Consider the following 72,089-nt stretch of genomic DNA (forward strand, 5'->3'; position numbering starts at 1 on the left):
CCCTGCCTCAAGACAGAGCCAAACCTAAGGCTAGACAGTCTAATTTTCGTTCCTTTCGTAATTTCAAAGCAGGAGCAGCATCAACTTCCTCTGCACCAAAACAGGAAGGAGCTGTTGCTCGCTACAGACAAGGCTGGAGACCTAACCAGTCCTGGAACAAGGGCAAGCAGGCCAGGAAACCTGCTGCTGCCCCTAAGACAGCATGAATCGAGGGCCCCCGATCCGGGAAAGGATCTAGTGGGGGGCAGACTTTCTCTCTTCGCCCAGGCTTGGGCAAGAGATGTCCAGGATCCCTGGGCGTTAGAGATCATATCTCAGGGATACCTTCTAGACTTCAAATTCTCTCCCCCAAGAGGGAGATTTCATCTGTCAAGGTTGTCAACAAACCAAATAAAGAAAGAGGCGTTTCTACGCTGCGTACAAGATCTTTTATTAATGGGAGTGATCCATCCGGTTCCGCGGTCGGAACAAGGACAAGGGTTTTACTCAAATCTGTTTGTGGTTCCCAAAAAAGAGGGAACTTTCAGGCCAATCTTGGATTTAAAGATCCTAAACAAATTCCTAAGAGTTCCATCGTTCAAAATGGAAACTATTCGGACAATTTTACCCATGATCCAAAAGGGTCAGTACATGACCACAGTGGATTTAAAGGATGCTTACCTTCACATACCGATTCACAAAGATCATTACCGGTATCTAAGGTTTGCCTTTCTAGACAGGCATTACCAGTTTGTAGCTCTTCCATTCGGATTGGCTACGGCTCCGAGAATCTTCACAAAGGTTCTGTGTGCTCTTCTGGCGGTACTAAGACCGCGAGGAATTGCGGTAGCTCCGTACCTAGACGACATTCTGATACAAGCTTCAAGCTTTCAAACTGCCAAGTCTCATACAGAGTTAGTACTGGCATTTCTAAGGTCGCATGGATGGAAGGTGAACGAAAAGAAGAGTTCTCTCTTTCCACTCACAAGAGTTCCCTTCTTGGGGACTCTTATGGATTCTGTAGAAATTAAGATTTACCTGACAGAAGACAGGTTAACAAAGCTTCAAAATGCATGCCGTGTCCTTCATTCCATTCAACACCCGTCAGTAGCTCAATGCATGGAGGTGATCGGCTTAATGGTAGCAGCAATGGACATAGCACCCTTTGCACGCCTACATCTCAGACCGCTGCAATTGTGCATGCTAAGTCAGTGGAATGGGGATTACTCAGACTTGTCCCCTACTCTGAATCTGGATCAAGAGACCAGAAATTCTCTTCTATGGTGGCTTTCTCGGCCACATCTGTCCAGGGGGATGCCATTCAGCAGGCCGGACTGGACAATTGTAACAACAGACGCCAGCCTACTAGGTTGGGGCGCTGTCTGGAATTCTCTGAAGGCTCAGGGACAATGGAATCAGGAGGAGAGTCTCCTACCAATAAACATTCTGGAATTGAGAGCAGTTCTCAATGCCCTTCTGGCTTGGCCCCAGTTAACAACTCGGGGGTTCATCAGGTTTCAGTCGGACAACATCACGACTGTAGCTTACATCAACCATCAGGGAGGGACAAGAAGCTCCCTAGCAATGATGGAAGTATCAAAGATAATTCGCTGGGCAGAGTCTCACTCTTGCCACCTGTCAGCAATCCACATCCCGGGAGTGGAGAACTGGGAGGCGGATTTCTTAAGTCGTCAGACTTTTCATCCGGGGGAGTGGGAACTTCATCCGGAGGTCTTTGCCCAAATACTTCGACGTTGGGGCAAACCAGAGATAGATCTCATGGCGTCTCGACAGAACGCCAAGCTTCCTCGTTACGGGTCCAGATCCAGGGATCCGGGAGCGGTTCTGATAGATGCTTTGACAGCACCTTGGACCTTCGGGATGGCTTATGTGTTTCCACCCTTCCCGATGCTTCCTCGATTGATTGCCAGAATCAAACAGGAGAGAGCATCAGTGATTCTAATAGCGCCTGCATGGCCACGCAGGACTTGGTATGCAGATCTAGTGGACATGTCATCCTGTCCACCTTGGTCGCTACCTCTGAAACAGGACCTTCTGATCCAGGGTCCCTTCAAACATCAAAATCTAATTTCTCTGAAGCTGACTGCTTGGAAATTGAACGCTTGATTTTATCAAAACATGGTTTTTCTGAGTCAGTTATTGATACCTTAATACAGGCTAGGAAGCCTGTTACCAGAAAGATTTACCATAAGATATGGCGCAAATACTTAAATTGGTGCGAATCCAAGAGTTACTCATGGAGTAAGGTTAGGATTCCGAGGATATTGTCTTTTCTACAAGAAGGTTTAGAAAAGGGTTTATCCGCTAGTTCCTTAAAGGGACAGATTTCAGCTCTGTCCATTCTTTTACACAAACGTCTGTCAGAAGTTCCGGACGTTCAAGCTTTTTGTCAGGCTTTAGCTAGGATCAAGCCTGTGTTTAAAACTGTTGCTCCACCATGGAGTTTGAACTTAATTCTTAATGTTTTACAGGGGGTTCCGTTTGTACCCCTTCATTCCATTGATATCAAGTTGTTATCTTGGAAAGTTCTGTTTTTAATGGCGATTTCCTCGGCTCGAAGAGTCTCTGAGTTATCTGCCTTACATTGTGATTCTCCTTATCTGATTTTTCATTCAGACAAGGTAGTTCTGCGTACTAAACCTGGGTTCCTACCTAAGGTGGTCACTAACAGGAATATCAATCAAGAGATTGTGGTTCCATCTTTGTGTCCTAATCCTTCTTCGAAAAAGGAACGTCTGCTACACAATCTAGATGTGTTCGGCTACCTCTCTCTCCTTTTGGCTTCGTAGCATAATACGGTTAGCCTATGAGACTGCTGGACAGCAGCCTCCTGAAAGAATTACAGCACATTCTACTAGAGCTGTGGCTTCCACTTGGGCCTTTAAGAATGAGGCTTCTGTTGAACAGATTTGCAAGGCTGCAACTTGGTCTTCTCTTCATACTTTTTCCAAATTTTACAAATTTGACACTTTTGCTTCTTCGGAGGCTGTTTTTGGGAGAAAGGTTCTTCAGGCAGTGGTTCCTTCCGTATAAAGAGCCTGCCTGTCCCTCCCGTCATCCGTGTACTTTAGCTTTGGTATTGGTATCCCATAAGTAATGGATGATCCGTGGACTGGATACACTTAACAAGAGAAAACATAATTTATGCTTACCTGATAAATTTATTTCTCTTGTAGTGTATCCAGTCCACGGCCCGCCCTGTCACTTTAAGGCAGGTAATTTTTCCATTAAACTACAGTCACCACTGCACCCTATGGTTTTCCTTTCTCTGCATGTTTTCGGTCGAATGACTGGTAATGGCAGTTAGGGGAGGAGCTATATAGCAGCTCTGCTGGGTGAATCCTCTTGCACTTCCTGTTGGGGAGGAGTTAATATCCCATAAGTAATGGATGATCCGTGGACTGGATACACTACAAGAGAAATAAATTTATCAGGTAAGCATAAATTATGTTTTTTCACCTACACCTCGCCCCAGCATAAAAAATTTACAGAAACTCTCTCGTCCTTATAAAGTATTTTGATTCATGGTTGTCTTATTATATAAAAAATTACAAGGTAGTCTCATTTTGCTTTTTTCATGTATTAGAAAACTGGACAATTTTTCATGTTAGAATGTTGCAGGAAGATTTTCCTTAAGATATTGATTTATTGAAATTAGTTAATTGTCCCACATTCTAATCAGATTTCAAACATGTAGTGAGTGTGGTGACATACAGTAGCTTACAGATTTTATCCCTGGAATATTCACATAGCTGTTTTTAAAATCCTTTCCCCCCAAATACACATTTGTCTCTTAGTCTAGGTGTTAAACATACTCCCAATTAGCCTCTGACTGGCATATGATAGTCCAAACCGCTTTTGAATTGAGCATACAATTGGGAAACCAAACTAGTCTTACACTCTCTTCTCTCCACCCCCCAACCCACTGATGAAGATGGCCTGGGATAAAATTCTCTGTGATTTAGTTAGCATGCACGCACAAATTGCATGCACAAATTGGGGTTTTAGTAGCTCGAATTGCCCTGTATCATTATTTAGACTGTTTTGTTGTAAAATATACAACATATACCTATAAATATTCCTCTTATAACAACATATATATATATTGGTTCCTAATAAATTATTTGGAAATAATGGAGACACTTTATAGTGTTTATTTCACTTAACTTAGTTGTAATGGTTTAGTGGTTTTACATTAGAATTATTTTTAGTATTAGATTAAAAATATATTTAATATTAAAGTTGCATGGCATTCCATAGAGTTTTCAAATTTAAAATCATTGTAATCCATAAAAAAAAATAAACCTACTTGTTCAAACGCATTTCTGGCTAACACCCCTCTGCTTTTCAAGGGGTGTATATGTTTTTCCATAAACTCAAAATCATTTTTGCAGCAGCATATTGTATAATTTTAGACATTTCAAATTCAATTAACTTAAGTTTAGCCTATTTCAAATGTAATTATGTATGTATATATGTATATGTATATGTATATATATATATATATATATATATATATATATATATATATATATATATATATATATATATGTGTGTGTATATATATATATATATACTGTATGTATATGTATATATGTTTTTATATATATATATATATGTATAGGGTGTGTGTGTGTATATATATATATATAATTGTTTTTAAAAATATATATATTTATACCTATATGATTAATAACAGGTATAGATATATTTATATACATATATATATAAAATTGTTTTAAAAATATATATTTATACCTATATATCTATATGATTATATACAGGTGTGTATAAAATACTACATTCCAGTAATGGCTAGCAAATTATAGCAACTGCTTTAAAGACATGTACCCATATCATAAACATAGTGAATAATGTTATATATACAGTAAATATGTCCAACATTTTTACTAATGTTATTTTATATATCACATAAGTTATCATTCATCTTCAATCCTATAGGCATATTCTTTTTATTTCAGTCTCTATATTTGTATATCTAACAGATTAAATAGCTCAAGGATTCCCTGTATCCTTTAGGATGGGGGTGTTTAAACTTTTTGTGTGTCATGTAAATCTGGTGAACTCTATCGACCCAGTGTTATAAAACTCCTTGTCACCTTATGGAGGGTTAGGAATTCTAATTTGAATAAAACTTTAAAAATTAATTAAACCGGGGCGTGTCTCTGGGCAGCACCTTGAATGGTTGCAATATCGGTTGCTCCAAGGGATTCACAGATAATCTGCCTTTTATCAGTGGCCAGGAAGATCATCTAACGTTTACACCTTGATATTATTACTCTACAGCCCATCCTGAGCTGGATGATCCTAAACTCTTGGTATTATAACCTTTGGAAATCGATCTGGAGCGTTGGGGCCTAAGGCAGTTACCTCAGTAAAGGCTCTCAACACCCCCCCCGGTATCTTGTAAGCCGGGTACGCAGTGCAAAGACACTGACATTTCTTGCATATAAAGGTAGTGCACCCTATGTTATCACTCCGGATAGCAAAACTGCATCTGCCCTCAGAGACAAGGGAATTCTCTATATATTTCTAAAACATTACCCTCCCAATATGGCGCTGGACTCTAAGCGGATCATACGGGAAGTTGCAGCCATGCTCAATTCTCATTACAAGGAGCTGTGCGCAATCATCACCGAGGAATATGCTTCTCTAAGAGATACCTGTGTAAGGGCTATGGGAGAGCCGCGGGCTTCACAGAAACTACAAGCCGAGTGTATTGAGAGCCAACTTCAAACTCCGTTGGTGACGATGACTGACAAAGCTTACCGCCTTTGCACTCTTGCGAGGGCCTCTCAACTAGTGTCCCAATCACTACGGTCACGCAGCTAGGCGGGCTAAGGGAGAATATGGCCAGCCCGAAGCGAAAAACCATCTTGTTAGATTGCTCCGGACACAAGGAGGTGACTGCTGCAAGCTTGATTCCGACGCAGAAGCAGAAAGACAGCAATAACCAAGACATAAAGATGAGCCTGCAGAACTCGCCTAAAAAGGTACCTGCTCATAGCGCTTGGGATCTGAGTCCTGCGGATACTATCCTCCAGCCCTTTGTTGCCCCTCCAGAGGATCCAGCTGGGGCCTATGGATCCTCATCAGAGGAGATAGATTTGCATGGGGAGGAGCCGCATCTTAGGGGCAGAGGCTGTTGCCAGCGGAGTAAAACCGGAGTGGGTTAAATTTACCCTTAGGCTGTAGTCGTGTGGCAGATTATGTGTGGACAATTCAGGTATGGATCCATAAATCTGCTTAGTGACATTTTATCCGCCACTCTTTGGAGAACTATTTTGCTGAGGACAATGAACTTTCAATATACTTTGGGCCCCGCATAGCACACAGCTTATATACCAGGCTATCCCTGTAAATACATCCCCCAAATATGTTGTTAATACTTGCTGCGCTATATTATAATCATTTCTGGGGGTGAATGTTTTACCTAGAGGGGTTTATGCGCTTATGGGGACTATCATAGTTTGGACAGTTTATGGATGCCTTTGTCACCGGTAATGTGTCATATGTTATAGAGGAGTCCCACATTCCTCCTAGTAACACACAATGTCTGCAGATTTCTTCCGGGATTTTTTCAGAACACAGCCATGTTAAAGGGACATGCCAACCACATTTTTTCTTTTATGATTTAGAAAGAGAATGCAATTTTAAACATCTTTCTAATTTACTTATATTATCTAATTTGTTTTATTCTCTTGATATGCTTTGATGAAAAGCATATCTAGATATGCTCACTAGCTGCTGATTGGTTGCTGCACATAGAAGCATCGTGTGATTGGCTCACCATGTGCATTGCTTTTTCTTCAACTAAGGATATTTAAAAAATGAAGCAAAATAAATAATGGAAGTAAATTGTAATGTTGTTTAAATTTCTATTCTCTATCTGAATCATGAAAGAAAGATTTTGGGTTTAGTGGCCCTTTAAGTGTATACAGCACTTTCACTATTCAGCACTAGAGATTTCCGTTAAAGTCTTATCCAAAGTATTTTGCATCAGGTATTCATCTCTGCAGGACTGTTAACTCAGATTGTCATAGCAGGGTTTATCATTGTTGTTTGCCCCCTTTATAGATCGTTAGAGCAATATGAATGTTTCTTATACTTTTTTGCTTAACTCTTTATATAAACTGTGTAACTTCAGGGATCTCTAGATATCTGCTTTGCATATGTAGCTATTAGACATATTGATTCCGGTTTACTTATTTATACATATATAACAGCTGCTTGCCTCTTGCGTACAGCAAATAAACCTATTATGGATTAAACCAGCTAAGACCAAGCCTGGAAGCGTCTGTATACTTATTTACTTATATTACTATCCATGCCTGCTTGGTTACCTAACATATCCTACAGGGTGTTACTAGAAAACATTTATAGAAGATCACCTTTTGAGATCCAAGAGAGGTCTCTTTCTCTTTGAGTTATCCCTAAATTTTCCCATTATTTTCATATGCCTCATAGGTGGTCCAAGAGAGGCCACTACTAATTGCTAAGGGAAATTGTCTGTTTACTGTTTAGTTACATTATTATGGGATATTTAATTACTTTGTATATTGAAAATGTGAGGTTTGGGAACAATTTATGTGACTGTTGTACTGTAGAATGCGCTATATAACCTCATCAATGTCACTGTTGACGTATGATAATTGTAACTAATTATGCCTTTAACCTCAATAAAAATATTTAATAAAAAAAAAAAAAAAAAAGGGATATTAAAAGCTAAAAAAAAAAAAAAAAAAAAAAAAAATTAATTAAACCAATTCACCTACTTACACGTATTAATCAACAAACAATTGTAGATAAGGAATGCTGTAAAACTGTAAACACAGAAAATACAAGTATACACATATGCTTACACATAGTGATCAACTGAATGTTTTCTGTTCGTAAGAGAACAATACATTTTTACTTGAAAAAACATTACAAATTATGGTTGACTCAGTTTCATATATATATATATATATATATATATATGTATATATATATATATATATATATATACACACACTCGCTGGTCACTTTATTAGGTACACCTGTTCAATTGCTTGGTAACACAAATTGCTAATCAGCCAATCACATGACAACAACTCAATGCATTTAGGCATCTAGATGTGGTAAAGATGACTTGCTGAAGTTTAAACCGAGCATCAGAATGGGGAAGAAAGAGGATTTAAGTGACTTTGAATGTGGCATGGTTGTTGGTGCCAGACGGGCTGGTCTGAGTATTTAAAAAACTGCTAATCTACTGGGATTTTCACGCACAACCATCTCTCTGGTTTACAGAGAATGGTCAAAAAAAGAGAAAATATCCAGTGAGCGGCAGTTGTGTGGATATAAATGCCTTGTTGTTGTAAAAAAAAAAAGAGGAGAATGGGCAGACTGATTCGAGATGATAGAAAGGCAACAGTAACTCAAATAACCACTCGTTACAACTAAGGTATGCAGAATACCATCTCTGAATGCACAACACGTCAAACCCTGATGCAGATGGGCTACAGCAGCAGAAGACCACACCGGATGTCACTCCTGTCAGCTAAGAACAGGAAACTGAGGCTACAATTCGCACAGGCTCACCAAAATTGGACAATAGAAGATTAAAAAAATGTTGCCTGGTCTGACGAGTCTCAATTTCAGCTGTGACATTAAGATGGTAGGGTCAGAATTTGGCATGGATCCATCCTGCCCAGTATCAACGGTTCAGGGTGGTGGTGTAATGGTGTGGGGGATATTTTCTTGCCACACTTTGGGTCCCTTAGTACCAATTGAGCATTGTTTAAATGCCACAGCCTACCTGACTACAGTGCACCCATCTTCTGATGGCTACTTCCAGCAGGTTAATGCACCATGTCACAAAGCTCAAGTCATTTCAAACTGGTTTCTTGAACATGACAATGAGTTCACTGTACTCCAATGTCCGCCACAGTCACCAGATCTCAATCCAATAGAGCACCTTTGGGATGTGGTACAACAGTAGAGAAGAATCATGGATGTGCAGCCGACAAATCTACAGCCACTGCGTGATGATGCTATCATGTCAATATGGACCAAAATCTCTGTGGACTGTTTCAAACACCTTGTTGAATCTATGCCACAAAGATTCTAAAGGCTAAAGGGGGTACAAACCGGTACTAGCAAGGTGTGCCTAATAAAGTGGCCGGTGAGTGTATATATATATATATATATATATATATATATATATATATATATATATATATATATATATATATATATATATATATATATATATTGCTATGGCATTTACCCCAAAGTTAATGTGACTGGGTTTTCTTTCTTTGATAATTAACAAACATTAGGTTCAATTAAAGTATATTGGCCTTTTTGGGTTCTTTTCTATGTGCATGAAGGTGCGTCTCCTATAAAAACCCAGTCATAAAGGAGCAATCTCATGTGAACATCTATACTATAGTTGCTCACGCATCCTTAAAGGAATGTTGGCAGTGCTAGGCCACCGATGTCTGCCGCTGAGGATCGCCACATCTGGGAAGACAGCTTTGGACCTCTGCTCCGCGCCGCCTTTGCTGTGGATGAAGATGATGGACCCGTCTGGAAGAAGACCTTCTCCGCCGGACTTCTGAAACCATGAGTACCTATTTGGGGCTTTAGTGTTAGTTTTTTTATTTTTATTTTTTAAACAGGTGTTTTTGGGCACTTTGAAAAAGAGCTGAATGCCCTTTTAAGGCAGTGAAAAAGAGCTAAATGCCCTTTTGAGGGCAATGCACATACAAATACCCTTTTCAGGGCAATGGGTAGTTTAGGATTTTTTAGTGTTAGGTTTTTTTATTTTAGGGGGTTCGGTGGATAAGGTGTTATTTTTTTTTATTTTAGAGAGTTTGGTGGATGGGGGGGTTTTACTGTTAGGGGGGACTTTGTTTATTTTTAATGTAAAAGAGCTGTTTAACTTTTACGGGCTATTGGTAGTTTAGCATTAGATTAGGGTGTGTTTATTTTGGGGGGGGGCTTTTTTATTTTCATAGGGATTAGGTTTAATTTTTTTATTTTGGATAATGTGTTTATTTTTTCTGTAGTTCTATTTTTTATTTTTTACTTTACAACATATAGACTGCCTTCTAGGCAGGCTTACCAACTACTCTTCTATAATGATATAATGTTGTGATGGAGCAGGTTCACGCGTTACAGGTTCAGCACTGTTAATATCCAATTTAAAAAGATATCATAAGCACATCTGATAGAAACCCGTGGATTTCTTCTAGTTTGCAGATCACACCAAACGGAAATGGTGGTTTTAGACATGTGCGTTTAATTTCATTCTGAATCGAAATTTGTACAAATTCGACAAATTTGGAGATTCGAATTTCCGAATTACCCTAGCAATGAAACTAAACTAATCCTAATACATTTGTAACGAATAAATCCTAATTAATTCAGATTTATTCATTACATTCGAATGGCCATGGACTAATCACAATTCAGTATAAAAATTACATTTAGTGAGATTTAGTGAGATAAAACAGTGAAATAATTCTGTTTGTGTAACTTGGAACCATCTGAATCAGCATAACACATACCGAACTTCCGAATTTACAAATCTAATCCGAAACAAATACATCCAAATTTATTCGAATCCAAAACGAATATATTCAAATGTATACAAATTCGAATTGATCCAAAATGAAATTCGAAAAGATCAGAATCGGTCCGAAACAAATTTTTCCGCTGTGCACATATCTAGTGCTTTTACAATCAATATATCTAAATATTGAAAACAAAAATGCTTTTTAAATGCTAAAGGGACATGATACCCAAATGTCACACACCCCTGTAAAGAGACTTTTAAGCTGCCTGTCAGGATTCTTGTCCCAGGAGAAGAGAGATAGTGTGCATCTGTCATGTGCAGGCACAGTCATGTTATTTTCCTATTCAGTTTAAGTTCGAAGAAATCTTATGAGATCACAGCAAAGGTAAAACATTTACCTCAGCACTGCTGATGCTGATTGGCTATTGTTTTTTGTTGTTTTGTTTCTTCAACTTGCAGCTGAACAGCACCTAAAGTATAACTGTTCACACAGCACTTAATCTTGTGAGCTGAAGAAATGTTGAAGTGAAATATCTTCCTTTTTTACATAGAGATGTTTAGGTGATATTTTCTTGTCAGCTTTTAACAGTTATGCTGCATCACTTTCAAGTGATTTAACCTATGAGGATTATGTCCCTTTAAGTGACAATATATAAGTGACAATATATAATTGACAATATAGTTATTGAGCAATCATGCTCAGTATACTCATCATACCTACATACAATTGGCATTTAGCCGGTGTTGAAGACAGAATTGGATAATAAGAGGTTAATCTCATACATGAGATGAGCAAAGGAGTTCATTCAAGAGCACTTTACTGTATGAAAAGGGCTATTGTATATGACAGTTTTGGGTTATTTCACAGTTTCTATCCTGATAACAAATACTCAACACTCAAACGTCTTTTCGGGATCTTTTCTATAAAAAAACCCATTTGCGGCTTCAGGTTTTTAGCTCACGGTTCAATTTTACATTGTGATCACTTAGAAAACACACTGAGCAATTCAGCTGAACAGCAAAAAGCCCTTTTGAGAGTAAACTGACTATAAAATGTGATCAACCCCTAATATTAGGTATGTTGTATCTTATCTGCAAAGATTTTATCAGCAAAATTTGCTGTCAGATGTATTGTCTAAGATTTCAGATTTAGCTCCTACATGTGATTAACTATATAAGAACCAGGATTATTTGTATGTCACATATATATTGTTACAATTGACCTGATTTTTCTTGTTACAGCCTCCCTGATTGGTTTATGGGCTCTCTGGAGGCATCACACAATGAAGCTGAGAACCCATTGGTTAATAGATACTTCATGCTAATTTTCCTTGGTGAATAGGCACGTCTTCCTAATGCTCATTGGTTTAATAGATGCAGCCTGATTTATGGTGCTCAATGCTCATTAAACATTAGGAAGCATCTATACCCCAATGACCATTAGTAGGAGATGCACAACTGATATCTGCATGTAAGTTTAAATTTAAATATAAACATTGCTTACATATATTTATATATATATATATATATATATATTTTTTTTTTTTTTTTTTTCAGACAAAAATATTAACATATTTAAATGAGGCTATTTCATATGGATGACAGATTTCTTTTTCTGATTACAGTGTCTCTTAAATTTGAATTTGTTTAAACTGATATTGCTATGATACTTGTGTATCAATTATTAATTTGCTGGTAAGGACAACTCACCCAGCAATATGGACACACCCTAAAAATGACACAAAGTAACATGTATTAAGTACAGAGGCACAAGTAAAGAACTGGAACACAATTGGCAAGATTACAAATCGCTCGGCAAATCAGTTATGAAAACTGTGCGCTTTAAGCTTTTTCGCATTTGGGGTTGTGCAGCTATTACAAGTTACTTTGTGCATGCGTTAAGCCGCGTAAACCAAACAGCCAAATTGTGTGCGCGTTCACGTATTCCCCATAGAGGTCAATGTAGAAGACAAATAGAAAGAAAAAAAAAATCTGTTGCGCAAAGCCCTTGACGTAGTCTCCTCAAAAAGTGTACATAAAAATGCAAATATATAATTTTCCTTTTAAATAAATATTTCTCTATATACAGTATGTGATGATTTTTGGACTGATATAGCTATTTATAGCGAGATATATATATTAATATATGTATGTCTAGATATCTCAAGATCTATATGCAAATATCTCTTTGAAAATCCCTCTGAGATATTGCTAAATGTGCATAAGATTGTAATATAAAATTGTTTCGTTATCTCCAAAGTTAAACATATCTCTATTCCCTGTTTCTGAATGTATGTGTATGTATGTCAATGTAAAATCTCAAGATCTCGTAACTTTGATCCCTTATAACTTTTGTGTGTAATATTTTTTTTTAATTATTTTTATTAGACAGTGTTAATGAGTGTAACTGTACTTGGTAATGTATTTTTTAAGGGTTTCGTGAAACAACCATTAACTAGGATGGTTGCGCAAAAGACTTGTAATACCTGTGCAATGGAAATTGATTGTGAAAAGACCATATCGCGCACAGAAAAATCATAACACTTGCCCAATAAAGGGACATGAAACCCACATTTTTTTTCTTTCATCATTTAGAAAGAGTATGTGATTTTAAACAATTTTCCAGTTTATTTCTATTATCAAATTTGCTTCATTCTCTTGATATTCTTTAGACTCAGTAGCTGCTGATTGGTGGCTGCACATAGATTTCTCATGTGATTGGCTCACCCATTTGCATTGCTATTTCTTAAACAAAGGACACCTGAAGATTGAAGCAAATTAAATAATAGAAGTACATTGGAATGTGGTTTAAAACTATATTCTATATCTGAATCATGAAAAAAAATTGTGTTCCGTGTCCCTTTAATAGACTTTACTGTCTCTTTCAATAATCTGGATTATATAAACCAATGCATTTTCTCAGCCTCCTTACAGAACGCACACTACCACCTCCGCACTGCACAGCACCTGGATTCAGCTTTTGTAGAACAATGTAGATACATGTAGAAGTCTCTAGTTTGTTTCATTTCTTTTCAACAATTCCGAGCAATGTTTTTTTTTGTTCTTGTGTTGTCTAGTGTCAATAATGTTGCCATTGTTAATTAATAAAAAGACACAAAGCAGCAATAATCTGACTTGGAACATTAGCAGGAGCAAGCGATGTAGCCATTAAGCTATTCATGGCTGAAACAATTTCCATGGTGATATGGTTCATGCACAGAACTGAAAGACAGGTCCAATTGTTTGCTAAATTTGCATTTTCACAGCAAATACACAGTTTTTAAATTGTGTCGGAAATAAACTTAAATATATGCACACAATACAACCTAATTATGACAAGGAATCATATCAATTCACATTATACACTGTAAATATGTTGTGCAATGGATATTCATTTTTCAATGTTATAATTGAGAATCTTATGATGATGGTTATTACTGTATTTTAAACATATTTGTATTTGCATCAGGAGCAGAATAAGGTACCAATGCAATATAACAGTATATGTACCATAATTACAATACCAATCGGAGTAATGCAAAAACAGGAGTCTTTTTTACTCCATTTTCCTGTTTGCAAACTTCTCCAACCTAACTAACAAAGAATTTCTACTTAATAAAGCTTCACTAGAACACAAACTCAGGGTCATACTACACGGTTTAAAGTTAATCTAAACTGTGGTGATTGAGAGAGGTTGGTCCAGTCTGTCAATTTGTAAAACAACTTTAAACCCTCTTCCCAGTCCATAATATACTTCAGAAGGAACCATAATGCCCCTTAAAAATACCCTAGCACAGGATCAAAAGTCCATGTTGTAAATTAACAAACCATTATTTAGGGTATGATATGATGGACTTTTTTTTTTGAGGTTCCAAGTTCCTACATAATCATCTCACCCCTTCACTAGGCCAACAGCCCCAGAGCTTTTTTCCCAATGCAGCTGCCCATTACTATGAACATGGACAGCCATAGTGTATGCTATGCTACATTAATATACTAACTCCCAGATCTCCTATGACTAAGCATACACCACACTGTATGACATATGCTCCTCAGGCAATTTAGCTACATTTGGATTTGTGGATGTAGGTTCTACAATTGCCAATACTGAAAATTGTACTTAAAAATGTGTATAATAATCCTTCTGCAAATGGGTCCACATCCCAATTGTTTACCAGAAAGTCTGAGTATAGGGCTAAGAGATGCACTATGGATGTAAAAGGCCACCAAAGGCATCAGATACAGTAAATAGCTACTCCCTATATTTTTTGTTCAGTAGGAAGTTTTACATCACCTCTTGGCTTATTTGTCCATTTGTATTACCTTTGGTATCAGTTTATCAGTAAACCAAATTCCAAACTGAGCATGGGTACTAAAGCTATGCCTTAATAGTTATATTTGTAACACTGGCTGATTGCTACACAGCTCTCTGGTGGCCAGAAGATTAGCATTTATTATAATCTTTTGGGTTTTGCTCACTCTTAACTCTAGCCTTGCCTTCTCCCTTATTTCCCTTCTCACTAGTTTTAGAAGTATGTGGTTGTTGTTGTTGTTGTTATTATTATTAGTGTCAGGCCTTAAAGGGACACTGAACTCAAATGTTTTCTTTTGTGATTCAGATAGAGCATGCAATTTTAAGTAACTTTCTAGTTTACTTCCATTAGCAAATGTTTTTCATTCTCTTGGTATCTTTATTGAAAAGCAAGAATGTAAGTCTAGATGCTGGCCAATTTTTGGTGAACAACCTTGGTTGTTCTTGCTGATTGGTGGATAAATTCATCCACCAATAAACAAGTGCTGTCCAGTGTTCTGGGCTTTCTTTTTCAAATAAAGATAGCAAGAGAATGAAGAAAAATTGATAATAGGAGTAAATTAGAAAGTTGCTATCTTAATCACGAAAAAAAATTGGATTCAGTGTCCCTTTAAAGGAATATTTAAAGGGACAGTCAAGTATAAATTAAACTTTCATTATTCAGATAGGACTTTTAATTTTAATCGACTTTCCAATTTACTTTTATCATCAAATTTGCTTTTTTCTCTTGGTATTCTTAGTTTAAACTAAACATAGGTAGGCTCATATGCTAATTTCTAAGCCTTTGAGGGCTGCCTCTTATCACAGGCTTTTTAAATCTCTTTTCAACACAAAGAGACAGAAAGTACACGTGGGCCATATAGTTAACACTGTGTTCAGGCACAGAAAGTTATTTAAGATTTAGCACAACACAATGCTAAATTTAAGACAATAGATAATAAACAGTCACAGTCATGTGATCAAGGGGCTTGAAGAAGGTTCCTAGATACAAGGTAATCACAAAGGTAAAAAGTACATTAATATAACTGTGTTGGTTATGCAAAACTGGGGAATGAGTAATAAAGGGATTATCTATCTTTTAAAAAAATAACAATTCTATGGTTGACTGTCCCTTTAAGTCAAAATTAGCTTTCATGATTCAGAAAGAGCACACAGTTTTTAGAATTTTTAAAATTTACTTCCATTATCGAATTTTGCACCATCTTTTTATATGCACATTATTTAAGGCACCAGCCCCTACTGAGCATGTGCACAAGCTCACAGGGTATACATATACTAGTCTGTGATTGGCTGATGTCTGTCACATGGTACAGGGGTTGGCAAATGAGAGAAAAAATACATTTGCCATAAAAAAATCTACTGCTTTTGTGAAATTCAGACTAAGTGGTATTGCATTGTCTTTTTATTATTTGCACTTGTTAATTATGCAATTACTATATTTAGTGGTCCTTTCAGAACTCTTCACTACAACATACATATTGTTTGTTTTTTTGTTTGTTTTTTAAAGGCCATTACATGTAAAGTGTAATTCTTCATAAATATTTTATTATACATACAAATCTTTGTATTTTCATTGTTTAGTTTGGCTGTTAATCCTGTAATTTCACTATTTAAAATGGTTTTCATTTTTTTTCCAGTGCCCTAAGAGAAATATGATCCCACAACATTCTACATATTGATTGATAGATCAGATGTTTTTCAATGGGTATGTGTGCCCCTGGACTGCATAACAATGCAATCAATTTAGTTATGCAGTATTTAACTGCTGGTGTGTATGTATGTGTGTGTGTGTGTGTAAAAAAATCTTTATTGTTGCTTAAACATTGATCTTTAAAAAGGTAAAATATATTTTTTCTAAAAAAAAAAAATGGTAGTTACTATTGATAACTTTGGTTCAAACAGCTGATTTTCTGTTCATGACTTTAGCACCATCTTGTGGCTACAGTGAAAATGGCACCTATACAGTTGTGTAATGGTTTCTCTATATATTTGGACAAAATAAGCACTTTAAATTAAGGGCCATAACTTTTTCCCATAAGATTTTGAAGATTTTATTTCCATACACATTTTGTTTTGTTCTTTTAAGAATATTCTTTATAAAGAATTTTTAGCCTGAATTATTTTAATCAAATTTAATAAATATATATCATAAATATAGCATATAAAAATAAAAAAGTAGATGAATTGCCTTAGAACAAATAACATGGTTTTACATGATAGTTTTTGAAATTTTGACCATTATATCTGAGCAGATAGTTAGAAACCCAAAGAAGAAAGTAAAGAAGAAACAGAACACAATTTTACTACACTACAATTATAAAGATAATAAAATAAACAAGATACAATATTGTTGCATTCAAAAAACAGGGTATTAAATCTGTGCAATTGTGATATTAATAATAACAAAGAATTTCCAGTCTCTCTATATTCCAAAAGTTTTTGTAGATGTAATATTTTCCTGCAACTGACACATTACACAAAGACACATGATCCCAATTTGTTGTTTTTAGTGGGTGTGATTGGTATATATTAGTGTGTCCTTGCAGTGTGATAAACTCTCCAACTGAAAACAAAAGCAACAGGAACAGGTGCTAATATCTCTATATTACAAAAGTAGTTCTGGCTGTAATATTTTCCAGATACTGAATCATGACATATAAATACACACAGTCATTATTTGTTGTTTTTAGTAGGTCCAGTAGTAACACATTGCTAACACACCCCAACAGCATGAGTAGGGGGATGTGCAAACTACTGCAAAGAGGAGTTCATGAGGCAGCCAAAAAAAGAACAAATGAGGTGCTGCTTTAAAGTCTTGGCATGGGTTAAAGAAATAGCTTGGGAATTTTGCCGGCAGAACTTAAAGCAGCAAAAACAGGAGTGCCAGTGTCCCTTTAACTAGCACCCACAGCAGACAATACATCCTGCTTAAGCTCTACAACTCCTACCTCAACTGGCAGTGCCTTTAGCTCTACCTCTGCCACTCCTTCCCCAGCTACCTCTACCACTCCTGCTCCAACTACTGGTGCATCCAGTACCTCCTCTCCTTTCCCAAGTGCCACTGCATCCAGTACCTCCTCTCCTTCCCCAAGTGCCAGTGTATTCAGCACCACCTCTGCCTCTCCTTCCCCAAGTGCCAGTGTATACAGCACCACCTCTGCCTCTCCTTCCCCAAGTGCCAGTGTAACCAGCACCACCTCTGCCTATCCTTCCCCAAGTGCTAGTGTATTCAGCACCACCTCTGCCACTCTTTCCCCAAGTGCCAGTGTATTCAGCACCACCTCTGCCACTCTTTCCCCAAGTGCCAGTGTATCCAGCACCACCTCTGCCTCTCCTTGCCCAAGTTCCAGTGTATCCAGCACCACCTCTGCCTCTCCTTCCCCAAGTGCCATTGTATCCAGCACCACCTCTGCCACTCCTTCCCCAAATGCCATTGTATCCAGCACCACCTCTGCCTCTCCTTCCCCAAGTGCCATTGTATCCAGCACCACCTCTGCCACTCCTTCCCCAAATGCCATTGTATCCAGCACCGCCTCTGCCTCTCCTTCCCCAAGTGCCAGTGTATCCAACACCACCTCTGCCTCTCCTTCCCCAAGTGCCAGTGTATCCAGCACCACCTCTGCCTCTCCTTCCCCAAGTGCCAGTGTATCCAGCACCACCTCTGCCTCTCCATCCCCAACTGCCAATGTATCCAGCACCACCTCTACCACTCCTTCACCAAGTGCCATTGTATCCAGCACCACCTCTGCCTCTCCTTCCCCAAGTGCCAGTGTATACAGCACCACCTCTGCCTCTCCTTCCCCAATTGCCAGTGTATCCAGCACCACCTCTACCACTCCTTCACCAAGTGCCATTGTATCCAGCACCACCTCTACCACTCCTTCACCAAGTGCCAGTGTATCCAACACCATCTCTGCCACTCCTTCCCCAAGTGCCAGTGTATACAACAGCACCTCTGCCTCTCCTTCCCCAAGTGCCAGTGTATCCAGCACCACCTCTGCCTCTCCTTCCCCAAGTGCCAGTGTATCCAGCACCACCTCTGCCTCTCCATCCCCAACTGCCAGTGTATCCAGCACCACCTCTGCCTCTCCTTCCCCAAGTGCCAGTGTATCCAGCACCACCTCTACCACTCCTTCACCAAGTGCCAGTGTATCCAACACCACCTCTGCCTCTCCTTCCCCAAGTGCCAGTGTATCCAGCACCACCTCTGCCTCTCCTTCCCCAAGTGCCAGTGTATCCAGCACCACCTCTGCCTCTCCATCCCCAACTGCCAGTGTATATAGCACCACCTCTGCCTCTCCTTCCCCAAGTGCCAGTGTATACAGCACCACCTCTGCCTCTCCTTCCCCAAGTGCCAGTGTATCCAGCACCACCTCTGCCTCTCCTTCCCCAAGTGCCAGTGTATCCAGCACCACCTCTGCCTCTCCTTCCCCAAGTGCCGGTGTATCCAGCACCACCTCTGCCACTTCTTCCCCAACTGCCGGTGTATCCTGCACCACCTCTGCCACTCATTCACCAAGTGACAGTGTATCCAACACCACCTCTGCCACTCCTTCCCCAAGTGTTAGTGTATCCAGCGCCACCTCTGCCACTCCTTCCCCAACTGCCAGTGTATCCAGCACCACCTCTGCCACTCATTCCCCAAGTGCCAGTGTATCCAACACCACCTCTGCCACTCCTTCCCCAACTGCCAGTGTATCCAGCACCACCTCTGCCACTCCTTCCCCAAGTGTCAGTGTATCCAGCACCACCTCTGCCACTCCTTTGCCAAGTGTCAGTGTATCCAGCACCACCTCTGCCTCTCCTTCCCCAAGTGCCAGTGTATCCAGCACCACCTCTGCCACTCCTTCCCCAAGTGCCAGTGTATCCAGCACCACCTCTGCCACTCCTTCCCCAAGTGCCAGTGTATCCAGCACCACCTCTGCCTCTCCTTCCCCAAGTGTCAGTGTATACAGCACCACCTCTACCACTCCTTCCCCAAGTGTCAGTGTATCCAGCACCACCTCTGCCACTCCTTCCCCAACTGCCAGTGTATCCAGCACCACCTCTACCACTCCTTCCCCAAGTGTCAGTGTATCCAACACTACCTCTGCCTCTCCTTCCCCAAGTGTCAGTGTATCCAGCACCACCTCTGCCACTCCTTCCCCAAGTGCCAGTGTATCCAACACTACCTCTGCCTCTCCTTCCCCAAGTGTCAGTGTATCCAGCACCACCTCTGCCACTCCTTCCCCAAGTGCCAGTGTATCCAGCACCACCTCTGCCACTCCTTCCCCAAGTGCCAGTGTATCCAACACCACCTCTGTCACTCCTTCCCCAAGTGCCAGTGTATCCAACACCACCTCTGCCACTCCTTCCCCAAGTGCCAGTGTATCCAGCACCACCGCTGCCACTCCTTCCCCAACTGCCAGTGTATCCAGCACCACCTCTGCCTCTCCTTCCCCAACTGCCAGTGTATCCAGCACCACCTCTACCACTCCTTCCCCAAGTGCCAGTGTATCCAACACCACCTCTACCACTCCTTCCCCAAGTGCCAGTGTATCCAACACCACCTCTGCCACTCCTTCCCCAACTGCCAGTGTATCCAGCACCACCTCTGCCTCTTCTCTGCCTCTCCTTCCCAAGCTTGTGTTCCAAATAACAGTAGATAGTGACAGCATAAAGCATTTTATTTGTGTCTGGATACTAAAGTTATTAAATCAGGTTGTACTCTTAAAATTGATCTATTTAGAAAAAGTACAGATCACAATAGCTTACTATGTAATAATAGTGCCCATTCACCAGCCCTAATCAATTCTTTACCTCGTAGTCAATTATTGAGAGTTAGACGCATAGTATCAGACGAAATGTTGGTAGAGAATAGATTACAGTACATGGGAGTTAGATTCATGGAGCGAGGCTATCCATCATCTTTAATTAATAAGGAGATAGCATCATTTCTATGTATTAAAGAGAAGGGTTATTGAAAACTAAAATGAAGAAAGATAAAATGACGGTAAAGCTCGTATAGCCTTTGTCTCTGAGTATAACTCACTCAGTCCTATGATTCAAAAAATTGTTAAGTAACATTGGAATGTTCTAACACAATGTAACCCAGGTATTCTTGAATTCCAGAATTTGCCCATGCCTGCCTATAAACGAGGTAGAAATCTTCATGACCATCTAATTAAAGCGGATATAGGCCCTAGTAAAGGTAAAATTCAGAGATATATTTCTACCTTCAATAAAGGATGTTTCCCACGCTTAAATTGTTCGTGTTGCAGCAATTTAATTAAAGGCTCAGTATTTTACCACCCTAGCAATGGAAAAAAGTATCAAATTAAAGGATACTATACATGTAATTCCCAAAATGTAATTTATCTAATTAAGTGCCCATTTGGGCGGAGCTATGTGGGTGAAACCACTAGGTGTATACGCAATAGGATAATAGAACATAAAAGTTCTATTAGAACTAAAAATTTAACAGCACCTGTTGCTTTTCACTTTTTGAAAGAAAATCATGCCATTAATCAACTTCGGTTTCAAATAATAGATCATATACCTAAATTACGAATCGGGGGAGATAGAGAGCTTATACTTAAGAAAAGGGAAGCATTTTGGATTCATGAATTGGGTACACTGCAACCAGCAGGTATGAATAGGGACTGGGACTTATCTGTCTTTTTATAACATTGTATCAAGTTATTGTCCTTAGGATTTGGATTTAGTAGGACTACAGGATTAGTATTGTTGCAGTTTTTTTTTTTTAATTTAAATTTTTCTTTTATTGAGGATAGTCAAAAAATACAACATGTATCAACTGTCACACATACATGTTAACATTTTAGTCACATAAAAACATGAGAAAGCATTGACAAAGTATCATAAAGTCAGTGACTAGGCTGGTGCTTGACATGAACATTTGAATCCTCCTTTTTATAGTAAATCAATGTATATAAACATATATGATATATAGTTCTATAAACCTTTCCAATAGTGAATGGCCTACTCTTGAACCCATGAGATATATCTGTCATTTCTGGAGGAAATATTACTGTAGTGATATACGGTCACTTTTGGACCAAGACACATATTTTATAATCTGTAAACTAATATATAATATTAAGCCTTATATACCTCCATTATAATATCTGGGAATATACCTTATATCACTAGAGGTGATAAAAGCAAAATGATAAACGGTCATTTTTAAACCATGGCACATATTTTATAAACAAATTAGATTTAAGAGCAGGCAAAAGTTGCTAGTATAAATATTGGAGAGGAAGTTAGTCTTACGACTCAGAAACAATATATTAACATATTGAAAGCATACTATGGAACATCAAAAATATAATTTGCTACCTAATATTATGATAAATTATGTTATGGTGTCAGGAGCATAAATATATATAAAAATTGGAGAGGTTCTTAGGCTTATGATCTAAATCCAACAGCGGACAAGAGCCGCTAGAAAATTAACCCAGGGAACCCGCTGGGCAAACCTATGACCATAAATGAACAAAAAGAAGGTGGAAAATATGGACGGAGTTTACTCCAGTATGGGCTTATATCTACATGTCTCTTAACCAGGAGTTGCTACTCCACTCTATGCAGTTAAAATTATAAAGCAGTTTGGAGTCAAACATAAATGTTGGGGACCCTAATTTTAATTACAGGCTCTAATGTCTTGTTAAGTATGTCAGTCTTTATTCAAGGGTAGGCTAATAGATGTGACTGTTACTAACACCCCACCCCTATGAGTACTAAGAATGTCACATCAGACACTATTGTATATAAAGGTGAACCTTTATCATACGTGTGAACCACTTTAAATATTGGGGTTACTCTATCCTTTAGAATACTGAAAAGGAAATGCTACTGACAGCTAAAAAAGAATGACGTACATGAAATGGAAGTCCAATCAACTACAGAACCAAAGACATAGTGAATTCTCCAAAGACTATAATATTAACCTGAGGTTTAAACTAATGAAAACATTTCTTCAAGTAGGCACACCCCTGTAAACTAAGTCGTAAGCATTTAAATATTGAAATATAAGTGGAATTTGCCCCAGCTGCAATCTTAGTATGGTATAGATATGAAACATATTTGACATAATTGCTAGTAACTATCGCTATGAGCAGTATGATAATGTATGCGATGCCAGGACCGGCATGATTGCCAATAACTGTCCTCAGTAACAGGGTATGCAAACATGTAAAACTTGAACTGACGTAAAACAGGCAATATAAACTTTAGTAATAAAATAAATAGGTATAGGATAATAAACTAATAGTCCCAACATAGTAGTCAAGATTAAGAATGCAGTTGTATGGGATACATTTACTTTGCATTAGTCTTTAATAGCGACCTCAACCTATGCAGCTTTGGTAGAATGTAGTTGAAAACATCAGTCTTGATCTCAGCATGCCAGACTCTAATATAAATGACTGGCCATTTGGTGTACAAGTGGACCCAAACATTATAGAAGTGCGATTGACCAAACCAGGTATGTCCATTCCCAGCATTTCAAACCAATTGTCACATACTGTAGTCACAGAGCAGCGTGCTCCGACCGGAGCTAATGCATCAAAACATCTCGATTATCTGGAATCGACAACAGCTGTAACATGAAACAGCCGGAGGCATCCGCACCACTCTCCGGGAGTTCAACCGCCACCTCCCAGAGAGCCGCCGCAGACACATCACCTTCCGTCTCCTGGTTCTCCCGTGTACACATAACATCAAGAGCCCCTTCCCCAAGTGCCAGTGTATCCAGCACCACCTCTGCCACTTCTTCCCCGATTGCCAATGCATCCAGCACCACCTCTTCCCATTCTGCCCCGATTGCCAGTGTACCCAGCACCACATCTCCCACTCCTTCCAGCTACCAATGCATACAAGACACAGCCATATGCAGACATATTATATTATTTTAGAAGTGGTTTCTCCAATCTACGGCTGGGGCAACAGTGTGGGCCTTTATCACTTTTTATCTGGCCCTCTGTTTCCTAATCAATGAACAACACAGCAGTTTAATGTCTCAATGTACTTTAAAATTAAAGCATAATACAAATAAGCAATTGAAGATTTAAAAAAATCATGGAATCACTATGTTTAAAGGGACAGTCTAGTCAAAAAAACTTCATGATTCAGATAGGGTATGTAATTTTTAACATCAATTTTGCTTTGTTCTCTTGGTATTCTTAGCTGAAAGCTAAACCTATGTAGGCTCATATGCTAATTTCTTAGACCTTGAAGGCTGCCTCTTATTTGAATGCATTTTTACATTGTTTTACCACTAGAGGGAGTTAGTTCATGTGTACCATATAGATAACATTGAGCTCACACACGTGGAATTACCTAGGAGTCAGCATTGATTGGCTAAAATGCATGTCAGTCAAAAGAACTAAAATAAGGGGGCAGTCTGCAGAGGCTTAGATACAAGTTAATCACAGAGGTAAAAAGTCTATTAATTTAACTGTGATGGTTATGTACAACTGGGAAATGGGTACTAAAGGGATTTTCTCCAACATTGGTGTGTCCGGTCCACGGCGTCATCCTTACTTGTGGGATATTCTCTTCCCCAACAGGAAATGGCAAAGAGTCCCAGCAAAGCTGGTCACATGATCCCTCCTAGGCTCCGCCCACCCCAGTCATTCTCTTTGCCGTTGCACAGGCAACATCTCCACGGAGATGGTTAAGAGTTTTTTGGTGTTTAAATGTAGTTTTATTCTTCTATCAAGTGTTTGTTATTTTAAAATAGTGCTGGTATGTACTATTTACTCTGAAACAGAAAAGGATGAAGATTCCTGTTTGTAAGAGGAAGATGATTTTAGCAGACAGTAACTGAAATCAATTGCTGTTTCCACACAGGACTGTTGAGATGAAGTAACTTCAGTTGGGGGAAACAGTTAGCAGTCTTTTCTGCTTAAGGTATGACTAGCCATATTTCTAACAAGACCATGTAATGCTGGAAGGCTGTCATTTCCCCTCATGGGGACCAGTAAGCCATTTTCTTAGTTAAACATAAAAGAATAAAGGGCTTCAAAAAGGGCTTAAAAACTGGTAGACATTTTTCTGGGCTAAAACAGTTGCTTTACTAGGCATATTATGCAGATTCTAACTAATTATTGGTATTATAATCTTGGGGAACGTTTAGAAAAACGGCAGGCACTGTGTTGGACACCTTTTTCAGATGGGGGCCTTTCTAGTTATAGACAGAGCCTCATTCTGGGACTGTATAGGGGTTAAATGTAAAAACGGCTCCGGTTCCGTTAATTTAAGGGTTAAAGCTCTGAAATTTGGTGTGCAATACTTTTAATGCTTTAAGACACTGTGGTGAAAAGATGATTCCTCAAATGAGGGTAGTAAACATGATACTACATCATCCCCTACTGTGTCTACACCAGTTATGCCCACACAGGAGACCCCTAGTACATCTAGTGCGCCAATACTTATTACCATGCAACAATTAACGGCTGTAATGGATAACTCCATAGCAAATCTTTTATCCAAAATGCCTACTTATCAGAGAAAGCGCGATTGCTCTGTTTTAAACACTGAAGAGCAAGAGGACGCTGATGATAACTGTTCTGACATACCCTCACACCAATCTCAAGGGGCCATGAGGGAGGTTTTGTCTGATGGAGAAATTTCAGATTCAGGAAAAATTTCTCATCAAGCTGAACCTGATGTTGTGACATTTAAATTTAAATTAGAACATCTCCGCGCACTGCTTAAGGAGGTGTTATCTACTCTGGATGATTGTGACAATTTGGTCATTCCAGAGAAATTATGTAAGATGGACAAGTTCCTAGAGGTTCCGGTGCCCCCTGACGCTTTTCCTATACCCAAGCGGGTGGCGGACATAGTAAATAAAGAGTGGGAAAGGCCCGGCATACCTTTTGTTCCCCCCCTATATTTAAGAAATTATTTCCTATAGTCGACCCCAGAAAGGACTTATGGCAGACAGTCCCCAAGGTCGAGGGGGCGGTTTCTACTCTAAACAAACGCACTACTATTCCTATCGAAGATAGTTGTGCTTTCAAAGATCCTATGGATAAGAAATTAGAGGGTTTGCTTAAAAAGATTTTTGTACAGCAAGGTTACCTTCTACAACCAATTTCATGCATTGTTCCTGTCACTACGGCAGCGTGTTTCTGGTTCGAGGAACTAGAAAAATCGCTCAGTAAAGAATCTTCGTATGAGGAGGTTATGGACAGAGTTCAAGCACTTAAATTGGCTAACTCTTTTGTTTTAGATGCCGCTTTGCAATTAGCTAGATTAGCGGCGAAAAATTCAGGGTTTGCTGTCGTGGCGCAGAGTGCTTTGGCTAAAGTCTTGGTCAGCGGATGTGTCTTCCAAGACAAAATTGCTTAACTTTCCTTTCAAAGGTAAAACATTATTTGGACCTGATTTGAAAGAGATTATTTCAGACATCACTGGGGGAAAGGGCCACGCCCTCCCACAGGATAGGTCTTTTAAGGCTAATAATAAGCCTAATTTTCGTCCCTTTCGCAGAAACGGACCAGTCTCTAATTCTGTATCCTCTAAGCAAGAGGGTAATACTTCACAACCCAAACCAGCCTGGAAACCAATGCAAGGCTGGAACAAGGGTAAGCAGGCCAAGAAGCCTACCACTGCTACCAAAACAGCATGAAGGGATAGCCCCCGATCCGGGACCGGATTTAGTGGGGGGCAGATTTTCTCTCTTTGCTCAGGCTTGGGCAAGAGATGTTCAGGATCCTTGGGCGCTAGAAATAGTTTCTCAAGGTTATCTCCTGGAATTCAAGGAACTACCCCCAAGGGGAAGGTTCCACAGGTCTCAATTATCTTCAAACCAAATAAAGAGACAGGCATTCTTACATTGTGTAGAAGACCTGTTAAAGATGGGAGTGATACATCCAGTTCCAATAAGAGAACAAGGAATGGGATTTTATTCCAATCTGTTCATAGTTCCCAAAAAAGAGGGAACATTCAGACCAATTTTGGATCTAAAGATCCTAAACAAATTTCTCAGGGTACCATCGTTCAAAATGGAAACTATTCGAACGATCCTACCTACTATCCAGGAAAATCAATTTATGACTACCGTGGATTTAAAGGATGCGTACCTACATATTCCTATCCACAAGGAACATCATCAGTTCCTAAGGTTCGCTTTTCTGGACAAGCATTACCAGTTTGTGGCACTTCCATTTGGATTAGCCACTGCTCCAAGGATTTTCACAAAGGTACTAGGGTCCCTTCTAGCGGTTCTAAGACCAAGGGGCATTGCAGTAGTACCTTACTTGGACGACATCCTGATTCAAGCGTCGTCCCTGTCAAAAGCAAAGGCTCATACGGACATCGTCCTAGCCTTTCTCAGATCTCACGGATGGAAGGTGAACAAAGAAAAAAGTTCTCTGTCCCCGTCAACAAGAGTTCCCTTCTTGGGAACAATAATAGATTCCTTAGAAATTAGGATTTTTCTGACAGAGGTCAGAAAATCAAAACTTCTAAGCTCTTGTCAAGTACTTCATTCTGTTCCTCGTCCTTCCATAGCGCAGTGCATGGAAGTAATAGGATTGATGGTTGCAACAATGGACATAGTTCCTTTTGCACAAATTCATCTAAGACCATTACAACTGTGCATGCTCAGACAGTGGAATGGGGATTATACAGACTTGTCTCCGACGATTCAAGTAGATCAAAAGACCAGAGATTCACTCCGTTGGTGGCTGACCCTGGACAATCTGTCACAGGGAATGAGCTTCCGCAGACCAGAGTGGGTCATTGTCACGACCGACGCCAGCCTAGTGGGCTGGGGCGCGGTCTGGGAATCCCTGAAAGCTCAGGGTCTATGGTCTCGGGAAGAGTCTCTTCTCCCGATAAACATTCTGGAACTGAGAGCGATATTCAATGCTCTCAGAGCTTGGCCTCAACTAGCAAAGGCCAAATTCATAAGATTTCAGTTAGACAACATGACGACCGTTGCATATATCAATCATCAGGGGGGAACAAGGACTTCCCTGGCGATGAAAGAAGTGACCAAGATAATTCAATGGGCGGAGGATCACTCCTGCCACTTGTCTGCGATCCACATCCCAGGAGTGGAAAATTGGGAAGCGGATTTTCTGAGTCGTCAAACATTCCATCCGGGGGAGTGGGAACTCCATCCGGAAATCTTTGCCCAAATAACTCAATTATGGGGCATTCCAGACATCGATCTGATGGTGTTTCAAGGTTCCTTGCTACGGGTCCAGATCCAGGGATCCCAAGGCGACCCTAGTAGATGCACTAGTAGCACCTTGGACCTTCAACCTAGCTTATGTATTCCCACCGTTTCCTCTCATCCCCAGGCTGGTAGCCAGGATCAATCAGGAGAGGGCCTCGGTGATCTTGATAGCTCCTGCGTGGCCACGCAGGACTTGGTATGCAGACCTGGTCAATATGTCATCGGCTCCACCATGGAAGCTACCTTTGAGACAGGACCTTCTTGTTCAGGGTCCATTCGAACATCCGAATCTGGTTTCCCTCCAACTGACGGCTTGGAGATTGAACGCTTGATTTTATCAAAGCGTGGGTTTTCAGATTCTGTAATAGATACTCTGATTCAGGCTAGAAAGCCTGTAACTAGAAAAATTTACCATAAAATATGGAAAAAATATATCTGTTGGTGTGAATCTAAAGGATTCCCATGGAACAAGATAAAAATTCCTAAGATTCTATCCTTTCTACAAGAAGGTTTGGAGAAAGGATTATCTGCAAGTTCTCTGAAGGGACAGATCTCTGCTTTATCTGTTTTACTTCACAAAAGACTGGCAGCTGTGCCAGATGTTCAAGCATTTGTTCAGGCTCTGGTTAGGATCAAGCCCTGGAGTCTAAATCTAGTTCTTTCAGTTCTTCAAGGGGTTCCGTTTGAACCCTTACATTCCGTAGATATTAAGTTATTATCTTGGAAAGTTTTGTTTTTGGTTGCAATTTCTTCTGCTAGAAGAGTTTCAGAGTTATCTTCTCTGCAGTGTTCTCCGCCCTATCTGGTGTTCCATGCAGATAAGGTGGTTTTGCGTACTAAGCCTGGTTTTCTTCCGAAAGTTGTTTCCAACAAAAATATTAACCAGGAGATAGTTGTACCTTCTTTGTGTCCGAATCCATTTTCAAAGAAGGAACGTTTGTTACACAATTTGGACGTAGTCCGTGCTCTAAAATTCTATTTAGAGGCTACTAAAGATTTCAGACAAACATCTTCCTTGTTTGTTGTTTATTCTGGTAAAAGGAGAGGTCAAAAAGCGACTTCTACCTCTCTTTCCTTTTGGCTTAAAAGCATTATCCGATTGGCTTATGAGACTGCCGGACGGCAGCCTCCTGAAAGAATCACAGCTCACTCCACTAGGGCTGTGGCTTCCACATGGGCCTTCAAGAACGAGGCTTCTGTTGACCAGATATGTAAGGCAGCGACTTGGTCTTCACTGCACACTTTTGCCAAATTTTACAAATTTGATACTTTTGCTTCTTCGGAGGCTATTTTTGGGAGAAAGGTTTTGCAAGCCTTGGTGCCTTCCATTTAGGTGACCTGATTTGCTCCCTCCCTTCATCCGTGTCCTAAAGCTTTGGTATTGGTTCCCACAAGTAAGGATGACGCCGTGGACCGGACACACCAATGTTGGAGAAAACAGAATTTATGCTTACCTGATAAATTACTTTCTCCAACGGTGTGTCCAGTCCACGGCCCGCCCTGGTTTTTTAATCAGGTCTGATTAATTATTTTCTCTAACTACAGTCACCACGGTATCATATGGTTTCTCCTATATATATTTTCTCCTGTCCGTCGGTCGAATGACTGGGGTGGGCGGAGCCTAGGAAGGATCATGTGACCAGCTTTGCTGGGACTCTTTGCCATTTCCTGTTGGGGAAGAGAATATCCCACAAGTAAGGATGACGCCGTGGACCGGACACACCGTTGGAGAAAGTAATTTATCAGGTAAGCATAAATTCTGTTATCTATCTTGTTAAACAATAACAATTCTGGAGTAGACTGTCCCTTTGACTCATCAAAGTAGCCACCTCTGGTAGATTGGAAATATTACATTCTCTAAAGTATTAGAGCATGTAACTTACCAACTATTATTATTATGGCCCTTTACTGGGGTTATGGTTTATATGGTAACCCTATATATCTGGTGCAGCCATCATTTATTCCTGAAATGTGCTTTATGAAGATTCCTGCTCACGGATCACAGAGCCTCCATCTATTCTGCAGCATTCCTTATGGGTTAGGCGGCTAAAGGCACTGTTTGAGGAATTAGCTTTGAGAGCTTGTTTAGAAGTGTTGGGGTATTGTTTTTGTGAGCTGGTGAACTAATGATGCTTCTTAAAAGCAATTATCCATCAGTAAACAGAGGAGCGTATACAACTGTTGATTTCTGTTAATGTTGGGCTTTGATTGGCTAAACCAGTGAGTACACTGGGTCTTTGAATAGCCATGGCTTTAGCGGACCTCAGGGAGTTTCGGCCGAATTTAGTTTTCGGACTTCCGAATCGGCATCATAACTAAAATTACAAAAACGAATAAATCAGTTTCTGAATTTTTGGGGGCGACAAGGAGAAATTGCTGAGCAAAAGGGAAATGTTCTGGATTTTCCATTTGTAAACCAGGCATCCCAGAGGTCTGAATTCCCAGTACGACTTGATCAATTATTGGGAATAGCCTATTTGGCTTCCCAATGAGTGATTAACTCTGTAACATTAACCCTTTATGGGGCTCTCTTTACATATATATATATGCATGAGTGTATGCATATGTAGATGTATAAGATACAGATGTATATATGTACATATGTTTATATTCATTTCAAGTATTCAGGACATATCTAGAATATAATATTTCAATGTACTTCCTTCCATTATCATGCCATCAACATATTGAGTGTTTTTCTTTTATATATATATATACATGACAAAAACAATGACTAACAAAAACTATAAAGCGGTTCTTTTGACTTCCAAGGGATTTTAGAAAACACAAATCTATTCACCAAATGGTGTGTTTATACAATTTAGGGCTGTGTGAGCCCATATATATATATTTTTAATAATATCTGTCCCTAGGATCTTGTCCAAACATACACAATGCTACCGCTTTTTTTAACAATATTTTCCAAATTTGTCATATCCTGCTAAGATTTGATTATTAGTAGTAAGTAAATTTCTTGATAATATCACATAAAGAGTTAAAACACGCCTATCGAATTTACACCAATTACAGCCTAGGGAGGTCTTTTTAAACTAAGCAGTTAAGTGAGTGTGTATTAGCTATGAGTAAGGCTACGGCCGAAATGCGTAAGCTACAGCAATAGGTGTGCGTTTTTCTCATTTACTGTCCCCATGTTGGACTATTTTTAACTATTTTTGAATAAAGATATATATTTTTTACTCTGACCCCGGATTGCTCTTTATTTGATATATCCTTTACCGTTTCCTGGGGGTCAGAGCAAAGGAGCGTATGCTGGCATACATTATCCAATAGGAGGCAGTGGGTGTGCATCTTCTAGCCAATCACGGATTGTCAGGAGTGAGCTACGTCAGAGCCTGTGTACAGCCAGACCGGAACCTAGGAGAGGACTGCAGCGAGCGGTGTTAGGCGGACCCACGGTTTACCCCAGAGCAAGGGAGGCGAGGTAGCCCAGGATCACCGGAGTCGCTGATACCCTCCATCTTCTCAACACCACTGTGAGTAAAAAACGAACTGTTTAAGAAGGCTGTGTTTCATTTTTCATTGAATTGTGCTGCATCAGAGCAGCTCCAGCCCTGTATCATACATATTTATTTGCAAAGACTGCACTGCATATCGTTCCTCTATATTTACTCACTTTGGCAGTAGTACACAAGCAGGACATGAACTGTGGAGTGAAAGCATTTACATTTTCTGTATTTTGCTGACGGATTAACCATTTGTGTACTTCTACTCTTGCACACCCCGCACATTTTGTATGTACCAGCTATTTATCCCCACAAAGCATATTTTTATATGGGGATTTTTTGATGGGAGATTGCTGTCTACTATCCTTCCTCAATTTTTGTGTCTGAATTTTTGGATCCATTCTTTATTCATATTCAGAGTTTTTCATTGTTCTAATCTAAACCGCAGTTCCCCGACATCGCCGACAATACCTAAAACACTAAATAAAGCTATTAACCCCCTAAACCACAGTTCCCTAACATCGCTGACACTAACTAAACCTATTGACTACTAAACCGCCATTCCCCGACGTCGCCGACACTAACTAAAACACTAAATAAAGCTATTAACCCCTAAATCGCTGTTCGCCGACACTAACTAAACCTATTAACCTCTAAACCGCAGTTCCCAAAGATCGCTGACACTAACTAAACCTATTAACCTCTAAACCGCAGTTCACAAACATCCCCAAAACTAACTGAACCTTTTAACCCCTAAACCGCCGTTCCCCCGACATCGCCGACACTAACTAAAACACTAAATAAAGCTATTACCCCTAAACTGCCGTACCCCCACATCGCCATTACTAACTAAACCTAATAACCCATAAACTGCCGTACACCCACATCGCCATTACTAACTAAACCTAATAACCCATAAACTGCCGTACACCCACATCGCCAACACTAACTAAACCTATTAACCCCTAAACTGCCTCCCCAGATCGCAACTACCTAATTTCAACTATATTAACCCCTAAACACCCCCTAACTTTAACATAATTAAAATAGACCTAAATTACAGCTACAATTATTAACTAACTACCTATATAAAAATAAATACAAACTTACCTGTGATATAAAAATAAAACCTAAGCTAGCTACAATATTACTATTTACTAACTACCTAGTTAAAATAAATACAAACTTACATGTGAAATAAAAATTAAACCTAAGCTTAAACTAATAAAACCTAACATTACTAAAAATTAAAAACCTAACATTACAAAAATAAAAAACCTAACATTACAAAAAACTTAAAACTACAATTACCAAAATAATAAACACTAAAATTACAAAAAAATAAAAAAACTACCTTTACAAAAAATAACAAATGAAATTATCCAAAATAATAAAAATTATTCCTATTGTAATCCCTGTTTAAAAAAAAAAAAAAAAACCCCAAAATAAAAAGAAACTAATCTATAATAAACTACCAATATCCCTTAAAAGGGCCTTTTGTAGGGTATTGCCCTAAAGTTGACAGCTCTTTTGCAAAAAAATTAAAACAAACACCCCCTAACATTACAAACTCCCACCCCCCCAAATCCGCAAAATAAAAAAAATCTAACTAAAAAAACCTAATCTACCCATTGCCCTGAAAAGGGCATTCAGTTCTTTTTCGGTCCATTAAAATAAAAAAAGCCCTAATCTATTAAAAAAAAAAAAAAAAACACCCCAAAAACAAAACAAAAAAAACTAACACTAACCAAACACTAACTAACAAAATCGGTACTCACAGTTGCTGAAGTCCGGTGAAAGATCTTTATCCCAGCTGCAAAGCATCTTCATCCAGGCGGCTCCATCTTTATCCATAGCGGGACCGGCATCTTGTATCTTCTTCATCCCTGCGGAAAAATTCAATTCAGGATTTAAGCAGCTCTCATTCCTATTGGCTGATTCAAATCAGCCAATAGGAATGAGAGCTGCTTAAATCCTATTGGATGTTCAAATCAGTCAATATGAATGCAATGGTACCCCAATATAAAAGGGGCACCTTGCATTGAATCCTCTGTGTGCGGAGAACAATCGCATGAAGAGGACCTCCAAGTCGGCCCGAAGGACCTCCGCCTGGACCACCGCGCATCCACCGACCACTCCGCCTCTGCAGGGATAAAGAAGATAGAAGATGCCGGTCCCACGATGGATGAAGATGGAGCTGTCTGGATGCAGATGCTTCACCACTAGGATGAAGATCTTTCGCAGGACTTCAGCAACTGTGAGTACCGATTTTGGGGTTGGTGTTAGGTTGTTTTTTGGGGGTGATTTTTTTTTTATAGATTAGGGCTTTTTTATTTTAATGGGCCGAAAAAGAGCTGAATGCCCTTTTAAGGGCAGTAAGAGAGCTGAATGCCCCTTTAAGGGCAATGCCCATACAAATGCCCTTTTCAGGGCAATGGGTAGATTAGGTTTTTTTTAGTTAGGTTTTTTTTATTTTGTGGGTTTGGGGTTTTGTAATGTAAGGGGATGTTTGTTTTAATTTTTTGCAAAAGTGCTGTTAACTTTTGGGCAATACCCTACAGAAGACCCTTTTAAGGGATATTGATAGTTTATTAGAGATTAGTGTTATTTTGTTTTGGGGTGGGTTTTTATTTATTTTTTTTAAAACGGGGGATTAGAATAGGAATAATTTGTATTATTTTGGATAATTTCGTCTGTTATTTTTTGTAATGGGAATTTTTTTATTTTTGGGGTGTTTTTTGTTTTTGTTTTTTTTAGATTAGGGCTTTTTAATTTTTAATGGGTGTTAAAAGAGCTATATGCCCTTTTAAGGGCAATGCCCATACAAATGCCTTTTTCGGGGCAATGTGTATATTAGGGTTTTTTTGTTAGTTTTTTTTATTTTGTGGGTTTGGGGAGGTGGGGGTTTGTAATGTTAGGGGGGTTTGTTTTTATGTTTTTGCAAAATAGCTGTTAAATTTAGGGCAATGCCCTACAAAAGACCATTTTAAGGGCTATTGGTAGATTATTATAGATTAGGGTTTATTTTGGGGTGGGATTTTTTTTTTTTTAAACGGAGTATTGGAATAGGAATAATTTTATGATTTGGATAATTTCGTTTGTTATTTTTTATAATGGTAGTTTTTTTTATTTTTTGAAATAATTTAGCTAGTTGCGATGTGGGGGGGGCGGCGGTTTAGGGGCTTAATAGGTTTAGTTAGTGTTGGCGATGTGGGTGTACGGCGCTTTAGAGGCTAATAGGTTTAGTTAGTGTTGGCGATGTGGGGGTATGGCGGTTTAGAGGTTAATAGTTTAATTTATAGTTTTATTTAGTGTTGGCGATGACGGGGAACGGCGCTTTAGAGGTTAATAGGTTTAGTTAGTGTTGGCGATGTGGGGTATGGCGGTTTAGGGGTTAATAGGTTTATGTAGTGTTTTATTTAGTGTTTTATTTAGTGTCGGCGATGTCGGGGAACGGCGCTTTAGAGGTTATAAGGTTTAGGTTGTGTTGGCGATGTGGGGGTACGGGGGTTTAGGGATTAATAGGTTTAGTTAGTGTTGGCAATGGGGGGCACGGTTTAGGGGTTAATAGCTTTATTTAGTGTCGGGGAGCGGCGGTTTAGGGGTTAATAGGTTTATTTTGTGTCAGTGATGTGGGGGGCGGCGGTTTAGGGGTTAATAGCTTTAGTTAGTGTTTTCGATGTGGGTGACGGCGGCGGTTTTAAATAATTTTGTTTCGGCAATCGGCGGCATATTAGTTATGTTAAGTTAAATCGTTTTTCAGATCCTTTCGTTTTTTTCATTTTCCATTCTTTATTCATATGCATTATTCTAAACTTCAGAATAGAATAATGCATATGAATGAAGAATAGATCCGAATAAAAAAAAGAATCCAAAAAAACGATTTAACTTAACATAACTAATTTGCAGAAACTAAAAAAAAATTTAACTAATGAAAACGAAATGAAACTAAACTAAATTTTTAGCGTTGCACATTTCTACTTTTCTCCATTTAAACTGGCTGAATGAGGGATTATAAGACTGAAGACACCTGTGATACTAATTAAAAGAGAATGGTCTGATTGAAGTATCACTTCAAAACAAATGTATTTATTTTTTTATTCCAAAACAAACGCCTAGATCACGAGTTTTGTCGGTAAGGCTGTGCGGTGCTAACGCTCCTTTATTTCTTACCGCTCCCTTAAGACAACGCTGGTATTACGAGTTTTCTTTAAGCCGGTGTTAGCCTCAGAGAAGTGAGCGTTGAGCAAAATTTAGCTCCACATCTCACCTCGATACCAGCGTTGCTTACGGTAGCGGTAAACTGGCTAAACGTGCTCATGCACGATTTCCCCATAGGAAACAATGGGGCTGAGCTGGGTGAAAAAAAACCTAACACCTGCAAAAAAGCAGCGTTCAGCTCCTAACGCAGCCCCATTGTTTCCTATGGGAAAATGAAATTTATGTCTGCACCTTACACCTTAACATGAACCCCGAGTCTACACACCCCTAATCTTACACTTATTAACCGCTAATCTGCCGTCCCCGACATCGCCGACACCTGCATTATATTATTAACCCCTAATCTGCCGCTCTGGACACCGCCGCCACCTACATTATACTTATGAACCCCTAATCTACTGCCCCCAACATCGCCAAACCCTACATTATATTTATTAACCCCTAATCTGCCCCCCCATGTCGCCACAACTATATTAATTTTATTAACCCCTAATCTGCCGTCGCCAACGTCGCTGCCACTATAATAAAGTAGTTAACCCCTAAACCTAAGTCTAACCCTAACACCCCCCTAATTTAAATATAATTTAAATAAATCTAAATAAAATAACTACATTTAAATAAATTATTCCTATTTAAAACTAAATACTTACCGATAAAATAAACCATAAGATAGCTACAATATAACTAATAGTTACAAACAAAGATCCCACAATGGAGATCCTAATAGGGGGCGCTCTTAACACACTAAGCAAAATATAAAGAGGATTATGATACAAAAAAACAGGATAGAAAATGCAAGAAAATATATCAAACCATACCAAAATGGAAGAATGTAAAATCCCAAATATCAAATCCAGAAGGAATATGTGATGGGAATTCTGCACCAAAGGACACGTCAGCTGCTCTCTCCTTACATCAAATGTAGATAGACATCTGGGAAGAAACACAGGGAGACAAAAAAGAGGCGCATGTGTGTACCAGTAGATGGAATCAAATAGAGGAAAACCACAACAGGGTACTCACATTTATTAGGAGCACTCATACAGTGCTATCAGGCACGTACTGGGCATTCACAGCAACCCAGCTTGCTGCAATCCAATATGGCAACAGGATCACTCCAGAAAGATTCCTTGGAAGCTGCAAGGAAGACTTGTCCACAAATGCAACTCCACACACAGGATACCAGGACCCAGGAGCGAACACAGGAGCAGGACAAAATCTTGACAGCAAGATAGGCTCAATCCCAATTTGAGATAAAATGTAGGTGGTGTATGGAAAATCAGTGGCGGTTCCAAATATGATATTTAAAAATATTTATTAAAACATTCTTAAAAACAAGAACCAGCAGGTAGGGCAAAAACTTATCCTCCTTGTATTAATGCAACGCGTTTCTCAGCACAAACGCTGTTTCATCAGGCATATCATATATATATATATATGCCTGATGAAACAGCGTTTGTGCTGAGAAACGCGTTGCATTAATACGATTTAATCCGATTGGCTGATTAAATCAACCAATCGGATATTTCCTACCTTAATTCCGATTGGCTGATAGAATCCTATCAGCCAATCGGAATTCGAGGGACGCCAGCTTGGATGACGTCATTTAAAGGAACCGTCATTCGTCATTAGTCGTCGTGCTGGAAGGATGCTCCGCGCCGGATGTCTTCAAGTTGGAGTCGCTCCTTGTCGGATGGATGAAGATAGAAGATGCCGCTTGAAGCCTTCTCCCGGTCCGGATGTCCTCTTCTGCCCGGATAGGATGAAGACTTCTGCCGGTCTGGATGTCTTCTTCTGCCCCATCGGATGAAGACTTCTGGACAGATCGGATGACCACTTGTGCCCGGCTGGGTGAAGACGGCTCAAGGTAGGGTGATCTTCAATGGGGTAGTGTTAGGTTTTTTTAAGGGGGTATTGGGTGGGTTTTAGAGTAGGGGTGTGTGGGTGGTGGGTTGTAATGTTGGGGGGGTATTGTATTCTTTTTTTACAGGTAAAAGAGCTGATTACTTTGGGACAATGCCCCGCAAAAGGCCCTTTTAAGGGCTATTTGTAATTTAGTATAGGGTAGGGCATTTTATTATTTTGGGGTGCTTTTTTATTTTATTAGGGGGCTTAGATCAGGTGTAATTAGTTTAAACTTCTTGTAAAAAAAAAAAAAAATTCTGTAATTTAGTGTTTTTTTTTTCCGTAATTTAGTTTATTGAATTTAATTGTAATTAATTGTAGGTAGTTTAGGTAATTAGTTTAATTATAGTGTAGTGTTAGGTGTAATTGTAACTTAGGTTAGGATTTATTTTACAGGTAATTTTGTACTTATTTTAGCTAGGTAGTTATTAAATAGTTAATAACTATTTAATAACTATTGTACCAAGTTAAAATAAATACAAAGTTGCCTGTAAAATAAATATAAATCCTAAGTTACAATTACACCTAACACTACACTATAATTAAACTCTTTGAATGGCAAATATGCCCAACACCGACATTGATTCTCTTAGACAGAATCTTGCCTTTGAATTGCTTATTCACAATGATACCAACTGCATGCTGAGCTACATTATATATCTGACCAGTCTTGCCATGGTTGCACTTGTGGGGCATACCTCTTTGAATTGTGCCTTTACCCTTGATGTCTACAATGTTGCCCTTCTTATAGGTGTGCATGTATGTCGAAAGATGGACAACACCATGTTTGCTGAAGGGTCTGGAGAACATTTAACGGGTTCCACGCCTTTTTCCTTTTGTGTTGGTCATTTTTGTAACTTACTGCAAGATGGCGGTATCGGCGGAAAGAGTTCAAAACAAATATTTAATGTAACTACTAAAGGGTATCATAGAATTGTCCAGGTCATTTTAGAATGTCTTTATAGAATAAGCAAGAATTTGCTCCATACATTGTGCAATTCTCAAAAGATATTTTAATTTTAACACTTTTCAGGGTGAATTGTGCATTATTTGATTAAAATGCAAGGGTACCAATACGTTTGGCCACATCTGTAAAGGCACGCACAAAACTGAGTGACTGCTGGTATCTGTTTAGTCAACCTATTTAATATTACATCTTGCAAACCACTTCAATATGTTCTTTTATATGAGTTGATTGTTATATAGTATTTTAAGGGGAATCCACCTAATGAAAAAGTATGCAATTAGATGGGTGAAGAGGAACTTGAAGTACAGGCGATTTTCAAATACTGGAGACTTCTTAATGAGGTTATAGGTTAGATGGTGATCCAATATATCTGGAGCAGCCGTTATCTGTACCTGGTTGATTCTTCACTTTAAAGTAAGTTAAAGGGACACTAAACCCAATTTTTTTCTTTCATGATTCAGATAAAGCATGCAATTTTAAGCAACTTTCTAATATACTCCTATTATTAATTTTTTTTCATTCTCTTGCTATCTTTATTTAAAAAGCAGAAATGTGATGCATAGGAGCTGGCCCATTTTTGGATGAGAACCTGGATTATGCTTGCTTATTTGTGGGTAAATGTAAGCCTCCAATAAGCAAGCACTATCCATGGTGCTGAACCTAAAATGGGCTGGCTGCTAAGATTTACATTCCTGCTTTTAAAATAAAGATAGAAAGAGAACGAAATTGATAATAGGAGTAAATTAGAAAGTTGCTTAAAATGTCATGCTCTATAATCATAAAAGAAAACATTTGGGTTCAGTATCCCTTTAAAGAAGAAAAAAATAACAAAATCAGGACCATCACAAGCTCTGTTATTTGATAAAGAATACCAGCTATAAAAAGGGGAAAGAAAATGGGATTGTCATAACAGGCACTTAGCTAGGAGAGTGATTTCTGTTCCTGCTGCAGCAATGTGTACTGTACCTTTAAGGAGGGCTAGAAGATCAATTAGGCCCTAATCGTAGTAGTCTTTATAATCTCTCTGTTTTCAGCATGTGGTTGCTTGTGTATTAAGTTAATTCCTCTTACTCTGGCAGTTACTATTTAGATATACTGGTTTGACTTCCCCTCACTACGCTTCAGTTTAACCCCTTGTTTGGACTGACTTGATTTATGACTCTAGCTTGTTTGTGGCCTCTGCATCTGTTTATTGATTTTGTGCTGCTTTTCACTGTGAGTCCTTGACCCGGACTGTCTGAATTAGATTACCTTAACCCTGGATTCCATTGCTATCAGAAGATCTGCATTTAATTATCTTATGCAAGTTTATATTTGTCTGGATAGCAAGACTAAACTTTTACAAAGGTTTGTATTTCTTTAATATTTGAATTTACAAACGTACAGCTATTTTCTAGTACTTAATTGTTGTTTTTTTTTGTAGAAGGTGATTAAAGTACTTGAGAGAGTTCAGCTACTAGGTTTAGTCTCATTGCTCTCTTATCCCTGGCATTTGTTTGAATACTGTGTTTATGTCCAGTGCTCTGGTAAGAGCTTATGGTGATCTGGGCCTCTCAGCCATTGATTCCAGCTTGTTTTATTCTGAAACAACAGCATTCCACCTGACACTGAGAAGACAAGTTCTCGTACAGGAAAGCAGTTTGCTGTTTGTTACATGGGTAAGGTTTCTTTGCCTTCAATGAATAAGCACACATAATTAAATATACAGTATGTATATAAATATAAAATATAAAGCATATGTTTGTCCTTGGGTCTTCCTATGCATTTTCACACTTATATGGGGACAATTTAACACTATTCCAATACGCAAGTTTTAAAAACACGCTGTGAATTTATATTAACAGTTAAATACAAAATTTCATTCACACATATTAGTTTGTTATCATTATCACAATTGAACCAATAAGATGGCAAACTTCCCTGTGTAAATCAATTTTCTGTATTGGTTTGTAATTTGTGCTTTTTTCTTATTAAAATATCATTGGAATGGCATAAAACACAAGTACAAAATCAAACCATCAGCTATGTAATGCTTTTATGGGAGTTCTGGTGAACTCCAGTGTGAATCAGTGTAGTCATTATAATTGTAGCACATCTGTCAGAGTCAATGCATTAGACAGAGGGATCTAGTTAATTAATGTTTCCCTTAGTAAGAATATTGAGAAGATGCAGCAGAATGCTGTGCATGCACTGAGAGGGTAATGGAAAGCTAAAATAAGAGTTTGCACCTCCATTGTGAGAATATCATGATACACAGAAAAGCAGTATTAGGGTCCGATTTATCAAAGCTTCAACTGATAATACGATGGAATCTGCTTGAATCTCGCATCATATTCAACGCAAATTGAATCCGCCGTAATTAACAAAGCAACAACATTGTCAAATATTGAAATGTGTGACGTAGAATACGCTCCCGCAATCTCAATGCGGCGCAGATCGATGCTTGCGTCATTCCAGATGTTTCGAATTCACATTCGACTCTATTTTACCCTCTTCCCAATTTATTTTATTTATTATTTATTTTATTTGCGTCTTTCCCGCCGCAGTGTACCTATCGTTCAAACAGCCACCCTTGAGGCCACGAATGCCATAGAAATCAATGGGAGTCTGAAAACCCAGAAAAGTTATGTTAGGTGCTGCAAGAGAATGAAACTCATTACATATTTATGTAAATTAGAAAGTTGATTGCAATTGTATACTCTTTCTAAATCACACAGACAACAAAGATGCATGTTCAGTATCTAAATAATGTTAAATAATAATATTATAACCACATGTAATTTCAAGGGACAAATTCATTTGAAAAGTAGTTTTAATGACAGATGTCTGTCTGGCGGCAGGACTAATAGACATAGGCATAAAAATGAAATAAATACATTACATACTATACCTAACTTCCGGCTAGATTACGGGTTTTGCGTTATGAGTAAAAAAAACAGTGTTATGGCTCTTTTACACTACCGCTGGTATTACGAGTCTTGCAGGTATATCTGTACCGCACACTTTTTTGGCCATAACGCAACGTAACTACCGCAGCTTTCAAAAAGTCCTTTTTCAATGGGACTTCCATAACGCCGGTATTACGAGTTTGCCTGTCCGGCCAAAAAGTGAGCGGTACAGCCTATACCGTCAAGATCTGTACCATAAACTGAAAGTCAGTAGTTATGGCTTTTATGTTACAAAGCCGTGACTAAAGTGCTAAAAAGTACACTAACACCCATAAACTACCTATTGACCCCTAAATCGAGGCCCTCCCGCATCGCAAACACTAAAATAAAATTATTAACCCCTGATATGCCTCTCCCGACATCGCCGCCACTATAATAAACATATTAACCCCTAAACCGCCGCCCTCCCACATCGTAAACACTAGTTAAATATTATTAACCCCTAATCTGCTGTCCCTAACATCACCACAACCTACATTACTGTTATTAACCCCTAATCTGCTGCCCCAAAATCGCCGCCACTATACTAAAGTTATTAACCCTTAAACCTAACCCTAAGTCTAACCCTAACACCCACTAACTTTAACATAATTAAAATAAATCAAATAAAAATTACAATTAATACCTAAATAATTCCTATTTAAAACTAAATACTTACCTATAAAATAAAACCTAAGATAGCTGCAATATAACTAATAGTTACATTGTAGCTATCTTAGGTTTTATTTTTATTTCACAGCTAAGTTTGTATTTATTTTATTAACTATTTACTAACTACCTAGTTAAAATAAATACAAAGTTACCTGTAAAATAATACCTAACCTGAGTTACACTAAAACCTAACCTTACACTAAAATTAAATAAATTACATTAATTAAATACAATTAACTAAATTACACAAAATAAAAAAGAAATTATCAAATATTTAAACTAATTACACCAAATCTAATAGCCCTATCAAAATAAAAAAGCCCCCCCCAAAATAAAAAAAACCCTAGCCTAAACTAAACTGCGAATAGCCTTTAAAAGGGCCTTTTGCGTGGCATTGCCCCAAATAAATCAGCTATTTTACCTGTAAAAAAAATACAAAAAACCCCCAACAGTAAAACCCACCACCCACACAACCAAACCCCCCAAATAAAATCCTATCTAAAAAAACGTAAGCTCCCCATTGCCCTGTAAAGGGCATTTGGATAGGCATTGCCCTTAAAAGGGCATTTATCTCTTTTTCAGCCCAAACCCTAAGCTAAAAATAAAACTCACCCAATAAACCCTTAAAAAAACCTAACACTAACCCCAGAAGACCCACTTACAGTTTTTGAAGACCAGACATCCATCCTCAACGAAGCCGGGAGAAGTCTTCATCCAAGTGGCAAGAAGTCCTCAATGAAGCTGGGAGAAGTCTTCATTCAAGCGGCAAGAAGTGGTCCTCCAAACGGGCAGAAGTCTTCATCCAGACGGTATCTTCTATCTTCATCCTTCCAACGCGGAGCAGCTCCATCTTCAAGACATCCGACGCGGAGCATCCTCTTCTGTCGACGGCTCTTCAAGAATGAAGGTTCCTTTAAGGGACGTCATCCAAGAATTCCTTGAATTCCTGATTGGAACAGCCAATAGAATGCAAGCTCAATCCTATTGGCTGATTTGATCAGCCAATAGAATTGAAGCTCAATCCTATTGGCTGATTGCATCAGCCAATAGGATTTTTTCACCTTTAATAAGTGTAATGTAGGTGGCAGCGATGTTAGGGATGGCAGATTAGGGGTTAATAAGTGTAGGTAGGTGGTGTCGATGTCAGGGGCAGCAGATTAGGGGTTAATAAGTGTAGGTAGGTGGCGGCGACATTGGGGCTGAAGATTAGGGGTTAATAAGTGTAGGTAGGTGGCGGCGACGTTGGGGGCGGCAGATTAGGGGTTAATAAGTGTAATGTAGGTGTCGGCGATGTCGGGGGCGGCAGATTAGGGGTGTTTAGACTCTGGGTTTATATTAGGGTGTTAGGTGTAAACATATCTTTTCCTTCCCCATAGGAATCAATGGGGCTGCGTTAGGGAGCTTTACGCTCCTTTATTGCAGGTGTTAGGCTTTTTTTTAGCCGTCTCTCCCCATTGATGTCTATGGGGAAATCGTGCATGAGCACGTAAAACCAGCTCAAAGCAGCACTGGTATTTGAGTGCGGTATGGAGCTCAATTTTGCTTAACGGTGCAATATTGCCTGCTAACGCCGGGTTTATGAAAACCTGTAATAGCAGCGCTATAGGGAGGTGAGCGGTGGAAATAACTTGCAAATTAGCACCGAGCCACTCATAACGCAAAACTTGTAATCTAGCCATTCCTTTTTTTGATCAATCTAATTTCACCATGTTTAACACATGTAATACAAGTCCCACTGCATTTTGCACAAAATTTGATGCAATATTTCGAACAAAATTGGACGCAATACTCAAACTCCTAAACAACCCAATAACTAGTGAAATTTTCCACCACTTTTAATTGGGAAATGCATAATCACATGATTTATGACATCAGCCAATCTCATTTAAGTATACATTTTATACTATCACTAATTAATCAAATTGCTTGATACTTGTGTCATTGATCACTCATCAGAACTTGTAAGTGCCATTTTTTACATTGTGTATTATACTTTGTATATGTGAAATTAGTATTAAAGTTAAACATTGATGATGATGTTAGGATGCACAGTGTAATATTTTTGACAATGATTTTAAAAATCGAATGATGTTTGATTCAATATAATCTTTAGATGATAGTGCAAAGGGATAGTCCACCTAACATTAAACTGTCATGAATCAGATACAGCAGAAATCACCTCTTTACTGTCATGATATTTTCAGTGTTTTTCTTCCTTCTCTTGAATTTCATTTTCATTAAGAAATGTCATCTCATATGCCAGCCCATTTTATAACTCCGCAATCAGGAAGGGTTACATAGGTGCAGAGAGAAAACTGGCCCAGATCTTAAAATATCCATTGTTTGCAAATAAATACCTATGATACCCTGATGATACATGTTTTATTAGCAATTATTCTTCCTCAGAATAATAATATATTTACACTATATACATATAGTGGTATAAATAAACACAGATATGAAAGACAACATTGTTTAGAACAAAATAAAATTTAGGGACATGTAAATATGTTTGGAAAAGATTTCTGACATTATATATATATATATATATATATATATATATATATATATATATATATATATATATATATATATATATACACACACACACAAGTATGAGCAAAGATATATGTACAAATTCTAGCATTAATCTTCATTTAAAAAAATAAAAAACATGAAAAAGTCATATAATTATTTCTAGAAATACAAATACACATTAATTTATGTGAAAATATCATATATCAGATTTTTTTAAATAACAAATAAATAGAAAAATAACTTTCTATGAGATAATTTTTTGTTCAGGTATAAATCTAGCTATTTCTTGGACATTAACAGATGAAAAATAAAAGATTAGCTTCAGAGAAATGTGCTTGTTCATGTAATGATATGATATAAATAAAGTTTGAAAAAACAGAATATCCATGACATTGTAGACTCTTATTTATCAACAGTCCGATGCTCATCGCTCTGTACTTGACGTGCGTGTTTTTACAGACTTTTTAATAAATAAGGAAGCGTTGTATGTGGATTCGTAGTAGCGATGTTGGGCAATGTCTGTCAAGCGTATTGACTCCAGCGAATGCACCGAGATTAACGCTTTGATAAATCGGCCCCTTAGAATAAATGTATCTTGTGTTAAATAAAAGGACACAGTAAATTTACCCCCCCCCCCCCCCGACCTAATACATAAAAATGAGGTATTAAATGACCGTCCCTATAAAGAAAGTCTTATTAATATAAACGGAGATATGAGAATCTAAAGTTAGCAAAAAGGTATGAACAGTTAGCATAATTGACCAATAGAAGGGGAATTATTGGAAAGTCAATCAGTCATTAAAATTACATTAAAGATGCACATCTGATATTACTGTGGACCATGTTAACAATCACCTGCATTTATCCCTTTTATGTATAAGTGCACAACTATCTCTTCTTTAAGGACAAGCTGGAACTCAAATGATGTATTAAATACTGTAATGTCATTTCAGATGATGCCCCTGTGGTTGACTGCACAAAAGGCAAACAAAAGGATTAAGAAGAAATGACTGGGAAAGGAAAACACAGTTGTGCACATGAATTATACCTTCTGTCATGGAAATTAATTCAGGTAGATACAATCCAAGCTTCTGTCACTTTAGTACAGGGGGCTATTTGTTGCTACCAATACTAAGATCCTAAAGACCAACTGCTTGTTACTGCCCAAAGAAAAGAGATTAGTTGTATAGCTTATTGATAGTAACTGAATCACATGACATTTAATTACTTAAATATAACATATAACAACATTTTCCATAGTATAGTGGTTCCCACCCGCACCCGTCCCATGGATGCGAACGCCCGCCACCCCCTGTGCACGCGCGCGCCCCAGTTACCCCACACACGATTCCGCCCCCTCTTCATGCTAGATCCCATCATTGGCGGCCCACCCGCCTCCCACATCGGCTCCCACCCACCAACGATCACGGCCATCTGATGTGGCTCTCTCTGCATCAGATGGCTAAGTATTGTTATTGCAGGAGGCATCACTGTAATAACAGGAAAGTGGCTGGAAGCTATCAGGATCACTTCCACCGCTTTCAAAGATCGACGATGTACGGGGTACGTCTTCGGACGTTAACTGTATTTTTTTGGAGGACGTACCTCCAAAATACAACATTTGGGATATGGTATATGACAAGGTGTTTGACAGGGAAGAGCTCAAAGCTGTGTATATATTTGCTCTAATTTTTTTACTTTGAGAACAGTTAGCACTCAAGCTCGAAAATAAATTAGCACGCCACTCGTAACCTGGCCTTAAATGTTTAATAATGCATAATTTAATGGCTTTGCAATGCTTTTTTGTTATTTATTTCATTATTTAGAACTCTCACAGCTCTGTTTGGAGGACTGTGGCCTATCTCTCAAGAATGGAAACAAAAAGGGGGGTTTTTTTCAACAAGGAGTTTTCAAAAAAATTTACATTTTACAATTGACTTCCCTTTAATTCAGAGCGCAAAAAAAAAGATTATTTTTTTTGACCAATGTGCTTATTCAGAATCTCAAATTTCTATTAATGTTTAGCACTAATACATACATAAAAATAGTACCCAGCAGCTCAAAACAATGACCTAATGAAATGTGTACACTACTTCTAAAATTGACAGTTTTTGCATTGTAAAACGTAACATTATTTACTTACAAAATGTGTGACTGCATTTTATAGTTTCTCTAGAGTACAATTATTTGCTGACAAACATATATTTCTAAAAAAGATTAGCTCAGTAAGTTAAACAAAATACAGAAGGACTTTTATGGTTACAATACTATGCATTCGCAATAAGTAAAATGATTTCCGAGCAACCAGAGACTAGTAAAGAACAGTATAATACAAATAAATATTACTTACAAAAATAATTGGGTCTGTATTATCTGTAAGTTTAAGCGTTTGCGTAACAAAAGCAGGCGGCAGCAAACACTGGCTTGTTAAAGAAACATTATAGTCAAATTAAAATGGACATCAGTGCATTTTAATTTTAATTAAATTCATATATTAGTACAAAATACTTCAAATAAAAGCTATCTCCAACAGTGTGTCCCCCCTAGTGGCAGCTTGTCCATATGTTTAGAGATTCATAGATGACACATATCACTTCTGCATTATATGATTCACAGAGCAGAGGGGGTTTTTTTTCTTCTTTTGCTGTCACTTGCATAGAAAGCAGTGATTTATACCCTTTTGTGCCAGTAACATACAAAAAAAACATTGTGGGCCAGATTACAAGTGGAGCGCTATTTAACGCTCCCGCTGGAGCGGTAACTGCTATAGAAGTAAACATTCTGAGGTTGCTCACACCCAATGTGCATTAATTTCAATTGTACTCAAGCGACCGCGTTAACTTTCAACCTGTATTATGAGCGAAAAACATGACGTGCGCAAACAGCTATAAAAAACACCTATTTGCTTGCGCACAACAGCACCACTCAAAATATATAGCACAATAATGTTTCTTTACACCTTTGTAAAATATCTGCTTGTCTCGCGTTCATTAAAAAGGCAAAAAGCACCAATCACATACTACTAATCATTTAGCTGGTTTAGGCAATTTGCAGCAATTTGAACCCTTAGGTTTATTTATCAAAGCTTCAACCCTCTGTCCGCCTGTGTCTGCACGTCAAAATAAGCGCATATTCACATTCTCCAGACATCTACGGACTGTATTAGATGCAATGTACACGATATTTAAGCATCATGTTTGTCTCCCTGAAACAGCAGTGGAATGGCAATCAGTGAAACCGCATTTCTTTTGTATTGCTGGTATTCCAAATGTATTAGGTGCTATATATTGCAGTCACATTTCTAAATACAATAAATACAGTAACCCGCATTTATTATGGTTTCAGATTTATCAATCTCCGCGGGTCTTTGCATCTGATTTTACTCAAAGATATCCAACGCCTTTTTTGATCAATTTTGGTATTGGACACTTATTTGGACGGGTCGAAGTGACGCGGATTTTAACACTTATGTCCTCTTCTTCTAGAACTATTGATAAATAGGCACTTTGCTTTTTGATTTCTCTAGCAATTGAATAAAGGGTTATTATAGCAGAAAAAGGACATGCTCTGATTCAGTTCCAGGAGTCAGCAACAGGTCTGCAATTCAGTCAGGTTAGAGATGTAATCCAAAAACACAAACTGGGGTGAAAACCTTGAGGGCAGATGAGGAACAAGAACACCAGGACTTTCATACAAAATTACCAAGTACTGAGCGAGGTCATCATTTTAACACTTGCTCTGCAGGTCTTGCCACCGATTCTGACACAGGGTCTCTTCCAATGTTAAAAGTAGAAATAGCAGTACCCTTAGTGCAGGTAACTATAACAAGAAGTCCCTTTTGTACTAAACTTAATGCCCTCCAATGCTACAATTTTCATCTTATCTGGAAAAGCTTGAAGACCTGGATATTAGAAGCTGTAGAAATATCAGAAGAAATTACCTAGGAAAAACTAGAGAAAGGATTTCTTCATGTTTCCTATGCCCCAATTTAAAAAATGTCTGCGTCATCATGGGGAAAAATGTATAGGGCCCCTCGCCCCAAACCAAAGCCTCCATCCACTCCACAGGATGTTAAAGTGAAGTTTTTTTAATTTCAAAGACAGAGACTTGATGTGGCATATATCCCACAATCTCTTACCAAAACCAGACCATTCAAGTATATCTTGACCTTAGCCCGACCACAATTCAAAAGCATGGAGAAGGTAAATTCATTATGCAAGTGTTGCAAGACAACAAAAACAAATGGAAATTCAACATGGAGGGACGACAACAGTATTTAAGAATCAATAAGTTTTTTACTCTTTCTCTACTATTCCCAGTTTATCGTTTACATCCCCTGTATTATCAGACAAGTCTGCTTAAAGCTCTTCACCACAATCTCCAAATTCTCAATGTCCTCTATGGACAACTGTCCAGAAACATTGTAAAAGATCTACATTGAATAATGTTGAGCCTTTGGGGCCTATTTAACAAATGTCTGTCGGACCTGATCCGACAGTGCGGATCAGGTCGGACAGACCTCGATGAATGCGGAGAGCAATACGCTCTCCATATTCAGCATTGCACCAGCAATGCAACGCCGCCCCCTGCAGATTCGCGGCCAATCGGCCGCCAGCAGGGGGGTGTCAATCAACCCGATCGCACTCGATTGTGGCGATGTCTGTCCGCCTGCTCAGAGCAGGCGGACAGGTTATGGAGCAGCGGTCTTTAGACCGCTGCTTCATAACTGGTGTTTCTGGCGAGCCTCCAGGCTCCCAAGAAACACGAGCCCTCAAGCTCCATCCGGAGCTTGATAAATGGGCCCCTTTATCTTGAACACACCTAGTGACCTTTTTGTTTGTGCTTCTGAATACATCGCCATCTGACTTAAAGGGACATTGCAGCCAATATTGGAAGCATTTTTGCAATGTATATATATTACCAAAAAACGCTTCTACTAAAAACTATAGCTGTTTCGAAAGTGTATTTAAGTATGCACCGTGCACCAGCATTTTAAACACAGCACTTGCTCAGAGTGCATAAGGTGCTTGTATCATCTGGTAATGACTTAATTTGTTAATTACTGACATGATACAAGCCCCACTGTCACTCTGAGCAGCTGCAGTAATTAAAATGGTGGGGCACTGAGAATATCTAGCTATGCTTTACATGCACGTGCAGAGAAAAATGTTAAAACAGTGATACCTTTTACTAGTAGCATTTTTGCCAATACGTTTCTATGGCAAATAAGATTCTATTTAAAGATGTAATTCATCTATGTGAATTAAAATTTTGACTGTAATGTCCCTTTAAAGAAGTTACTAATGGGTTTAAAGATGTCCTTGGAAGCATCTTGTGTTCACCTGTAGGAGACTTTCTCCAGTTTTTAAGATTACTTCACTTACCTGATTATATATACTGATATCTTCTCCTATGAACTTTATTATTGCCTCAAGCAGGTACTCTCACTTACTACGAATGAACAAATCTGTTCAGTGTTTTATGAAATGTTTTGGAGTGTTTTATCTCAAGCTAGAGCACAACACAACGCGCCCCAAAAAGCTTACAGTTAATGTTCGAGTGGAAGCATTAAATATCACTCCATTTGTAATCTAGCCACCTTATATTTTTTATCCCCATCCCTTTTTGTATTGAATATTTTTTATTAATGTGACCGGACTAACCTTAGCCCATTATGCAAAAACGTACTCGTATCTCTGGTCTGACCACTCTGTAGTTCAATGTTGTATAGCCTGCCCAGACAAACTGCTCACAAATTATGGGCCAGATTACAAGTGGAGCGCTATTGTTAGTGCGAGAAGTGTAAACGCTATCACAAGATCACTCTGTTCTTTATGCTCAAATCCATATTAAAAGTGGCACACTAAAATTACTGCAAATTCATTTGCGCCATCTCACTGTAATTTATACTCCCCATATTTTCTATTGGTAGCGTTGAGCAGTAATATGCTCTCGTATTACAAGTTGAAAAAACGCAATTGCATTTACCGCCTAAACTTTTTATGTGACCTGAAAGGTTGTGTAAAGAGTTTGTCTGGAGGAAACAATTGCACTTAACTACACTATGAACCCCTAAACCCCCCTCCCCCACATTGCAAACTACCTCTTTACACTATTAACTCCTAAACCACCACATATCCCACCACAAAATAAGCTTCTACACTGTTAACTCCTAAACTGCCACACACCCCAAAAGTTAGCTTATACAGTTTTAACCCCTAAACCATCAGCCCCCCACATCGCAAAGTCCAGACTACACTATTAACCCCTTAACGACCAACGACGTATGGGGTACGTCCTGCAAAAAAATGCAGTTAATGACCAAGGACGTACCCCGTACGTAGTTTGTCTTTGAAAGCAGTGGAAGCGATCCTGATCACTTAATACTGCTTTCATGTTATAGCAGTGATGCCTCGATATTGAGGCATCCTGCTATAACATTTTTTAGCCGTCCGATGCAGAGAGAGCCACCCTATGGCCCTCTCTGCATCGGCCATCAATGGCCATGTTCATTGGTGGGTGGGAGCTGATCCAGGGAGGCGGGTGGGCGGCCATCGGTGGGGAAGGGGGGCGGGATCGAGTGCGCGTGCGTGCACGTGAGCGTGTGTGCGCGTGTGCATGGGAGCGGGTGTGCGCGTGTGCACGGGAGCGGGTGTGCGCGCGTGCGGGTGGGAACCCTACACTATGGGACAACTGTAAGGTGGTACTCGGTGGGAGAGAGGGTGGGAACATTACAAATTTTAACGATCTGGGAGGGTGGGAGGTTGAGGGGGGGCAGCTACACTACAGAAAATAGTATTTTTAAAATAATAAAATAATAAAATTTTATAAAAAACATATTTGATTTCAAACTGGGTACTGGCAGACAGCTGCCAGTACCCAATATGGCGCATAATAAGGCAGAGAGGGGGGTTAGAGAGCTGTTTGGGGGGGATCAGGGAGGTTGGGGGCTAAGGGGGATCCTACAGAGCAGAATTATTATTATTATTATTATTATTATTATTATTATTATTATTTTTAAATCCCAAAAAAACTCTTATTTTAGTACTGGCAGACTTACTGCCAGTACTTAAGATGGCGGGGACAATTGTGGGGTGGGGGAGGGAAGAGAGCTGTTGGGAGGGATCAGGGGGTGTGATGTGTCATGTGGGAGGTTGATACCTACACTAAAGCTAAAATTAACCCTGCAAGCTCCCTACAAGCTCCCTAATTAACCCCTTCACTGCTGGGCATAATACATGTGTGGTGCGCAGCGGCATTTAGCGGCCTTCTAAATACTAAAAAGCAACGCCAAAGCCATATATGTCTGCTATTTCTGAACAAAGGGGATCCAAGAGAAGCATTTACAACAATTTGTGCCATAATTGCACAAGCTGTTTATAAATAATTTCAGTGAGAAACCTAAAGTTTGTTAAAAAATCTGTGAAAAAGTGAACTTTTTTTTTTTATTTGATCACATTTGGCAGTGAAATGGTGGCATGAAATATACCAAAATGGGCCTAGATCAATACTTTGGGTTGTCTACTACATTATACTAAAGCTAAAATTAACCCTACAAGCTCCCTAATTAACCCCTTCAATGCTGGGCATTATACACGTGTGGTGCGCAACGGCATTTAGCTGCCTTCTAATTACCAAAAAGCAAAGCCAAAGCCATATATGTCTGCTATTTCTGAACAAAGGGGATCCCAGAGAAGCTTTTATACAACCATTTATGCCATAATTGCACAAGCTGTTTGTAAATAATTTCAGTGAGAAACCTAAAATTGTGAAAAATGTAACGCTTTATTTTTATTTATTCGCATTTGGCGGTGAAATGGTGGCATGAAATATACCAAAATGGGCCTAGATCAATACTTTGGGTTGTCTACTACATTATACTAAAGCTAAAATTAACCCTACAAGCTCCCTAATTCACCCCTTCAATGCTGGGCATAATACACGTGTGGTGCGCAGTGGCATTTAGCGGCCTTCTAAATACCAAAAAGCAATGCCAAAGCCATATATGTCTGCTATTTCTGAACAAAGGGGATCCCAGAGAAGCATTTACAACCATTTATGCCATAATTGCACAAGTTGTTTGTAAATAATTTCAGTGAGAAACCTAAAGTTTGTGAAACAATTTGTGAAAAAAGTGAACAATTGTTTTTATTTGATCGCATTTGGTAGGGAAATGGTGGCATGAAATATATTCAGGGATATTCAGGGATTCCTGAAAGATATCAGTGTCCCAATGTAACTAGCGCTAATTTTGAAAAAAAGTGGTTTGGAAATAGCAAAGTGCTACTTGTATTTATGGCCCTATAACTTGCAAAAAAAGCAAAGAACATGTAAACATTGAGTATTTCTAAACCCAGGACAAAATTTTGAAACTATTTAGCATGGGTGTTTTTTGGTGGTTGTAGATGTGTAACAGATTTTAGGATTCAAAGTTAGAAAAAGTGTGTTTTTTTCCATTTTTTTCCTCATATTTTATAAAAAAAAATTATAGTAAATTATAAGATATGATGAAAATAATGGTATCTTTAGAAAGTCCATTTAATGGCGAGAAAAACGGTATATAATATGTGTGGGTACAGTAAATGAGTAAGAGGAAAATTACAGCTAAACACAAACACTGCAGAAATGTAAAAATAGCCTTGGTCCCAAACGGACAGAAAATGGAAAAGTGCTGTGGTCCTTAAGGGGTTGAGTCCATATTTCTTCTGAACACTACCTTATTGTTATCAGTCGGGTGGTGCAACCGCTAAAAGGTTCCTGGGGAGAGCGACCTTGCTTGTTGCTTAGCATAGGGTCTTGTAGCAGAATTCACCAGTGTTTATCCACTGCTCTTTCTGTTTGTTTGAAAACTTTATTGTATACAGTGATCAACAAAACACTATCATTTTGCTCATCCTCCCTCTCAGTCCTGTTTTTCTTCTTAAAGGACCACTATATACAATAGAATCTCATAATCAACAAATGCATAATAAAAATACAACATAAAAGCCCTTTCAAATGAGATTTTTTTTCCAGATAAATGTCAGTTAAATGTTTCCTCCCTGCCATCAACCAATCACAAAATGCAAATACATATATACTGTGATATCTTGCACATGCTCAGTAAGAACGGGTGCATCAGAAAGTGTGCATATAAAAAGATTGTGCTCATTTTGATAATGAAAATGAATTGGAAAGGTATTTACAATTGGGTCCTCTATCTGAATCATGAAAGTTTAAAGTGGACTTAATTTTGAGGGTTCCTTATTAAAGGGTCACTGAATCCAATTTTTTCTTTTGTGATTCAGAAAGAGCATGCAATTTTAAGCAACTTTCCATTTTATTCCTATTATCACATTTTCTTCATTCTCTTGGTATCTTTATTTGAAAAGCAAGAATGTAAGTTTAGATGCCGGCCCATTTTTGGTGAAGAACCTGGGTTGTTCTTGCTGATTGGTGGATAAATTCACCCACCAATAAACAAGTGCTGTCCAGGGTACTGAACCAATAATTGGCTGGCTCCTTAACTTAGATTCCTTCTTTTTCAAATAAAGATAGCAAGAGAACAAAGAAAATTTAATAATAGGAGCAAATTAGAAAGTTGCTTAAAATTACATGTTCTATCTGAATCACGAAAGACAAAATTTGGGTTCAGTGTCCCTTTAAGGGTCGAGTAAGTCGCTCTCTAGCCACCTTGCTTTCCCAAATGCATCTTCAGCTACATCCACTGAATAAGATTTGCTAAGAAACCTTTTATTAATAATTACTGATTCCCTATCAAAATCTTCCAAGTCCTTTTTTAGCTTTCTATCTGCAAGGAGCCAAACAAAAGAATCTACCATAAACCTAGAAATAAGGACACAGATGGGGTAACTTTATTAACTTTAATAACCAAATAATTTAAACTTGACATAAAAGCTGGGAGGCAGGCATCACTGACCTAAAACCCCCACTAGAAGGGGAGCAGAAAACACCGTAGGTAAGGAGATTGCCCTTTTTCATTTTCCTAACACCTGAGACCTCATATATTTGAGCCTTTATAACATTTGAATGCGTAAATCCCAATTGCACTCATGCGCTTGCATTTACTTTCAACTCATAACACATGCACTATTTCCGACGCGTGCAAAAAGCAGAAAATAGCCAATATCAGTTGTATGCAACAGATAGCGCTCCACTCGTAATCTGTGATAAAATTAAAAACAAATATAAATCTTTACCTGTAAGTATCTCAGATAACCATCACTTTAGTACTGGGACATTCTTTGTTATTGTATATGGTCTTCATTTTAAGACCATGAAAAAAAAGAAAAGCAAAATGCTGCACTACCCTATAATCAAACATTCCCATGACAGCAATAGGACAATACTCTGGAAGAGATAAAAAAGCATTTCACATAAACTGTAAAACACTTTTTATAGTTATCCATGTTCAGCTTGAGAATTCTCAATCAAAAGTCATTTTCTTGGAATGTGTATGTAAGATGCATATCTGTCTATAGCTTCCCTTTATCATAGTATTGTTCTTCTTGTGCTTTTGATTTTTTATTTTACAGTGTGCCCTATTGGAGTTTATTTTGTGGATTACACAACAGAAGATGTTTGGGAGGCTGCATATTCAAAGTTGAGAAACATGTTTATATTTTATTCACTTATTTTGTTTGTTTTTACATTTTGGTTTATTTCAATCATAACTGATCACTCCTTTAGATTGTAAACTTGACAGCCTGTACTTCATGGTATTAATGGGCATCTACTAGTAATTATGCGCAATGGCAGGATATTATTAAGTATTATAGTGAATGGAATGTTCCCTCACATATGCATTGTTCCCTTGTATAAGATAGTGCAAGAATTGTAAAATGACTACTATGAATATAATGTACCTTTGTTTAGCACTTTGTAAAATGCTGACACTTTAAAAATATCTAATAATAATTCATTTTTTGTACATTCACAGAACAACACTCATAGGTGTAGATAGGGGCACTAACCAAAACAAGGCGGTTGGTAACCTAAATCTCAAAAGTTGTAACAATTATATCAAAGTATATATGTAACCAAATGTATATGATTCACAATTATATTACGCTGCATACATTAAGTGTTGCAGTAAGAATATGATATCGTACAAACAATATAGCAATATAAATGAATATATGTCCAGATTAGAACCAGTTATTCTAATTAGTAAACCAAAAAATTGCAGCTCTTCTCAGTTGTCAGGCCGTCCACATCAGATTGATCCTAGAAAGAAATGAAGAAGGCCCCACATAGCATAATTCTGTGGAAATAAGGTGCATAAGAAGCAGGATATATTGCACTCACGTGTGGTGAAGCCCTAGTGCACACTAGGCAGGCCGGAACCTCTGAGTTGCCCGGCAAACTCGCCTCTCGTATAAGAGCCAAAGGACACTGTCTGTCTGTTCATTCGATCACCGCACACCAGTCAGCATACGATTGTATCTAAACAACCCAGATATCAGTCCAGATTTAAAGTGCTCAAAAAGCAGCAAGTAGTAAAATAAAAGCGTGTTTATTTAAAAAAACATACATAAAAACACTTCTGCAACGCGTTTCTCAGTCCTCAGACCGTTTCATCAGGCTGATATTGACCATACTAACTTGCTACCTTAAATACCCCTTTGTAACCAATCAGTTCCCTAATTGATCCTATTTGACAGTTTATATGTTATTACTTGTACCGTTTAGTTCATATATACACAGTTAAAATCCCTTAATCATTTAAAATCGGATCTCCCAGGTCACCAGCCAATCGTGAATCAGCAGTCTCTGACACGTGACCGCAATTCAACCAATCCTGAGTAGCACCACTCCCCCACATCACTTGTGGTAATGTTTACATCCCAATATAATACAAACCACGCAATCTACATCTACAATATATATACACACATGTGCTCACTGGATTTGCTATTGCCATAATGATGTTTATATACAGTGTGCGCATCTTTATATGCGAAATTCCTAAATATGTGTAAACAACATGTTTAAATTTCATATCATCTACTTGATAATGTGTACTAGTAATGGCTATATTTAGTAATGAAATTCATGTGTTATTTTAATATGTGAATATATATTTTTATTTTAATATAAAGTGTATGATATTAACAATATAATCTAAAGTATGTGAAAAAAAATAAAATAAAATAATAATAAATCACTTACGATGATGTGTATACTAACGTCTGTGAATTGGGCAGATAATCCCAGTTAGGTGATATATTAAGTGATACCATTGCTTGATTTGTTTCAAATCTATTACAATCAATACAAACTTTGTTGATCTGAAACAATATTTGTTGTGTACCATGTGTCAAATGTATATGCAGAGGCGTAACTAGAAACCACAGGGCCCAGGTGCAAGAATCTAAGAAGGGCCCCCCCCCCCCACCACCCCTCCCCCCTCCAAAAAAGGTGAATTTAATACATTTTTTTTTACATTTAACACAGAACAAAATGTGAATCAGATTACATGTCTGCAAAAGGAGGTACCCTGTGCCCACAGTCTGTGAGATGATCTGACCCCCTATTACTGTAGATATATAGTGACACTATTTAACCCCCCAGTACTGTATATAGTAAGTTAGTGACACAGTCTGTAATCTGCCGGTGAGATGGCTGGCCTGACCCTACCCGCCCAGTACTTTATAAAGTGACCACAGTAGTCAGTGACATGATCCACCCCCCCATACTGTATATAGTGGTACTGTATAGACTGACACTGTTTACCCCCTGCCCCCTCATGCTGTAGTAACAAGGTCTGTAATTTGCTGGTTCCACAATCATACACAAACACACATATATGCATAAATACACACACTGTCACATACATACACACACACACACACACACCATACACACACACATAAACACCAATGGGTAAAACAGAAACACTAACCCCTGTAGTCATGTCACACTCACATGATATCAGTGCAGGTGGTGGAAGGTTAACGTTTTTTATTTAAAAAAAATTATTAATTTTTTTTTTTTTTTTTTTTAAGCTGGGCCCCCACCCTCAGGGGCCCAGTCGCACCTGCGACCCCTGCACCCCCTGTAGTTTCGCCCCTGTGTATATGTGTGTTACTTAAATCTGTCAATTGGAAACATATGCGTGTAAAACCAAAATATCAATGCCAAGAAAAACCAGTGTATACTCTAATCTCGCATGACCATAGTCATATAGAGACTAGGGTTATGTTAACTTCAAATCTCTTAGGCCTAGATTTGGAGTTTTGCGTTAGAAGGGGTGCGTTAGCTACGCATGTTTTTTTTTGGCCGCACCTTTTAAATACCGCTGGTATTTAGAGTTCACAGAATGGCTGCGTTAGGCTCCAAAAAAGGAGCGTAGAGCATAATTTACCGCCACTTCAACTCTCGATACCAGCGGTGCTTACGGACGCGGCCAGCTTCAAAAACGTGCTTGTGCACGATTCCCCCATAGGAAACAATGGGGCAGTTTGAGCTGGAAAAAAAACTAACACCTGCAAAAAAGCAGCGTTCAGCTCCTAACGCGGCCCCATTGTTTCCTATGGGGAAACACTTCCTAAGTCTGCACCTAACACCCTAACATGTACCCCGAGTCTAAACACCCCTAACCTTACACTTATTAACCCCTAATCTGCCGCCCCCGCTATCATTGACCCCTGCATTACACAATTAACCCCTAATCTGCCGCTCCGGACACCGCCGCAACCTACATTATCTCTATGTACCCCTAATCTGCTGCCCCTAACACCGCCGACCCCCATATTATATTTAGTAACCCCTAATCTGTCCCCCACAACGTCGCCGCAAGCTATCTACAATAATTAACCCCTAATCTACCGATCGCACCTCACCGCTATTATAATAAAGTTATTAACCCCTAATCCGCCTCACTCCCGCCTCAATAACCCTATAAGAAATAGTATTAACCCCTAATCTGCCCTCCCTAACATCGCAGACACCTAACTTCAATTATTAACCCCTAATCTGCCGATCGCACCTCACCGCTACTATAATAAATGGATTAACCCCTAAAGCTAAGTCTAACCCTAACACTAACACCCCCCTAAATTAAATATAATTTAAATCTAACGGAAAAAAATAACTCTTATTAAATAAATTATTCCTATTTAAAGATAAATACTTACCTGTAAAATAAACCCTAATATAGCTACAATATAAATTATAATTATATTGTAGCTAGTTTAGGATTAATATTTATTTTACAGGCAACTTTGTATTTATTTTAACCAGGTACAATAGCTATTAAATAGTTATTAACTATTTAATAGCTAAAATAGTTAAAATAATTACAAAATTACCTGTAAAATAAATCCTAACCTAAGTTACAATTAAACCTAACACTACACTATCAATAAATTAATTAAATAAAATACCTACAATTATCTACAATTAAACCTAACACTACACTATCAACAAATTAATTAAATACAATACCTACAAATAACTACAATTAAATAAACTAACTAAAGTACAAAAATTAAAAAAGAACTAAGTTACAAAAAAATAAAAAAATATTTACAAACATTAGAAAAATATTACAACAATTTTAAACTAATTACACCTACTCTAAGCCTAATAAAATAACAAAGACCCCCAAAATAAAAAAATGCCCTACCCTATTCTAAATTAAAAAAGTTCAAAGCTCTTTTACCTTACCAGCCCTGAAAAGGGCCATTTGCGGAGCATGCCCCAAAGAATTCAGCTCTTTTGCTTGAAAAAAAAGAAATACAATCCCCCCCCAACATTACAACCCACCACCCACCTACCCCTAATCTAACCCAAACCCCCTTAAATAAACCTAACACTAAGCCCCTGAAGATCTTCCTACCTTATCTTCACCATACCAGGTTCACCGATCCGTCCTCTGAAGTCTTCATCCAAGCCTCCGAAATCTTCATCCAAGCCCAAGCGGGGGCTGGCGATCCATAATCCGGCTGAAGTCTTCTATCCAGCGGCGGCTGAAGAGGTCCAGAAGAGGCTCCAAAGTCTTCATCCTATCCGGGAAGAAGAGTAGATCCGGACCGGTAACCATCTTGATCCAAGCGGCATCTTCTATCTTCATCCGATGACGAACGGCTCCATGTTGAAGACCTCCGACGCGGATCCGTCCTCTTCTTCCGACGTCCAACTGAAGAATGAAGGTTCCTTTAAGGGACGTCATCCAAGATGGCGTCCCTCGAATTCCGATTGGCTGATAGGATTCTATCAGCCAATCGGAATTAAGGTAGGAAAATTCTGATTGGCTGATGGAATCAGCCAATCAGATTCAAGTTCAATCCGATTGGCTGATTGGATCAGCCAATCAGATTGAGCTTGCATTCTATTGGCTGTTCCGATTAGCCAATAGAATGCGAGCTCAATCTGATTGGCTGATCCAATCAGCCAATCGGATTGAACTTGAATCTGATTGGCTGATTCCATCAGCCAATCAGAATTTTCCTACCTTAATTCCGATTGGCTGATAGAATCCTATCAGCCAATCGGAATTCGAGGGACGCCATCTTGGATGACGTCCCTTAAAGGAACCTTCATTCTTCAGTTGGACGTCGGAAGAAGAGGACGGATCCGCGTCGGAGGTCTTCAACATGGAGCCGTTCGTCATCGGATGAAGATAGAAGATGCCGCTTGGATCAAGATGGTTGCCGGTCCGGATCTACTCTTCTTCCCGGATAGGATGAAGACTTTGGAGCCTCTTCTGGACCTCTTCAGCCGCCGCTTGATAGAAGACTTCAGCCGGATTATGGATCGCCAGCCCCCGCTTGGTCTTGGATGAAGATTTCGGAGACTTGGATGAAGACTTCAGAGGACGGATCGGTGAACCTGGTATGCTGAAGATAAGGTAGGAAGATCTTCAGGGGCTTAGTGTTAGGTTTATTTAAGGGGGGTTTGGGTTAGATTAGGGGTATGTGGGTGGTGGGTTGTAATGTTGGGGGGGATTGTATTTCTTTTTTTACAAGCAAAAGAGCTGAATTCTTTGGGGCATGCCCCGCAAATGGCCCTTTTCAGGGCTGGTAAGGTAAAAGAGCTTTGAACTTTTTTAATTTAGAATAGGGTAGGGCATTTTTTAATTTTGGGGGTCTTTGTTATTTTATTAGGGGGCTTAGAGTAGGTGTAATTAGTTTAAAATTGTTGTAATATTTTTCTAATGTTTGTAAATATTTTTGTATTTTTTGTAACTTAGTTCTTTTTTAATTTTTGTACTTTAGTTAGTTTATTTAATTGTAGTTATTTGTAGGTATTGTATTTAATAAATTTGTTGATAGTGTAGTGTTAGGTTTAATTGTAGATAATTGTAGGTATTTTATTTAATTAATTTATTGATAGTATAGTGTTAGATTTAATTGTAACTTAGGTTAGGATTTATTTTACAGGTAATTTTGTAATTATTTTAACTATTTTAGCTATTAAATAGTTAATAACTATTTAATAGCTATTGTACCTGGTTAAAATAAATACAAAGTTGCCTGTAAAATAAATATTAATCCTAAAATAGCTACAATATAATTATTCGTTATATTGTAGCTATATTAGGGTTTATTTTACAGGTAAGTATTGAACTTTAAATAGGAATAATTTATTTAATAAGAGTTAATTTTTTTCGTTAGATTTAAATTATATTTAACTTAGGGGGGTGTTAGTGTTAGCCTTAGCTTTAGGGGTTAATCCATTTATTATAGTAGCGGTGAGGTGCGATCGTCAGATTAGGGGTTAATAATTGAAGTTAGGTGTTGGCAATGTTAGGGAGGGCAGATTAGGGGTTAATACTATTTCTTATAGGGTTAGTGAGGCGGGAGTGAGGCGGATTAGGGGTTAATAACTTTATTATAGTAGCGGTGAGGTGCGGTCGGCAGATTAGGGGTTAATAATTGTAGGTAGGTGGCGGCGACGTTGGGGGGGGCAGATTAGGGGTTAATAAATATAATATAGGGGTCGGCGGTGTTAGGGGCAGCAGATTAGGGGTTCATAGGGATAACGTAGATGGCGGCGGTATACGGAGCGGCAGATTAGGGGTTAAAAATTTTAATCGAGTGGCGGCGATGTGGGGGGACCTCGGTTTAGGGGTGCATAGGTAGTTTATGGGTGTTAGTGTACTTTAGACCACAGTAGTTAAGAGCTTTATGAACCGGCGTTAGCCCGAAAAGCTCATAACTCCTGTTTTTTTTCTGCGGCTGGAGTTTTGTCGTTAGATTTCTAACGCTCACTTCAGCCAAGACTCTAAATACCAGCGTTAGAAAGATCCCATTGAAAAGATAAGATACGCAAATGGCGTAGGGGGATCTGCGGTATGGAAAAGTCGCGGCTGCAAAGTGAGCGTTAGACCCTTTCCTGACTGACTCCAAATACCAGCGGGCGGTAAAAACCAGCGTTAGGACCCCCTAACGCTGGTTTTGACGGCTACCGCCCAACTCTAAATCTAGGCGTTAGTTTTAGCTCAAAAGGCTGCTAGGTCCATGTTCATATTTAGACCCATAGGATGTAATGTATTGAGCCTATGGATCTAAAAAGTCTCCCTTTGTCATAGTTTGCAAAACCTATTATAAAGATTGGAGGCAGGTACATATTCAATTGGGGTAATATTAAAAATATTAAGATTTCCTTTGTGCTCTTGATTACAATGTCTTGGTACACTATGTTGTTTTAAATTATTTTTCATGTTACAATAGTGTTCATTCCATCGAGTTCTTTATAACCCTACACGTTCGACCTATATACTGAATTCCACACAATTTGCAGGTCAATAAATAGACCACATAAGCGGAAGAGCATGTTAAGTAGTGGGAGATCTTATAACTTTTTCCGGTGGTATTTGACTTAGTTATCTGTCCCAGGGGTAATAGAGATACACATCCTACATTTATTTTTGAGACATTTGAAGATACCTTTCTTATGTTTTGTTTGGTGTAATTTAGTGGTCTTCATTACTTTATTAACGACCACTTTACTAGGTGCTAAAAAGATTGTTTAAAGTAGGCACACCTCTAAATACACATCTAGGATTATCATTTCAATTTTTACTCAAAACCGGGTCTTTTAGTAAGATACCCCAGTGTTTTTTTTATAATATTATAGATTTTCTTATGACCACTATTATATTGTGTTATAAACAAACTTTTGTTTTCACTTGTTTTATTTTCTTCCTTAGTTTGTGTAGTTCCTATGTTTTTAGAAAAATGTGCATCCCTATTGTCTAATTGTGCTCTTTTGAAGCTGGTCTCTATGGGGTCTATTTATGAAGGTGCGGACAGACATGACCTGCTATAGCGAATTATGTCTAGCGCACATCGATAAATGCCGACAGCATATGGTCGGCATTTATCATTGCACCAGCAGTTCTGGTGTACTGCTGGTGCAATAGCGAACCCGGCAGATTCGCGGCCAATCGGCAGCTAGCAGGGGGTGTCAATCAACCCGATCGTATTCGATTGGGTTGATTGCTGTCCGCCACCTCAGAGGTGGCGGACGAGTTAAGAAGTAGTGTTCTTAGGACCGCTGCTTCTTAACTTCTGCTTCTGTCGGAACTGAAGCAGAGAGGGTCGGAAGCAGCAATCTGCTGCGTCATAAATAGATCCCTATTAGTTCACTAGGATACCCTTCTTCCAGGTATCTTTCTTTGAGTATCAAACCAGTTGAATTGCCCATATAGGACATTTCTTTTCCATGGCAGATGATGATTACTGGTGTATTCTAAATAGCTGTTACAATCAACACTTTTAAAGTGATTTTTGGATTCTATACCACCATCCACCATGGAAAATGCAAGACAAAGGTCCAGAAAGATCACTGACTCATTCTGAATAGTACTAGAAAAAGTGAGGCCCATGTGATTCTGATTTATGTGTTGGATAAAGGATTCAGCTGATTGGTGATCTCCCTTCCATACAATAATGAGATTGATGTACCGCCCATAGTATACCAGGTTTGCCCCATAGTCTGAATGGTAAATATATTCGTTCTCGAATTTCCCCATATACAAGTTGGCAAAACTAGCGGCAAACCTAGTACCCATGGCGGTACCACAAGTCTGTAAATAATATTCATCTTGAAAAATATAATGGTTGTGTTCAAGAATGAAAGAGATTAGCTGTAAAATAAATTGTTTTTGTAAATCAGGTATAAATACATCGCCATCAAGATATTCTTGTATAGCTATAAAACCAATCCGGTGTGGGATATTGGAATAAAACGCATTTACGTCACTTGTTATCCATATCCAATTATCTCTAGGTGGTAAGTTATTCAATTTTATCAAAAGATCAGATGAATCATGTATATAAGATTCTAGGGCAACTACATATTTTTGGAGAAAGGAGTCAACGTATGAAGATACATTATCTGTGAGACTCCCTATACCCGCTATAATGGGTCTGCCGGGTGGTCTATTTATATCTTTGTGCACCTTAGGTAGGTGATAATAGAATGCTTTGTTGGGTTTAATGGGAATTAGATAATCTCGCTCATTTTTTGTGATAATACCTTCATGAAATCCAAAATCTATAATCCCTTTTAGAGTTTCTGTGAACCTATCTGTGGGGTCCATATTCAGTTTATAATACTCTTTTTATCATCCAAAATTCTCCTAGCCTCTAAGAGGTAATCAAACAGATTTTGTATAATTATTCCCCCACCCTTATCTGCTTGGCGGATCACCAAGTCAGTATTATTTTTCAAATTTTGCAAAGCTTTCTTTTCCCCACTATTCAGATTATGTCTACCAAATATTTTGCAAAAGTTAATCTAAAGCTAGTCCTTTGAATGGATCAATATGTGTACTATTTGCCAAACTTGGAGTAAAATTAGATTTTTTCTTAAAGGAGGTATGTGCATAATCGTTAAACAAGTGATTTGTAAGCTCACCTGGTTCACTAAATATGACATTGGTCTTGATCCTACTTTCCATCTGGTTAGTTAAAATAGGTATTGCATTTTTTCTTTAAGTAGCTTTTCAGCATAATAGTTTTGGAGTGATAATTTACATGTGAATTTGTTTAGGTCCACAAATAAATCAAACATATTATGTCTGTTTGAAGGGCTAAAATAGATTCCTTTGCCCAAAATCCTTATCTCATCATTAAACCATATTTGTGCTCCACTTTGCCATATTTGTGCTCCTAAAGCCATATTTGTGCTCCACTTTGTAATACCAGCACACTCAAGTGTGCACTGGTATTATAGGTGAGGGGCAATGCGAACGAGATCTCACATTGCACAGAAGCATTGCGCTCACGAGAGTGCACTTCCATAGGCTCCAATGGGAGCCTCGTTCTCATGCCGTAAGACACGGGATGAGAACTGGAGCAGCGAAGGGGGTAAGTCGCGCAGGAATGGCAGCATATGTAAATATATATACAGTATCTCACAAAAGTGTAAAAACCTAATCACTGAAGGGGGCGCTCAAGATGCAGTATAATCATTAATCTAGAACAAAAGTATATATGATGGGGCAATGTTAAGCTATCATAGATGAGTATATACACAATAAAGGCAGAAAACAGTAAATTATTAGATACTGTAGTGAAAATACACTTGCAATTGTGAAAAAATTAGACAGTCCTTTATATGTTCTTCAAAGGATAACGATTGCTGTAGCGGCTGCCTCCTCCTCACTGGATGGTCCAGGTGGTACTATATAAGATAAAACAGAATGGAGGGGCGCCTCATGTGTGGTATCATCTATTAATTAACAACGAGTCACAGAACTATTGCCAAATGGGTACTCACAAATTTGGAGAGCACACTTATGTGCTGGTAGGGGCGGGCTGCAGAATTAGAAAGGTGTAACAGCTCACCCACTTGAAGGCGCTCTTGGCGTAAGATGGTGGTGATATTCTCAGAGCACACCAATGTGCTTGTAGAAGCAGGCTGCAGATTGGTAGAGGTGTGGCAGCTCACCCAAACTCTAGGTATCTTGATATTTGTATGATAATGTGTTCCCTCAGGTGCTGGGCTGGTCTCTCATAGGTGAACAATGGCAGATGGTGGGTAGAAATGAATCCACTCAAAGGATAAAAGATATATCCAAATTTATTTAAAAAAGCATAAAAGTTTAATAACAACAGCACAATGATTGCTGATGAGAGTGGATAACAGGGTGTCCAATAATCACCCAATCATGCAACGCGTTTCACGGTTCACAGACCGTTTCATCAGGCATAAAAAATCATAATAAATCATGCTACCCTTCACTGCCTTATATACCTCACTAATGAACAGAACAAAACACCTCTTTTTACTGGAGAATGATTGATGTGGTACACCTGTGTGGGTTAGTCCAAATCACTGGCCTAGAGGTGAAAAATCCCTCTTGACTCTGTAAACACTCACCTATGTTTGCGTTTATTAATCTATTCTCTGCAGTACAATTATCTGGTGGAATAAACTTCATAACTAATCATTGTTATTAAAAAGCTCCAAACTGGTGAACATGTAAATAGGTTCCATTACTGGGATAGATGATCCCTCCCACCCCTTTTATTTTACACATTTGAGGTGGTATAACCCTTCCAAAGATATTTTGGCAGTCTGTATTTGACAACACTATGATTGATGTGGTACACCTGTGTGGGTTAGTCCAAATCACTGGCCTAGAGGTGAAAAATCCCTCTTGACTCTGTAAACACTCACCTATGTTTGCATTTATTAATCTATTCTCTGCAGTACAATTATCTGGTGGAATAAACTTCATAACCAATCATTGTTATTAAAAAGCTCCAAACTGGTGAACATGTAAATAGGTTCCCTTACTGGGATAGATGATCCCTCCCACCCCTTTTATTTTACACATTTGAGGTGGTATAACCCTTCCAAAGATATTTTGGGAGTCTGTGTTTGACAACACTATGATTGATGTGGTACACCTGTGTGGGTTAGTCAAAATCACTGGCCTAGAGGTGAAAAATCCCTCTTGACTCTGTAAACACTCACCTATGTTTGCATTTATTAATCTATTCTCTGCAGTACAATTATCTGGTGGAATAAACTTCATAACTAATCATTGTTATTAAAAAGCTCCAAACTGGTGAACATGTAAATAGGTTCCCTTACTTGGATAGATGATCCCTCCCACCCCTTTTATTTTACACATTTGAGGTGGTATAACCCTTCCAAAGATATTTTGGGAGTCTGTATTTGACAACACTATGATTGATGTGGTACACCTGTGTGGGTTAGTCCAAATCACTGGCCTAGAGGTTAAAAATCCCTCTTGACTTTGTAAACGCTCACCTATGTTTGCATTTATTAATCTATTCTCTGCAGTACAATTATCTGGTGGAATAAACTTCATAACTAATCATTGTTATTAAAAAGCTCCAAACTAGTGAACATGTAAATAGGTTCCCTTACTGGGATAGATTATCCCTCCCACCCCTTTTATTTTACACATTTGAGGTGGTATAACCCTTCCAAAGATATTTTGGGAGTCTGTATTTGACAACACTATGTGATGAAAAGTTATATCGAAATTCGTGTCAATTTAAATGTTTACTTCAATTTGTCTAGTTTAAACTACTAGTAGCAACTAAAACTGTATAATTCCTACTTTGTTATGAACACATACAGATCGTGTAGCAGTTCTATGTTGTTATTTACTAGCCTGAACACTCTTATTCTATTGGTCAAAGCTGCTATGTGGGCAGTGGCCGCGTGACGTGGAGGCCGACCGCCACCACCCACTTGTTACCCCGAACCAGTAATTGTTCATATTGTCATTTGACAGGGTGCCGTCTATGATAGACGCCCCCTGAGTCTCTAAGATTTGACAGTCTGCTTTGAAGCCATCTCAGCGGTCCACTGACCGAACAGAGTTCCGTTTACAAGTCCCAATCGCAACAGCCAAAAAGCCCTTCTTATAGAAGTATAGAGATCGTCAGCCTCGCAACTGTAGTTGCGGAAATATCTGATTTGTATGCAATGATAACCCAACCGAGGACCTGCTTACAGTTTTCCTCAAAAGTGGGTGTGTGTGTAGCCTGGCCAATCACTTTCTTAATCCGGATTGCAGTTTTCCTCAAAAGTGGGTGTGTGTAAACTAGCCAATCACTCTCTTAGTGCAAATTAGTTTGTGATTGGCTGACATGTCAGTATGTGCATAGCGATTGTTGCGATACTCGCAACAGTGTCACTCTAGTTCTTTATTGTAGAGTGTGTTATATTGTTTGTATGGATCGGGAGTAAGTGATTTTCCTTTTTTACTACGTGTGTGTTACAATATTATTGTCGTTTCTCAAACCGCTATATAATGAACTTTGTGTCTTGTGTTTCTATTCGCCGGCATTTATTTCATTCTCTGGCTAATTGCCTACCAAAATCTTTATATAATACAATACATGGCCTAACTTGACCAAATGACATTTCAAAATTCTTATTAAGTTTACAAGTGAGTATATTCCTAATAACTGGTATATGTCCGGGAGGATATATCCAGGGGGATATAATTTATTCCAAAAAAACGCAAGTTGCGTTATGCAATATAGGATAAAGAATGATAGACTAAACCTATAAAGTGAAATGTGAGGTGTAGTGAATGTGTATGGAATGTCATCATGCTGAAATAATGGAGAAAATGGGGGGGAAATACTGGAGTGAGAAAAAAGATAACTTAGTTAACGAATTAATAAAATGGACTAGAGGGAAGATTCATCTGTGAGAGGTTGAACGGGAAATATCTTAATATAATAATGGATTGTAATCTAATCTCATAGTGATACTCGTGAAAAACTTATAGTGATGGATTTATAGTGATAATCTGGAAGATCTTGGTAGGAAAAATAAAAATCTATTAAAAAGATAATTGGATAGAAAATCTATCACGGGGATATCGTAATAATGGGTGCCAGGACCGGGGAACAATAGTAATAGACAATATAGAGAATAGTAGATAGTAAGACTAAAGGGGTGACTAAAGTGTATGTAGGGGTGAACTAAACTAAAAAGCTGCCAAATCAATAACTTCATTTAAGCCGGAGGGAAACAGAGACTGGAATTTATAAATCCAATATGTTTCCCTCTGGCGTAGACGGGTGTACCTATTATAACCTATTTTGTGGGGGATGTGTTCGAGTGGAGTGATAGAAAAGGTGTGTTGATGTCCATAATGTTGGATGGTGCTGTGTCTTGAAATACTATGTTTGAGTGATTGTTTTTTGATATTTCTTAAGTGCTCACTCCATTTCGTGCGTATCTTCCTGCAGGTGCGGCCCAAATATTGAAGGCCACATCTGCAGGTCAATACGTAAATAACATAATCTGTGCCACAATCTATCCTATTTTTGATGGTAAATACTTCCCCTGTCGTATGACATTTCACAGATGTTTGTCCATGTGTTATATACCTACACATATGGCAACGTGATTTGTTACACCTAAAAGCTCCTATCTTAAAATTCTTGTTTATATTAAGTGTGGGCTGATGTATACGATTTCTCTTGGAAATCACAACTTTACTTGGGGCCAGTTTTTGTTTCAGGGTCGGTGCTCTTCGGAATACTACACGTGGATTCCTGGTGATACTATGTTTCAGAATTGGGTCTTTCATTATAATAGGCCAGTGTTTTTTCAAAGTTTTCTTTATATAGGTGTGTTGTGAATTAAATTGTGTAATGAAAAGTGGTTCCTTGGGATTGTTATTAGATGATATGGTCAAATTTTGATATTTAGGGGTAAGGATATTCTGTCTATCGACATTCCTTGCCTTCAGACAGCTGTCTTCTATTAATTGGGCAGGATAGCCTTTTTCTTTAAATCTATTACATAAAATTTCTGACTGTTGATCATATCGGGTTAGAGTGCTACAATTCCTTCTAATCCGCCTAAACTGACTGTAGGGGATGTTGGTCTTCCAGCTGTTGAGGTGATTACTTGAAAAGTGTAAGAAGTTGTTGCTATCAACCTCTTTAAAAAAGGTGGAAGACACAACATCCCCCACAGTATTCCATTCAAGACAGACGTCCATAAACTCTATTTTTTCATTCTGTATGTTGTATGTGAAGGAGAGGCCCATATTATTTGAATTTAAATGATTCACAAATGATATAACTTCGCCTGTGGTGCCTTCCCAAATGAAAATGAGGTCATCGATGTAACGGCCATAGAATACCAGGTTTGCCTCCCAGTTAGTGTTGTAGATGTACGTGTCTTCAAAAACACCCATGAAGAGGTTAGCAAAACTGGGGGCAAACCTGGTACCCATGGCCGTACCCTTAATTTGTAGGAAGAAGTCATCCAAAAATTGAAAATAATTATGTGATAAAATGTGTTGGATGCAAATCATAATGAATTCTTGTTGAATAGAAGGTAAATATATGTCATTCTCAAGGTGATGTTTGATGGCATTAAGCCCCAAAGTGTGATCTATATTAGAATAGAGTGCCCCTACATCGCACGTCAGCCAGAGGGTACATTCTTTCCTTTTGACGTTTTTGAGCTTATTTAATAGGTCTGTGGTGTCTCTAATATAAGACGGTAACTTCATAACGTATTTCTGCAAAAGTAAATCAATATATTCAGAGAGACGGTCAGTGGGGCTATTGATTCCTGAAATTATAGGTCTCCCTGGCGGATTTATTCGACTTTTATGTATTTTTGGGAGGTGATAGTAAAATGGGATACTGGGGTGATCTGGTAAAAGATATTGTTTTTCCTTTTTGTTTAAAATTCCTTTATGGAAACCGTCTAAGATTAGATTTTTGAGAACGGGATGAGAACTGGAGCAGCGAAGGGGGTAAGTCGCGCAGGAATGGCAGCATATGTAAATATATATACAGTATCTCACAAAAGTGAGTTCACCCCTTATATTTTTGTAAATATTTTATTATATCTTTTCATGTGACAACACTGAAGAAATGACACTTTGCTACAATGTAAAGTAGTGCGTGTACAGCCTGTATAACAGTGTAAATTTACTGTCCACTCAAAATAACTCAACACACAGTCATTAATGTCTAAACCATTGGCAACAAAAGTCAGTACACCCCTAAGTGGAAATGTCCAAATTAGGCCCAATTAGCCATTTTCCCTCCCCGGTGTCATGTGACTCGTAGTGTTACAAGTTCTCAGTTGTGAATGGGGAGCAGGTGTGTTAAATTTGGTGTTATCGCTCTCACACTCTCTCATACTGGTCACTGGAAGTTAAACATGGCACCTCATGGCAAAGAACTCTCTGAGGATCTGAAAAAAAGAATTGTTGCTCTACATAAAAATGGCATAGGCTATAAGAAGATTGCCAAGACCCTGAAACTGTACTGCCGCACGATGGGCAAGACCATACAGCGGTTTCACAGGACAGGTTCCACTCAGAACAGGCCTCGCCATGGTCGACCAAATAAGTTGAGTGCACATGCTCAGCGTCATTTACAGAGGTTGTCTTTAGGAAATAGATGCATGAGTGCTGCTAGCACTGCTGCAGAGGTTGAAGGGGTGGGGTCAGCCTGTCAGTGCTCAGACCATACGCCACACACTGCATCAAATTGGTCTGCATGGCTGTCGTCCCAGAAGGAAGCCTCTTCTAAAGATGATGCACAAGAAAGCCCGCAAACAGTTTGCTGAAGACAAGCAGACTAAGGACATGGATTACTGGAACCATGTCCTTTGGTCCGATGAGACAAAAATAAACTTATTTGGTTCAGATGGTGTCAAGCGTGTGTGGCGGCAACTAGGTGAGGAGTACAAAGAAAAGTGTCTTGCCTACAGTCAAGCATGGTGGTGGGAGTGTCATGGTCTGTGCCTGCATGAGTGCTGCCGGCACTTGGGAGCTAGTTTATTGAGGGAACCATGAATGCCAACATGTACTGAGACATACTGAAGCAGAGCATGATCCCCTCGCTTTGGAGACTGGGCCGCAGGGCAGTATTCCAACATGACAACAACCCCAAACACACCTCCAAGACGACCACTGCCTTGCTAAAGAAGAGGGTAAAGGTGATGGACTGGTCAAGCATGTCTCCAGACCTAAACCCTATTGAGCATCTGTGGGGCATCCTCAAACAGAAGGTGGGGGAGCGCAAAGTCAGCTTTGTGATGTCGTCATGGAGGAGTGGAAGAGGACTCCAGTGGCAACCTGTGAAGCTCTGGTGAACTTCATGCCCAAGAGGGTTAAGGTAGTGGTGGAAAATAATGGCGGCCACACAAAATATTGACACTTTGGGCCCAATTTGGACATTTCCACAGGGGTGTACTCACTTTTGTTGCCAACGGTTTAGACATTAATGGCTGTGTGTTGAGTTATTTTGAGGGGACAGCAAATTTACACTGTTATACAGGCAGTAAACTCACTACTTTACATTGTAACAAAGT

This window comes from Bombina bombina, chromosome 7 (genome assembly GCF_027579735.1).
Source record: "Bombina bombina isolate aBomBom1 chromosome 7, aBomBom1.pri, whole genome shotgun sequence".
NCBI classification, from domain to species: domain Eukaryota; kingdom Metazoa; phylum Chordata; class Amphibia; order Anura; family Bombinatoridae; genus Bombina; species Bombina bombina.